The sequence below is a fragment of the Poecilia reticulata genome, linkage group LG1 (genome assembly GCF_000633615.1).
Source record: "Poecilia reticulata strain Guanapo linkage group LG1, Guppy_female_1.0+MT, whole genome shotgun sequence".
Taxonomy (NCBI): Eukaryota; Metazoa; Chordata; class Actinopteri; order Cyprinodontiformes; family Poeciliidae; genus Poecilia; species Poecilia reticulata.
The window spans coordinates 30,018,370-30,083,617 of NC_024331.1; the positions used below are offsets into that span (position 1 = coordinate 30,018,370).

A 65,248-nucleotide genomic window follows, 5' to 3' on the forward strand; every position below is an offset into this window, starting at 1 on the left:
TTCCATTTACGCAGGGCTTCCTGCACACTGGAGCAAAAACCCGGCATAGCTTTAACCCCTAACATGAGGAGGACTGTTATGTTTTTATGCTGCTAAATAAAATGCATCTTTATTGTAAGTCTGACGGGTGAAACTAAATGTCTAAACTAACAGTTTCCAGCAGATTCAAAACTCTGATTGAGCAGAAAAATACTCAAATACTTTTGGAAACTAAGACTCCATCAGTCAATGCAATCTCGTCAGAGTCATCTTCAACCTTCAACCTTTTTGCTGAGTGATTCGCATATCTGGATTTTGGATGTTTCCAAAATAGTAGCATCCATCAGGTTAGCATCCTGTGCTAAACTTGGTCCAGTTGCTTCAGTTTCCAAAGCAGTGGGAAGCACTGAGTGCTGAGATGGCAGCTCTCTGATCGCTTGCAGATACCAAAACGCCGCAGTGCGTCTATATTAGAAATCATGCTTGCATTAGGCAGCTTTCTTCACATCTAGATTTATTACTTTACTTCATTCTCTCCATTATTAGAGGCAGCAATCACAAACCTGCAGGGTGACTGTGTGAATATATAAGTAGGCCTGCTGCAGAAGTTATTGCTGTAAATGATAATAGTGTTGGTTTAAGACCATTTTTAAGTGATATAATGGCATACACTGCACAAACATAAAACCTTTCCAAGTATTTTTGCTCTAGGTTCCGGTGCAAATATCTCAGTAGACTTGAAATAAGACAAAACTAAAATATTTGCTCTTGAAATGAGACCAAAGATACTTGGTAATGTTTTGTGCTTTGGCAGTGTAATAATGCAAGTACGCCCTCTCAATGATCAGTACGTTTAACCCTGGAAGATATTTTAAATATCCAGAGTAAATAAACAAAACGGAAACAACAAATAAAAAGGATGCTGAAGTATCTGTAACCAAAAATGCTCTTTTAAACGTTGTTTTTAGAAGAACATCTGACTGAAGCCTTTTGTCATCCAGCATTTGGTGGAAACAGAGAGATCCATCAGAAAAACAAACCATCATTTTTTAGCCACTTTGACTTTCTAGAAGCATTTGTGTGAAAAACATGCAAAAAGCTAATTTTACATAATCAGTCCTCTTTAATGCTGGCCTATTAGGTGACTGTCAACTGTGGCCACTAGGGGGCAGGCTCAGAAATTAGCACAAATCTTGGTTGTGTTGGTGTTTGTGTTTCAGCTTTGCAGTGATTTGTAAAAGAGCCACATCAGGGAGTCTGTCAGTCTGGTTGGGATGTAACTGTACCGTTGGGATGTACCGCTCGCAGTCCTGCAGCCGAAAAAACAGGAAGCAGTTTGTCCAATGGGAACCGGCCGCGTTTGACCCCAGACGTCTCCCAGAGCGACCTCCGCCAGCCTGTAGCGACTGGAAGACATGGAGAAAAGACGTCTGCTCATAAAATACTGTTTAGACTTTTGAGAAATAAGATGTGGAACGGTGTTTATGTAGCAAGACTTTGATGCTAAAAACACACATCCACTCTCTAATGAAGACTTGCTGCCATTTTTCTGAGCATTTTATGTGATAAAAGTATAAATATTCACCACTGCTAATAATCTCCGGTATGTTGTCTTCTTCCTAACGCCTTAAAAAAAGTGACACACCAGAAACAAAAAGAAAGACAGAAATGCAAAACCATCTACAAGAATTAGGAATCGGATAGCCTTGCACATGATGTTTGATGATTGGAAATATTTTAGTGTTACTTAAAAGCAGAAATAGGAGAAAAGTGTGAGAGGAAGACATTTTTAGGCACTGAAACCTGTGTGTTGGGTGATTTTTGACCATCTATGTCATTTAGGTTGGTAACATTTATTTATTGGGCATTTATTGTTGCATTAATGTGGAAACAACAGCACTGACGCAAACCACCTTTTTTATTCCAACACACTTGCAAAACACTGATTTCAAGGGTCAGCAAACGGTCTGCCAACAGCCAGAGAGACTTTCTCGTTTATTTAGGTCGTATTGGTTTGGCCGTCTTAGAGGGGAAAAAACTACTTATAGCTTAATACAGTAAATATTTTATTAAATTAAGTCCAATAAAATCCAAATTGTTTTTGAAAACAAACAGCTTAAAGTAACTCTTACCTTTTCTGAAGATGAGCTGATGAGAGCAGAAGAAATGTAAGATTTTTACAGATTTTTCCTGTTTTGCTAATTTTCTCCAACCTTAAAACCAAATAGCTCGAATTAGAATCCTCCATCTGCCATCACCTTGTCTCTATCTGCTGAGAAGTGTGTTTTGTTGTCTCCAAAACACAGAGTTTGGCTGCAGAGCGGAGGAGGTTTCTGTGGTCTAATTGCAGGCTGCTGGGAGTAATTGATAGATAACTTACCTGCATGCAGAGAGAAAAGCAGAGGAGACACAAAGAGAGCACAAAAATACCCTGACAGACGCAGCTTTTCCATTTGATGATGAGATTTCACGGGGCCAGTGTGTTACTGAAAGAATAAATTAATAAGAAACCTGAAATACATTTTAAAAACTGGTGTGTAAATGATGCAAAAATCTGTAAAATCCCAATAATGATTGTTTGAATTTTAGTTCTGCGCTCTGATTGGGATCATTTTCAGGTTGACAAAAGGTAAATGTGGAAAGACATGAATCTTTCAGTGGCTAACGATTGGATTTCGATTTTCAGGATAACTATACAATTCAGAAACAATTTTCAATTCAGAAACGATTTGATTGAGAAATCATTTTTGATTCAGGAACCAGTTTTTCTATTCAAATGGTCCAGAGATTCTGTTTCCCATGTTTTAAGTGAAAAAGTCTGCGTTGTTTACTTAAAACAACCTCCTATATCTTGCTGAAAAATAACTTGTATGTTAGTTTTGTTTTATTCCATCTGTACTGAGATACATGTGCTAAACTGTAAACCAGAAATGCTTGGTAAAATGTTGTGCTTTTGCAGTGGATGACTGCATTAAGTCCAAATTGCTCCCATCTGCTGCGTTTGGTGGCCCTTTTAGCGTCTGCATGTCTTCAGTGCAAACTTTGTCGCAAACATTGTGCAAAAATAAAGCAAACAGCAGAACCAGACATCAGGGAAACATGCCGGCGATTGCACCGCTTCACGACTTCCTCCCTGAATCTTTCTGCCGATGATCTGTGGATCTACATGAAGCTGTAGCCTGCAGCTTTTGTTTTGCTTGGTTTTGTTAAATTACGCCTTCATCTTCATTCTGTAATGGTCTAAGGTTTTGCGGTGCTTTTGATTTCTTATGTCTTTCATGACTTTGCATTTTTATGGGTATGTTAGGGTTTTGTTAAAGTCATTATAATTTGTGTTTGGTGTAATTTATGTCATTTTGTTTCCTTATTTCCACTGTTTTGTCTCAGCTTGTCTGGAACGCTGCACACAGAGTTCTTGTTTCCTAATTATAAAATCTGTTCTATATCAATATTCACTGCCTCAGTGTACATATGCTTCTAGGTTTTCAGATGTCACAGCCCTGTTTTTGTGCCTTCATCCGTTTTTTGTTCCTATAGAGGTTTGAAATCTTATTTCCCCCCCCCCCCGCATTTTGTAATTTTAAGCTGTCTCGTGCTGTAACCTACCAGCTAAAGAGGCAATAATTTCTAATCGTCGTTAAGCATTTCTTTGCTCTGAATGCAAGGAGAAGAAAACTCTCTAATCTTGGGGCTTAGTGTGTTTTCTAAAGGCTCAAACTGGGATCTTATGGTCGGAAATAACTGCTGGCAGCCTCAGACGTGGTGTCTTTGAAGCTTTAACTATTACCAGCACTGATCAGAGCGCAATCAGTTGTATTAAGCTCAAAGGCGGAGTCCGCGTCTGGACGCCCGGTGGTCCACTCACTGAGCGACGTGAACACATGGTGGTGTATCTAAGAGATTAGACATTTCTCTGACCTGCGTTCTCCCCCTGGAGGGTTTTTTTTCCAATTCTAATTTTAACCATAATCACTGCTTGCAGTTCCTCAAGATTATCCAAACCTTAAATCATGTTTTCACTTTAAAAATGTAATGATTTATAACATGAGTACTAATTTCCCACAAAGAACATCAAGTCCCTATTATAAGCAAACAGCCTTCGACAAAATCTGAACTGATTCTAGTAAAGGAGGTGCTTGAAGTCCTTGAAAATGCTTGGATTTCAAATCAAGGTGTGGAAAGTTCTTGATTTTTGCACAGTTTTGTAATAAAGTACAATCTAACATTTGATTAAAAGCCTCAATCTGGAAAACGTTACAAGTATTTACACTTAACAGAAAGACACACACGTTTCCTCGCAGTTTGAAGTTAAATCAAACTAAACTTTTCTTGTTTTACGTCAGTTAGATTTACCAAAAATAATTTCTATTTGCTAAAAACCTGAAGCGCTAAAATTCTCTGATTGTTTTTGTGACTTTCTTTGTATCTTGTTTTTAAGCATTTAACCTGAGCATGAAAATAAATTAACACAATTTGTTTGGATTGTTTCAGTGTAAGGAATATTTGCCATTCCTAGTGACTCAATAACTTATAGATCAGTGTAGCTGAATTAAAGGTTTGCTAATCTTTTATACATTAAACACTTTTTAAAATGAGAATTGTGGGATTATGTTGTTAAATTAGTGGTTTTTTTCTCAGACTAGTCAGGTGTGAGAAAGATTTCACAACATAAAATGTTGTTATGTTTTAGTTTACCTTGTCCGTGCTCTACAATGTAGAACACTTTCATAAGACATTAAAAACGTAATAAATGATATGATAGTGATTTAAAATAGATTATTTCACCTTATTTGATTGTTTAGTTTATTTGTATTGTTTCCAAATTGTGGTGTTTTAAAACAAATTTAAACTTGCCTTGAGAAGTGCTTGAATTTTACTTTGGGAAAAGTTTATATAACCTGGAGACTTTCTTTCCAGAACCTTTTTTAAATGATATCATATAAAATAACTTTTTACTGCATTACCTCGCAGTACTTTTTGCAAGGCAGTGCAAAAGTATTGTTTGGCAAAACCTTTGCGAGTTAGCGCAAAAGTTTTGGATAGGAATGCAATACTTTTGCGTGAGTCACGTTATTTCGCTTTAGCCAGATAACACAAAATAAATAAATTCCCCCAGTATCCTCTAGGGGGCTCTAGAGAGTATAACATTCCAGTGTCAGATATTTTTATGCTAGCTTAGTCAGTTTAGAGAAAAAACAAACAAAACACGTTTTCTTATGTCATGAAACTGTTATAGATACAATAAAAAAATATATTTTTATTTTTTTGAGGTAAGGCAAAAGTTTTGCATGGGAATGCAGAACTTTAACATTACTTATCTTTAGCCAGAAAACACAAAAGAAATTCCCTCAATATCCTCTAGGGGGCTCTGTAGGGTAGAATATTCCAGTATAAGATATTTTTATGCTAGCTTAGTCATCCACCCATCCATTTTCTTTACACCTTTGTGGGGTCAGGAGGTGCTGGTGCCCGTCTCCAGCTAACGTTCCAGGCGAGAGGCGGGGTCACCTGGACAGGTCGCCAGTCTGTCGCAGGGCAACACAGAGACACAACCATGCACACACACACTCACACCTAGGGAGGGAGAGGCCAATTAACCTGACAGTCATGTTTTTGGACTGTGAGAGGAAACCAGAGAAAACCCACGCATGCACAGGGAGAACATGCAAACTCCATGCAGAAAGACCGGGGCCAGGAATCAAACCCAGAACCTTCTTGCTGCAAGGCAACAGCTCTACCAACTGCGCCACTGTGCAGCCCGCTAGCTTAGTCAGTTTAAAAAAAAAAAAACTGACTTTTTTCTGACCTCAAAACAACTGAAGACATATTTTGTGGTTTCTTTCACATCCATTTTATAAGATTACTGGAACCAAAACAAAAACAAAGTCATCCTTGAAGGTGCTTTTAGGTACTTTGGTGAGTTTGGGTTCTGGTTCATTTCCCACTCTGGCTCAAACTGAACCCCAACCCTTCACCTTGGATGGTTTTTGTCAAACGTGTCACCACCACACATCAGTTAGTGAGGTGGAAGGAAACCACAAAATAGCTGTCCACAGCCTGTATCGAATTAGTGTCAAGCTCCAGCCTGTCATACACAATACAATTAAACCTACTCCCGCCTGCCAAAGAGGAAAGCAGGAAGGAGTGGGGTGGGGGGGCGAGGGGAAAAGAAAGTGGCCGTCAATGGTAAAACAGAATGACAAATGTTACCGGCGTCCGCTCAGTGTGTGGCAAGTGCAGGAGTCGATCAGAGAGTCGAGCCGAGCTCTGCTCCATCTGCCAGCGTGGACAGGGTGGGAGAGAACCGAGATGTTTTGGGGCCAAAGCTGCAGATCCTCCCCCTCTTCCTCCCTCCTCCTCCTCCTCCTCCTCTGACCACATTAGAGGTGTAACACTCCGGTGGTCTTTGATTCCTCGAGCTGAAAAGGGATGCCCCACAACGAGATCAGATATCATTTAAGGCTCGCGCCCCACCTCAAATTGCTCGAAAAATGCAACGAATCCATCATAAACGAGGAAGGCGAGCAAATCCAATTATGTTGAAAATATGATTCCTGGAACTTTGTTGGTGGTCATTTGCACAGAACGCAGTGCGATGCTTCATGATTTCTGTTAAATTCACATGTTGTTGCGTAATAATGACTCCTCAGATGTATTTCTGTTCTGTTTCTAGCACAGCGTTTAAAGCAAATTGATGCTTTTAAGTTATAATTTCATTTGTGACTGATAAATACCAAATTTCGGAAAACTGCAAAACAGCTGAAACACTGAGTTCCTTTAAATCCAGACTAAAATCCCACCTGTTTTCTAATTTTTCAAACATTATAAATGAAACATTAATCAACATTATGATGTTTAATGATAGTGCTGCACTGCCTTGTGGCTGAAATCTGATGAAATAAACTTGATTGATTAATTGATTGATTTCTGATTCAGCTCACTTTACTGTCCAGAACAGAGTTGTGCAAAAGTGACCAGACAAATGTGTTCAAATGTTCACAAGCATTGGATGAGAAGAAATATGAGCTTTATGTCTCACTGTCTGACTTTAAACTAAATGCTTCCTGCTTTAGGTCAATTAAGGGGACATATTATTTTAAAAAATCATATTTTTGCACATTTTTGTATTTCTGTTTGGGTCGACTGCTTGTAAAAACAGCCCAAGCGAGAATAAATTGTATTTTTTCAAAACTTGTTTAAATTTAATCTACTTTTCTCATTGTAGGTTGTTTTCAACTTCCTTGTACAAACACTTTGAATAGTTTCTGACTCAAAGGTGCTTCATAAATAAAGTTACCTTGCTTTAAAAAAACCATCCAGCTGTTTTTTTTGGGTGATAAGTTTATGTTTTTTGCTGTTTTAAGTCATAAACGACTGTGCTGTTGCCTAGCAACTCCAACCCTTTATTTCTTTTAATTATCATGACTTTCTGCTAACAGTAAATTAAAACACAACATTTAAGATCAAACTAATATGAAATGAAAAGCATGACTAACACATGCTTAAAGATAATAAAAAAAAGGTACTTTTAATGAAACAGAAGCAAACATTTTGGTGTGTAAAAAAATAAACGACTCTTATCAAAATGAAAATAGATGTTATAAAAATGTTTTGCATTCTTTGTCAAACAGTTCTGGTCATTTATAAAGTGAGTTTCTTTGATGTCTGAGTCGTTTTTAGAGACCTGAGCGTCGGTGCATCATCATCATCATCATCATCATCATCCTCCTGCTCTGATTTATGAGCTCAGACTTTCAACGCTGCAGAAATGCTTTTAAGAGGGGACCCCCAGGATGATCCACAGTCCGCGGGGTCAGAGTTCAGAGAGGGTCGGCCGAGGCGTCGCCCAGGTGGGAGGGTTGAAAGGCCAGAGGTCGGCAGGCGGGACACCTGCGTGGACGTGATGAGGACACCTGGGACGGCTTTGACAGGAGGACAATGTGGAAGGTTCAAGAAGGGAAACGTGGCCTCAGGTGCTGCAGCGCGACGCTGAACCCGTTTCTAAACACGCGGCCCAGCTCAGGCAGATGTGGGTTATGACTCTGCAACGGGAAAGAGAAACAGATGTTTTCTTTTAATTATGAGAATAATTTCATACGAGTAGAATAAAGATGCAATGATACCAGAAGAAAGTTGTAAAATTACTAGAAAAAAAGTTAAAAGCTTCAATAAAGTTATCAAGATCTGGAAATACCAGCATTTTATTCTCGTACTATTACGACTTTTTACAGGTAACATTATGAGTTTATTCTCATAGTAGCTCAACTTCGTTGCTGCATGACTATATTCTAATTAATTTTTTTTTCTTACCCATAATACTCTGTTGTAAAATTGAATTTAACGTTAAAATTAGTTGCGTTGTGTGACAAAAATAAGAGCTTTTTTTTGCTGCTGTTCCACCTGAAAGTCTGTTTCCGTTCTATTCTCTAAATCAAAACTGATGACTGCAAATTAAACATTTCTGAAATGAAGCTTAAAAACCTTCCTAACTTATTTAGATGTTCAATTCACCTCAACATGAACCGAAATGTCCAAACTGTGTATTTTAAAACCGATCTTTTAACCCCTTCCTCTCCTTGCAGTTTGTGTTGCATCCATCCTCCTCGTTTTTCCTGCTTGACTGCAGCTGAAGTGGAGGCAGAGGGAGAGCGGAGAGGCGGCGCGGCCATTAGACACAGAGCTGTGGAGAGATTAGGATGCACACAGCACAGCAGCACCACGGGCAGTCTCTGTACCAAAGCAAGGATTAAGGATTAGGCAAGGTTCAGGCAGCAGCACCAGAGACTAAAAGCCACTCAGCTCGCCAAGAAGATTCTGCTTTCCTGGTTTTTATGACACTGAGGATGAACTGCTAGTGCTTTCCGAAAAGGAATCATTCACTAACCGAGATAAATAGTTTTACTTTTCTTGATTTGTTTATTTCATCTTGCAGAACATCTGGTGCTGGAATTTGTCTTAGCCTTGTTGTTTTTTAGCATTTAGTCCCACCAAACAAGACGTTTCATCTGCAAACTTATTTCCTTGTTTGTTCTTTTGCGGGTTTAGATTCCTGTTGCACTTCGGTGAAACTTTAAGTAAAGTCGACGACATGCTGATGAGGGAAATCAGACGTTTGGTTAAGAGGTTTTGGAGAAAAGAGGCATCTAAAAGCTGGACTTGGGCGTCCTTGATGAAGAAAATGTGGATTAAGTCCAGAAAATGTGCAGATAACAAATAAAATCTGGTCATAATGTGAAAACTGTGAGAAAAAGAAAACAGTCATGATAAACTCTATCTATGTAAAACAAATGTTACATCACCGTTTGGGAAAAAATACACATCTACTACAAGACTTTGTTGTTATTTTTACAGAACAAGATTATTATTTCTGTTACATTTTGAAATCCATCCATCCATTTTCTTACACCCTTGTCCCTCAGTGGGGTCCGGAGGTGCTGGTGCCTCTCCAGCTGACGTTCCGGGCGAGAGGCGGGGTCACCTGGACAGGTCGCCAGTCTGTCGCAGGGCAACACAGAGACAAACAACCATGCACACACACTCACACCTAGGGACAATTTAAAGAGGCCAATTAACCTGACAGGGAGGAAACCGGAGTACCTGGAGAAAACCCACGCATGCACAGGGAGAACATGCAAACTCCATGCAGAAAGACCGGGGCCGGGAATTGAACCCAGAACCTTCTTGCTGCAAGGCAACAGCTCTTGTTACATTTTGAAATAAAGAAAAACATGAAACTCTGTAAAAATAGGGTAGAAACATTTAGTGTTTCCAACCTAAAGACAAAAAGTAGATCTAAAAAGTTGTGGAAATTCAGTGCAATTATTCCAGGACAAAAAAGGAGTTAATACTAAAAACTTGCATTTGGTATTATACCCATATTTAAAAACATACTTTTAAAAAAAAAATCCTTTCTAGTCAATTAAGAGCCACTGCAGACGGTTCAAAGAGCCCGATTCTGTTTAAGCATTTAAGCTTTACAATATTTTAAGTAAAAGACATTTGGTCTTTTATTTTGGCTGCTTATCTAAACCTGGAAGTAAACTTCCTCTGTTCCTATGCTGAGTCCCCCATTCATAAATAATTACTGCCTTTATGAGATACTTTGCTTCACTTCCTGAATATTTTTTCACATCTGCAAAACAGTGAGTGCATTTCTCAAAACAATTCATACGAACAGCAAACGGCCTGGATTACCTACAAAATCCAGCTTCTTTTTCAAAATCCATAGTCTATTTGTCAAAATTTAATATCTGCATCAATGAACATTTCAAGATTTTGTTTCACTGAGTTGGAATAAAAGAGTCAAATTGATGAGTCGTGTTGTAAATAAAGCTGTGTATTTGGAAGTGCACCAAATATTCCTCAAATATTAAGGGATATTTGATATAAACTATGGCAAAAGTTTTAAAAAATAGTCCTGGTGGGAGACCAATAGCACGAGAGACTGATGTCAGAAAACAGAACACAAATAAAAAATAAACTAACGTCTCAATAAGACAACGTCCTTAAGGAAATCAGTACATGCAGGGCAGTAGGATTTACAGGTCAGCCTTCAAAATTTCCGTCTCCATGCTGAGAAAAATTCCCTGACGGGGTTTAGGACTGAGCATCAGGGTGAGAGGACCTCCATCAGCATCCTGTGGTGGGTTGCAAACCGTTGCCTGATGATGATGGAGCGATGGAAACTGGAATCATGTCCTCAGTCTCTTGTTTTTGTTGCTTGTTTCCACATGAAATATCTAAAGTTTTCCACTGGAACACAGTGTGAATCTTGTATTCTTCCCCAAACAGCGCTGCTAAAGACATCAGGGTTGATCTGCACTCAGTTTCTGCTCAGCATCTAGAAAAATACCTCCAAACATTTTCATACTTAACATTAAATATTTTACTGGAACTTTTGATGCCTCACCAGAAGTTTCACCAAAATTAATCCTACAGCAAAATCGCCAGGAGTGAGGAGTTAACAGAATAAATCAAATTTAACTAAATTCCGGTTTTATTCTTAGAGTTTGGTAGTTTGGTCCATTTACTTTTAGGAGCATTTTATTATATTATTTATTTATTATTATAATTTTATTATGAAGTATTTCTACTCTTAGTTGAGTAAAATTTCTGGATTTTCTTCCCACTGAATGAAAAACAAACATGTTTAAACCAAAACTCACCATATTAAAACACACGCCTGCAGGTTTTACAATAAAATTTAGAATACCAAAATTTCCAATTAACTTTATATTTTGGTCCATCTGACGATGTCCATCCATCCATTTTCTTGCACCCTTGTCCCTCAGTGGGGTTGGGAGGGGTGCTGGTGCCTCTCCAGCTAATGTTTTGGGCGCCTGGTGGCCTGTCCAGGCGGGGTCACCCTGGACAGGTCGCCAGTCTGTCGCAGGGCAACACAGAGACACACAGGACAAACAACCATGCACACACACACACTCACACCTAGGGGCAATTTGGAGAGGCCAATTAACCTGACAGTCATGTTTTTGGACTGTGGGAGGAAACCGGAGTACCTGGAGAAAACCCACCATGCACAGGGAGAACATGCAAACTCCATGCAGAAAGACCCCAGGCTGGGAATCGAACCCAGAACCTTCTTGCTGCAAGGCAACAGCTCTACCAACTGCGCCACTGTGCAGCCCCATCTGATGATGTGATTTTTAAATATTAAATGTCTTATACTTTGACCAGTTACTCAGTACGTGAGTAGACTTTTTTACCAAATACTTTTTTACTCTTGAGTAATTTCTTAGTGGGATACTTTTTACTTTTACTTGAGTAAAAATATGTTAAAGTAGAGCTACTCTTACTCGATTACAATTTCCTCTGCCGACACCTAAAATTTATAATATGAATCAGAAAAATTGGGGAAAATTTCTGAACTCGACAACTTTAGTTTAAAATCAAAACAGCTTTACTACTTTTGAGCTTTTGCTCATTCTCTGCAGGAAAGTCAACCTGAGGCTGCAGTGGGATGACGCTTGTTTTCCTGCCTGTGAAGCTAACAAAGCAGCAGGCGTCTGATGGAGTCCACTGGTTTGGACTCAGAGGACACCGCGTGTTACCTCTAGAAGGAAATCAGACGTTACAATCGGCCTAACTGGGAAATGAAGGAAGCGTCTCAAACAGGATGTTGTTGCTGTGGTCAGGCGTCGCCTGCACTGATCCACATCCAGACGTTTACCCTCATGTTAACTTTGGTCCAAGTAAGTCTGAGGCTGGTGTCTCTTTCTGTTGCATCCAAGTGATGTAAACTGAAGATGAGCCCTGCAGATTAAAAGTGAAAACAAACAGAGGCTCCTGCCAAGCGTAGCCGCAGTGTATGCAGATTAATGCAACAACGCTGCCGTAAACCATTTGCATAACTTCTTTTAATGGGTTTTGGAAAATTTCTTCGCTTTGCTTAGAGGATGTACCTCCGCATGGAAACTTATACTTTGGTGGTCCGTTCCAGCCCACATCAGTTGTTTATCTTGCACGACAGACTGAGGATCAGAGAGGGGAAGCAGACCAAGGACGACATGTTGCATTTGACAGCCAGACGAACGTTCAGATCAGAGAAAACCCCGCAGAAAATTTAGATGCTAATTTGCTCCAAAGATCCAGGCAGTTCCTCAAAAACCAGAGTGGACAGCGTGGAGCACACAGTGAACTGAAACCTGGTGCCAACTTAAAGCTCTTACACCTCTTGAAATGTGTTTTGCTTGGATTTCATATAGACTGACAAGGTAATGTCAGACAGGAAATACAGTAAAAACCTACAGAAATATAGCATTTGTATTCAGCCCTGTTTATTGTGATACCCCTAAATAAACTACTGTGAAATCAGTTGAAGTTTAAAAAGTGGCAAATATCTAAAATCTAAATGTAAAAGTAATTTTCAGTGCATTGGGAGCCGTTTGTAGTTACGCATTCAAAAAGCATTGATCTCACAAAGACAAATGTTTCGAACTAAATATTCAATTGGCAAGTTAAATATTTCAAACTAACTATTTATCTAGTAAGCTATATATTCAGCTCTGAACTAAACATTTAGTTTGAAGTTAAATATTTAGATTTTAGCAATCTAAGTATTTAGTTTGAGACTAAACATTTAGCTGAGAGCTAAACAGCTGACTAGATACATAAACCGCTTGAAGCAAAATATTTAGTTTGAAACTAAACGAGGGCGGCATGTTTAGTTTACCTCAAAGCTAAACACACAGCTTGAAGCTAAATATTTAAAACTAGTTAATCGTAGATCTAAATAATTAGCTCCAAGCTAAATGTTGAGTTAAATGTTGAACCAAACATTTATTTGAATATTTAGTGTCAAACTATATATTAAGTAAGCATGGTATATATTTAACTCTTAGGTAAATATTAACCTTCAAGCTAAATATTTTGCTTCAAACTTTCAAGCTAAATGTTTAGCTCAGATCTAAATATTTAGATCTGCATAGATCTTAATATGTTAGATATTTAGAATGCAGATCTAAATATTTAGATCTGCATAGATCTNAATATGTTAGATATTTAGAATGCAGATCTAAATATTTAGATCTGCATAGATCTTAATATGTTAGATATTTAGATCTGAGCTAAACATCTAAATAACTGAGTTGAATATTTAGCTCAAAAATTAAGTTGAAATCTAAACATTTAGCTTCAAACTTTACATTTAGCTTGTAAGCCTGTAAGCTGTGAGCTCCATATTTTGTTCTAGCTAAGTATTTAGCTCCGATCTAAATATCGAGCTAATATGTAAATTCAGTGCCATCTGTGCAGCAGACAGACGACCTGTTTATTGAGGGCGTCTAGCAGCAGTCTCTTCAGCTGCTCAGTGCCACTGAGGCTGCAGAGCGTAAAAACCTCCAGTTTGTTGTTCCCTCCAAACAGCAGGAGGACGATGATCCTTTCATACCTTGGAGAAAGTGAAACACTTTCAAATGGATCCTCCCAGAACATAAATTGCATTTTTTTCCCCCCTCGTTGTAAAAGGTCAATGTGTTTTTCTGAGGCTTTAATCACCACAACACTTTCCTCTCTTTTTCCAGGTTTTAAATCCAACTTCAGCTGCAGAGCAGGTCAGTAAGCCGCTGTCAACCAGCCAGTCGGTTTCACCTGTCGCTCTGACGCTCGGCGTTTCTCTCAGCCCTCTGTGGGGGTTTAGCATGTGCTAACATGACAGATTGAGCCCCCAGTAGGAACCTTAATTGCATCATTTCATGGATGCGAGTCAGTGCTGTGGTCCGGGAGAGTAAACAAGGTCTGAATCCAGGGAGCAATGAAGAAAGGAGGTGAAGGAATTTATTACGAAACAGAGAAAACAGATGAAATTTCCCCAGATTTTTGGGCAGGAAGGTAAAATGCAGAAAATGATACAAAACCAAAAAAATTAAATATTATTTGTGTCTCTGGTTAAATTTTAACAATTTTTTCAAATGAATGTCTTGAGCTTGGACCTTATTATGTGAATTTTTAATATGCTAATTGGGTAATTCAGTTCTTTGGTTTAGGTTTATTCCTGCAGGGATGCAACCAAAGGTTACAGCACAGGAAATAAATGGCCAAATGAAGGTTTTCAAACCTTCTGAAAACTTTTAGATAAATGCACAGAGATATTTCTGCAGACTAAGCGTTGACAAGTCTGAGTTTGAATCTCAGACTTGAGTAATTTTATTATTTTATTCTAATAAAATACGTCATCGCTCTCAAAAAGCCGTTTGTGTTATGCAGATTGTGTTGAAGATTGAGTCTAAAAAATGGGGGTAAATTTGGGTCAACTGAAGAAGAAGAGAAGAAGAAAAAAAAAGTGGTTCTTCTGCCTGATTTTTTTGTAAATATTTTTCTTTTCAGACAAATTAATCTGGTTTGGGTCTTATATTTAATGTAATATTATAGTTTTAAATGCCATATTTTCATAAACTGCAAGCAGAAAATCACTGTAATTAACAGAAATAAAGGCTTTCAGATTATTTATAGTGGATATAATGTTTTTGTACATTGACTTTTCACGAATATTTGAATAAGTCTGCATTATTTTCAGGCTTAAAAACTGAAACTCCTTCTTTCAATAAATAGTTAAGTATCCTTACAATTTCTAATGGATTTCATTTTCAATTAAAGATTTCTACCATTTTTCTAAATCAGTTAAATCCGCCCCCATTTATTGCATCAATTGAGATTTGTAATATTTTACCGGAGTGGGAACCCAAAGATTGAGACGTTTAGGGAAGTCTGGGAGAACGGAGTTTCTGCAGAGCCTCAGCATCGTGTCCAACTTCCAATAAAACACATAAATCACAGTTTAAATATAAAACCCCAAAGTGAGCCAGGCAGGGATGCCTCAGTTAAAGAGACCTCATATGTTGACAAATGACATCAAGCTCAGCTAAAAGCACCACAAACTTGACATTCAGCAGTGATTTCTGTGGCGTTGTGGTCAAGTGGTTTGGTACGGTTAGATCATGGTGGAAACAGTTACTCATTCTGCAGGGAGAGTCAACCGAAGCTGAAAGAGACGTCACAGTGAACGTGTGAACGTGTTTCACAGTGAACGTGTTATCAGAGCGGCGGCTGTGGACTCGGGTTGCTTTTTGACCGTTTGCTGCTGGTTCATCCCTGAATGCGTTGAACAAAAGGCAGCAGGAAGTTTTTCCATGTTTCTTTAAGATGATTGCAAAACATTTGCAACAACAAATATGCCAGAGAGTAAGTTGAGATGGTAACCTCAGGGAATATTTTTTCTCTTTTCAGGTATCAAAATCTGCTTCGATTCACTTTCAAGTCTGAACCCGAGTTCAGACTTTGAATCGTCAAAGTCTTAAGCACCGTTTTGTCACGAATGTCTGATAATTTCTTGTATTCATTTAACGTCTGAGATTTTCTTTCAAGTTTCTGAAGTTGTAAGACAGAATCTTTGGTTTAATATTGTAAATTAATGCCTTTAAGCATGAAAATTAGAATTCTTTTGAAATATCAACATTTCTGAGAAAAAAAAGTTTTTCCATGTTTCTTTAAGATGATTCTTATCTGAAATTGTCCTTCAAGTTGGACACGTCCGGTGTTTCAACTAAATTCAACTCAGTTCAGAAATACCGCCAAGTAAACTCCACTACCTCCATCTGTTTTTATTTTAATCTTAAATACAACGGTCCCTTGAGGGCCTCCAAGCATGAGGAGGCGTTATTAAAGTTACACAGTAAAATATTTAGATGATAATATTTGGGTTATTCAGGCTGTCATAAGGGAAACAATGAAGGTTTATTTTTCAAAGTCAGATTTTCACCATTCATTTATAAATGTCAAAGTTTCAAACTAAATATTTGATTAGCAAGCTAAATATTTAGCTTTGGGCCTGCGAACTAAATAGTTAGTTTGAAGCTAAAAGCTTAGCTTGCTTTGCAACAATAAGGAGGAACGTTGTGATGACATAATGAATGGGGCGTGTCAGAGCTTCTTAAAGAGACAGAGGCCCAATTTCAAGGTGTTAAATTGCAAAGTCATACAGCATTTTTATAACAACTGAAGGTAACATGGTTGCTTGATTGTGCTATAAAACGGCACCATGTGCCTGGAAAATACATAATACCGCACGGAAACTGTTATGTTCTCAACCATCAATAACAACATGCAGCTCATTTACCTCATTAACTTTTCCTCAATATATTTAGCACATTTATTTTGTGTTTGTCTGCTTTTCCACACATATGCAGCCAGGTGATGTATTCTGTACACCTGCAGCAGGCTGATTTACACTTTAGCTGTTTGACTCTAACCCAGATCTCTAAGGATCCTCAGTGAGAATCCAGGAGAAGCTTTAGGTCACACTGATCATGCTGCTTGATCATCGAATGGAAAATAAATCCTAATTTAGGAGTTAAGAAAACCTACAATGCAAAAAACACAGAACCTTACCAGGTTTTGCTCTTGTTTCTACTACAAATACATTAGTACACTTAAAAAAACAACAAAACTAACTTATAAGGAACATTTCAGAAAGATAGAGGAGCTTAGTTTAGGTCAACAATTCCTTAATATTGATTTAAAAAATACAAGTTCCATTTCACTTATAACACGCAAAAAACGTCTTGCTATAAGTGAAATAATCTGCCCGTGGAAGTAGTATTTTTATGAGAATTAAGGAATTATTTACTTAAAATAAGGTTCTATATCTTGCTACAAAGTTAAGTCAGTTTATTTCAAGCTAAAATATTTGCACTACAGACCAGACAATAAAGTATGTGGTAAGGTTTTGTGTCAGTTTAATCAAGGGAATTGTTTTTTTTCTCCATCTTATTTGTTAATATTTAGCACAGAGACTCTGCATCGGTTGATCATTCCAGCTGATACTGGACAGTGATTACAGTTCCCAAAGATCCCAGTGAAAAAATATCACAACAGAAGAGAATCAGGAGTAAATACAACATAATAAATGAATGTTCACTTTGTTCTGGATCAGAGTAAACACAGCCATTGTTTCCCCCGCTCTCCTCCCGCTGCCCTATAAGTATGGCTTATGCTGACTCTCAGTCATGTATACAATATTATGGCATGCACTTCCAGCCTTCTCAGTTTTACAAATATTTGCTATACAGACTCCTCATGTTTATTAAAAGTACTGAATTACACTGTTACAGAAAGATAGCCAGGCGAGGGCCCTTTGGGAGGGAAAAGGAAAACGATTCCAAATGAGAAGTAATGATTCATGCCACAGATAGTGTGTAAACTCAAATATCTGCTGGACCTCGCAGCGCTATTGGACAGTTCCACTTTATGCAATTTTGATTGGACCTGAATGTTGCATAGACAACTCGGGATCGCGTTTCTCTAAATATGGCAGCGTGAGCACTTCTGGGCGTGTGTGAATGTGCGAGTCGGACCGGTTTGAGGTGGGTGGTCTCCGCTCACTTATCATTATACAACACAAAAGCCTCATTGGTATTTTGAAAAGGAAATTAATATTGCCATCAGCAGTCGCTCTTGCGTGTGTGCTTCCAAGCGCGGCTGTGTTTGTGTATGTCTGAAGCAGAGCAGTGAATTTCCACAGCAACGCAAGAATTTCCACCTTGAACTCCAAACGATACCGTGGAGCTGAGCGGCGGCGGAGGTTATCAATCCACTCGCTCCTGCAGGTTTTTCCACGTCAGGGGAAACCTATCGTGTGTGAGCGCAATCTGCTTTTTCTGCATCCTTTTCTCCAGCATCTCTGCCACAAAATTCCTAGAATGAGATTAATTTCACTTTCTTTTTTTTTTTTTGATGATGATGATATGTGGGAAACTTTTACCCTCGACATCATCTGCAACATGTATCATAGAATCCAGGTGAAATAGATATTTCACTGCAAAAACACAAAATATTACCAAGAATTTGTCGTCTTTATAGTGCAAATATATTAGTACACTTAAAATAAGATGACCTCAGCGTTATTAGCGCCACGCTCTGACCAGCTCAGCTAACCTACGTGTTTTAATCCATATTCAACGATTTTCAACGACTTAAAACAAGCTTATTTATCTTGCTAAAAAGTTACTTTTAAGTTATTATTCTTATTTTAAGTATTTATTTTCACTAAAGACTAGATAAAAATGGTAAGATTTTAAGTTTATTTCCCCACATTTTGTTACGTTACAGCCTAACCATTCCTACAATGAAGCAAAGTGTTGGCAACATCATGCCAACACTTTGAGAGTCAGCATAAGCCATTACTTTCAAACAAGTCAGGATAGAGGGAAAGATAGAGACAGATACATAATTGATGAAAACCTGCTTCAGAGCCTTTTCACCTCAGACTGGGCTGAAGGTTCATTTGTCAGCAGGACAATGGCCCAAATTAAGATCTCAGAGGCTTCAGATCCAGTCTGGGAATGTTGTGGTGGAGCAAAGTCAGAGTTCAGACTCGGATCTGCCAAACATTCCTGGAGAGATCTGAAAATGGCAGCACAGACGTCTCCCATCTAACCTAATGGAGCTGGAGAAGAACTGCAAAGCAGAATGACCCAAACTGCTAAAAGATAAGATGAGCTGAGCTAATTGCTAAGTTAAATGCTACCAGAGGATGGGAAACATTTTTTTTACACAAAAAATGTTTGTGTAAACAAAAACATTTTTTTGTTTACACAAGAAACATCCTCATAACATTGTTTCTCAGTTTTGTATTTTAAATATCCATAAGCAAATGAACACAGAAATCGCGTCTCCACATCTAGTTTAAAGTTTTGATTAATAGTAAAACTTACCAGCAAGTTTTGAATCGATGACGTCATCAGCTTTCCGGACTTCCGGTTTGATTCGTTGTAGAGGATGTAGCACAGGAGCGGACGTATTTTTATTTAGTTGTGTTTGTCCTACGAAGAGTGTAGCCACCCAGCGAAACGGTGCGACGAGGAAAACAACGATGATGTGAAACAACCTCAGATTTATCTTAGTTAGCGACTTCTGTTTGTGTCTGTAAGCTGAAGGAGGGAAACGCCATCTTTAAACCGGAAAACAACCGCTGGAGCAGCGGACCAATCAGGTGAGTCCATTGGGAGACGTGATCTAGCGCGTGTCTTAAATTGTGAAAGAGGTAAATAATCAAAGAGATATCTTGGTTTTGTTTTTAATACATTTACAAACATTTCTAAAACCTTTTCCACACTGTGAAAATTATGTATTTTTTTGTCAAAGTGTCATAAAGTTGTGAGAAAATAATACAAACTTTCCATCATTATGTGACATTATAAACTCAGAAATCTGTAGGATAAAAACTCAGAAATGTTCTGTAATTGTAAAGTAAAACATTTGCAACAACAAATATGCCAGAGAGTAAGTTGAGATGGAAACCTCAGGGAATATTTTTTCTCTTTTCAGGCATCAAAATCTGCTTCGATTCGCTTTCAAGTCTGAACCCGAGTTCAGACTTTGAATCCTCAAAGTCTTAAGCAACGTTTTGTCACGAATGTCTGATAATTTCTTGTTTTCATTTAACTTCTGAGATTTTCTTTCAAGTTTCTGAAGTTGTAAGACAGAATCTTAGGTTTAATATTGTAAATTAATGCCTTTAAGCATGAAAATTAGAATTCTTTTGAAATATCAACATTTCTGAGAAAAAACCCCCCATTAATTTTTAAATATAAAAAATAGATTTTTTGTAATATCAGAAATGTTTTTGGTTGAATTATACTCCTCAATGGCCACATTTTCTGTCATATCTACAATGGCCTTAATATTCTGCCGTACAGAATCTTATTTTTAATATTTAATACGCAGTCGGACCTGAAAAGGATGCTCAACTCATCTTACTTACACTTGATCTGACTTTTACAATAATTAATGTCTAGCAATTTATTATCTGCTTTATTGTCTTTGTACTGTGCACTAACTTGAAAACGTTAAAATATTAGCTTTACACTAAGTTTTTGTAATTCTATTTACAAAATGCTTTTGTAAATAGAAAACGAACATATAAGTGTACAAAAGTAACGGTCAGAATAAAGGAGACGAGTGTTGAACACATGCTATAAACTTTAATAGACATATTGATATTTCCGAGGAGAAACAGAGTTATCCCTAGTTTTATTTACAATACAGGAATAAAAAAAATGTCACATACAGTACAATGGTAAAAACAAAATAGAGAACTTAAATAATTATTTTATTTGTGTAACTACTTAAATAATGAAAACGGTTATTCTATTCACACCACGCCGTCTCAGCAGCTACAATGCAACTTTCACATTAAGTGCTAAAAAAGTTATGATTTTTTTTTAATTTCATTTTACAGCATGAATATTCCATCCTGATGCATTAAACCCAGGTAGAGCTGAGCGAAGCAGGAGATGAACGACAAATACAGAATTTATTGGAGTTGCTTTTTAAAGTACACGTAGAAGAAAAACAAAACAAAACAAAAACATTTTACCATCCAAACTGTTAAACAGAACTGGACTCATTTTCATAACTTTTGGGGAAACAAAATAAAACGATCAATTAAAGGAATGAGTGTATGCGTATGCATGAATGCCTGCGTGAGCCAGCTAAAAAACACGCACTGATGGATCTCCTGACAATCCCAGCTGTGTTTAACTTTTTGTTGCTCGCGAGACAGTTTAGTCACGACAAATATTTTCCCTACGGTTATTCAGAAATCTGCACTTGGCGGATAAGATCTAGCCCCGACTGTGAGCTACTTCCACTGCGACTCGGAGGCCCGACTCCATCTTTGATCATCTCACAACAGAGACACATTTTTGACAGTGGTAATATAATCATATGTCAGGGGAAATGGATGTTCTCCCCCAACTGTGGTGAGTTATTCTATGCAGGCACAGACATGCAATACGTTTACACTGACAAAAAAAAAAAGAAAAGAAAGAAAAATCCACACGTGTCTCTTTAAAAGCTGCAATATATATATAAGTACAACATGACCTGACAAGCTTAGTGTAAAACTGCCTTCTAGAAACACCATATTCTCCCATATATTATTACGATTAAAAAAATAAACTCTCTTCTACGAGAGTAATGCTAGATTCTTTTTTTGCGATGCTAAGTAGTAAGCTCTATTGGAAATATACATCACCGTGTTGCTTCTTCCCTTTGTAGTTTAGAGTTTGGGTTTTAGTTTCAGTGTGTGACAATGAACTCAGTTTGTTGGTGGAAGCCTGTGATTTTTCTGGTGTTTAACGTCAAGCCACTCTTAAAATTCATTTCAGGAAGTTAAAAGGAATACAGTGCATGAAAGCCAGATGCGCATCCTGAATCCTGAAACTCGCTTGGTTCTTTGTGTTTTTGCTTCTTCAATTCAATTTAAAAATACTTTATTCACCTCAAAGGTAAACTAAATGTTGGCATCTTCAAAGAGCCGTTGTGGATGGTGATGCTGTGGGCACTAGCAGTCAGTCTCGCAACAAACCTGAAGAGGCCTCTGACATGCTAACAGTTCAGACGATATTCCACAGTGACATGTCCTGGATGACACCATCAGTTGTTAGCTAGCACTGCTAATCCACCTCATTTGCTTTTGCTGCTCCTCTTCGTATCTTCTCTATGTTGATAATAGATGAATGGTGGAAAACAAAGTATACAGACTGCAGATTGGTTTAGTTGTCGTGACAACGTGCCCACTAACTAAAGATAACAACATAGATGGTACAACATGATCTTTGCAAATGCAGGCTCAATGTGGCTTCTCTTCCTTCAATGTGTTGCGTTTGCAGATGGATTGAGAATGAACTTGTTCTCGAGCTGAGCCAGGCTTTTTAATCCCTAACAAAGTCCTGAAACTGGTCTTAGTAAGCCCCTGAAAAAAAAAAAAAGAAGAAGAGGAGCCAGAGTCTCGGTGTGGTGGGGTCCGTTCCAGATAAGTTCCTGAAGCTGTGGAGACAGCCGAGAGCGGGTGAAGAAATGTCTGCAGGCCTCTTCCAATGTGAACACGGCTTGGATGCCAGGCCCGGTGCTCAGCGCAAATAGCTTATAGGCGAGAGGGGGGAGAGTTTCTTTAGGGTGGAAGTGGATCCAAAGCAGTCTGAAGGAATCCCGGATGTATCTGTGGTGTTTCTGTGTGTGTGCGCTCGTTTGCACTCAGGTGAGGGAGATTACATAGCCACGTTAATGACGCCTTGGTACGAGTCTGCTGGCGGTGATAGGTAGATCTGTGTCAATGTGGCGGCGGGGAGCAGGCCCCTCCGCGCGCCCCTATACGATGTAGGTGGTCAGGTCCAAGAGGTACGAGGTCATGTCGATGATGTGATCCAGGATGCCGTCTTTCTCCTGGTCGTTGGGCATCCCTCGCTCACTCTTCTCGCACTGAGCGCCAGAGTAGCCGCTCTTACACAGGCACTTGTTTGGCTCTATGCAGACTCCTCCATTGCGACAGGCTGGTTCACATTTAGCTACAGTCACAGAAAAGCACAAAAATTTGCCTTAAGCTAAATTAAAACTTCCACTACTGCACATGTCAGGAGGGGAAAAACAAATGTATTTTAGTCCTAACGGTAATAAAGCTTAATCAATTAATTGGATTAATTGTGATTAATCAACTATTGAATAATCGTCAACTAATTTAGTAATTGATTAACTGGAATATACAGAATCAAAAACGGCCATTTTCAGAGGAGCAACATATTCAGAGCAGTAATTAAGCTAAAACTTACAAAAAAAAAATAAAATAAATATATATATATATATATATATATATATATTTGCATTTAAGTTAAAATGACCTTCACTGTCTACAAATACCTGTTTAAGTTTCACCAGGTTCTAATTCTGGGGGATATTTAATCTGTTAATCCAAAAAAACAATCAAACGATCAGCTCCAGACTGTATTGATATTAGGTCAAATAGAAAAGGCTGAGCTTTTCACATGTTGATGCTTGAAGTATTGTTTTAGCCACAGAGGCATCCTTGGCAACAGATCATCAAAAGAAACGCTATGTTGTTGCCTTTTTTAAATAATACAAATTTTATTCAACTGAATAATAGTAATTGAATTATTAGTATATTTGCATCTTTTAATGCATTTCTAACATTGTATAAAAGGCTTAAAAGAAAAAGAATGTGCCATCTTATCTGATTAACAGCCTTTAATAATACTAACCTATTCGGCAGAAGGGTCCCTCCCAGCCGGGGCTACAGCAGCACTTGCCAGTCGGAGTGCAATGTCCGTTTTTGCAGTTTCTGGAGCAAGCTGTCGTTAGTAGCTCTGGTGGCTCCACCGGGCGCTGACACTCCTTGGGGGAATGAGGCCTGCAGAGAAGAACAAGATCAAAGTCAGTAAGATGAACCAGAAACTTAGCAGACGTGATCACAGAAGACCTAAAACAATCTGCTAATTCTCAAACATTATGCTAATAAGTGGACATATTTGGACACTTTGGGTTCACAACAGTCCTGTTTAGTCCGCTTTAATCCAACTCTACTTTGTTTGCCTAGATAGTTATGATGTTCCACTTGTGGGCTTCACCTTGACAACAGTTTTGAGTGCTACACTGCTGTGCAGGATATGAAAAAAATAAAAGAAAATAGAATAAAAAATAAGAAAAAGATGGACAAAATATACATTTTAAAGTTGAGCTATTTCACAAGAAAATGTAGGAATATTTCAAATTCTACACATGCAAAACTGGTGAAGGGACCAGGGACCCCCTGGGATACCAGCAGCTGTGACTCTAGTTGGTTCTTCTAAGTACAGAGGTACAGAACACAAACACGCGCTGCACTTCACTGATTTCATTTGTAATAAATCCTAAAACCCATCTTCCTTATGCTGCGTCTATAAACATGAAATCCAAGTGTGAGTGAAAGAAAACTTCGGTCACATTTTAGTGCTGCACGTCGAAGGGTGAGGCTGAAAACAAGAAAGGAGTAAGTAACTATTTATTTGCTTTTTTAATTACATTTTATGAGGATTTTCCTTTTATTTGAGTCATGCGGCCATTGTTTTTTTATAAGCCCCAGAAGGAACAGCTATAAACTTTCTAAATGTTAAGAGCTTATAAATCAGTGTGAAGGACTAGGATAACAACAATAAGATGCAGGGCAGCAGCCAATGAAGAACTACAAAGTCTTTCAAAACTATTCATATCTCTTGAAGTCTCACAATCTGGCAGAATAAATGCAGAATAAATGCACACATTCAGCACCTTTCATTTGGAGGTTTTTGATAGGCAAACACAATGGAGTGCACAATTGGAAAGTGGATGGAAAATGATGACCGCTTTTCACAAATAAAAGCCCGGCGTGAATTGACCACACCGGCATGAGTCAGATTTGACTGCCACATAATATCCATCACACTTTATTTATTCTTTGACTAGGCCACTCTAACGTAGCTGTGGGCGTATGGTTTGAGTCATGACTTGGTGTAAGTTTACCCTCCTGCAGAACAAGTTTTTATAGCCTCTGAAATGTTTTCCTCTAGGACTAAACTGTATTGAGTTCCATCCATGTTCCCCTCCCCACAGAATAATGTTGCCACCACCATGGATCTCCGTAGATATCGTGTTTTCAGGGGGATGAATAATGTTAGGCTGCCGTCACACTGTTTCCTATCTTGCCATGTGTGCTGGCTATTGAGAGATGTGTGGTTTGCAGAAAGGTCTGAACTTGACAAAATGAAGGACACTTTGTGGAAATATGCGTGGCACTTTTGATGCACACCTTTTCTGTGCATGTGTGACGGGATCAATGACGTGGAATTCAGCGTCTCACTGCATCAGGATGCAGTTTGTTACTTTTTGGCTTAATGAAGTCTGAGGACTCCAAAGCACTTCACACTATAATCAGTCATTAACTAATTCATTCACACACTCGTGGTGGAAGGAAGAACTGGTCGATATGGCTTAAAAATAAAATCTACGATTGTTTCATACTAAATCTAATTTCTGGATTTTTTTCTTCTCACTGACATTTCTTATAAAGAATTAGTAATGACAGAGCATATTTTTCAGAACTTGCTTTTACTTAAATCAGTCTGAAGTTGACCTGAATTCAAAATGCAAATGCATATAAGCTGGAAAACAAGACGGAGGGTTCTGGGTAGACTGACATCCGTCTGAGTTACAGAAACCCAAATGTTTATTGGTGGAACAAAATCCCAGTTTTCCAAAAATGTAGTCTTCAAAAACAGAAAATTAAATAAACTGATCAAACTTATTTAAAGTCCGGCTCTAATGGTAAGCCACATTGCAGCCACAGTTACAGAACCACCACCAGCAGGTAAAACAAATGTCTTGTCCAAGGAAACGATGGCAAAGTGACTGACATGGGGGTTCAACCCAACAACCCACTGGCTGCATGACAAACCCAAACCTCTGGTGCCATATATCCATATACCTGAGCTGTCAACCTCTGCATCTAAGCATGTCTTGGTTACTTCTATTTCTGTTAGATGTCCAGCCTACCAGTTCAGGTAGAGATGTTGGGTCATCTCCTGGTATGTTTCCAACTTAGCCAGACTTAGCCAGACTCTTCTTCTTTAACTCCCATTTAAACTTTTCCACAACCTTTCCCCTGACCTTTCCGTTGTGTTCCTTGGTCTTTATGATGCTGTTTGCTCAGTAATCTTCTCTAAGAAACCTCCGAAGCCTTCACAACAACTGAATTTATGCCGAGATTTACACTTCTTGCACTGAATTTGACCTAAAACTCAAAGTAGAGGGAGGCTGAACACAAATGCAAAACACACTTTCAAAATCTTTATTTGTAAAACTATAAATTGAAACCTTTCACTTTTACATAATACTACTTTGAGCAAATCTGTCACATAAAATCCCAGTGAAATACACTGAAGTTTGTGGCTATAATGAGGCAGAAAATGACTACTTGTGCAGAGCACCGTAACAATCCTTGTACATTCTGTCTTTTTGTGGTTCCCCCTCTTATATTTCTCCAATCTGAGGAGCAAAACAATTCATATGGCTAAGACAAGGCCACTTCTAGGATATAAACATTACTTGGAAAATTCACACAGACACAAACACAAACATCTCCACACCATATGTGTCAAGTTTGAGAACCAAAGAGACACACTGCGACCGTTCCGTATTAAGACAAACATCCAGACACGCACATCGGCAAATGGGCTGAAACTGAATCTTTTCACATCACGCTCCATGAGTCTGGAAATAATACAGGGTGCGTAATCAAGTTCAAATGTGAAGTGTCTGTTTTACACTGGGCCACACACAAACACACACACACACACACATTCAAACACATGAGTGTGTCTGTTTGTGGGGGAGAGAGAAAGAAATATTGTTGCGTTAACATTTCCGTTGTGCTGAGGGACCAAACACTGGACAACCCAACACACGGTAACACAAGCGGAGTAACTGGACTCTGGTCGACTCAGTCTGGTATGAGAGGCAACGAGCATGAGAGGTGAAGTCAGTGTGTGTGATGTTTAGGCCATTAGAGAACGAGCCTCATCAATCACGGTCTAAGAGCAAATGGTCATTCAGCAGCAGAGGCCAAAACTAGATGCAGTTCAGGACCAGTGTTGAAAATGTCTGACTTTCGAGCCAAAGTTTCTTTATGAATATAACTTCCACCTGTGGCTGATATCATTCACCTGACCAAAAGACGGCGTAAGTGTTTCGTGTGGCCTTGTTTAAGTTTAATAAAAGAAAAAACATAAAATAGCATTTTATTTTGCTCTCGTGCTCAATTCTCTTACATTGTGGTGAAATCCATATTTATCAGAATATTGTTCAGAATATTCTTGTGCTGCAATTTTGACAAACATGGTGTATTTTTAAATAAAGACTTAATTATTTGACTGAAATGATGGCAAGATCAACAGTAGTAGACTTCATTGCTGGTTTATCCACTGATAAACAGGCAGTGATTGATATTCTCCTTTTTTTCTGTGGGCCTTCCACCATGACAGGTGCTTTAATTGCATTTTTACCACTCTATAAACTGACCTGCATTTAGTCATAGTCACAATCCTGATTTTTTCTAATCACCTCTGTTGTGGGCATTTCTACCAGAAAAGTTAGTAGCATTAACCCTAAAGCACTAATAATAAGCACTAGCTATTGCTAAAGCGCTACACCAACATTATACTTAGCAGAAGCTAATGCTAAAGCGCTAACTGCAATTCAAACTACAATCATTGGGTACAAAATAAATTTTAACATTACAATTTATATGTTCTATTATATTGTATTTATGTTGTTAGTGTATGTTTCATGTTTGGGAAAGAAAGAAAGTGAGGAGAGGAAATGGAAGTGCTGCGTAAATAGTCTTCACCATTTCAAAATAAAAGCATGGATATAAACGTCTAACCACCTGACGAGTTCTTAAGTCTATAACCAAAACTTAAACACAGATGTTGAACTTTATTCAACAGAAAGTTTACAAAACAGCCAAGAAAATTTGCACGTTAGAGTTTGTCCTGAAAAATGAACTGTGTTAAACGTTTTCAAAGTAAGCAAACATACTAAACGAAAAATCTGCGCCACTATTACTGCATTAGCGAAGTGTGCCCATCACTGGTTGACCTACTGTCTTAAAAGTCTGAGGAATTGGTTTGGGAATTTTTACACTCTTCAATCACGTATCACTCCACATTTTCTCACCTACGTATCTTCAAGGTTTCAGTCAGTTAAAAGAGATGATTCACCTTGATAAAATATATTTCTGTTCACCTCCCTGCTAAAAAGACACCCACCAAATGCTCTGATAAACATATTGACTGATAGCAGTGACAATAAAGTGGCTGTTCATGTGCTGTAATGGCTTAATTTCACGATTGAAGGTGGGGACGGAGGGGGGTCTGATTCCCATGATCCCATCAGCACCCAACTGCAGACTCCATGCCTGTTGGCTTTTGTTGTTGCAGCCTGCATGTAGTTAAAAAAAAGAGCAAAAAAAGGAAGAAAACAGAAAGAGAAGGAAAAAGAGAAAGAGTAAGAGTCCCTGGAGAGTTGGGGGGTCTGTAGCGAACACTGTTAATAGCAGGCAGGGGTCAGCAGCACTGCTAAACAGCCTGTACGGCTGCCAGGGAGGCTGTGAAAACAGCACCTGCTGGTAGCGCCACTTGACAAAGGCAGCTGGGTCAACAGCCACTGTGGGAATTTATCAACTCTGGAAGGGGTGGTGCATGTGTGATAGGGAGAGAGTAAAAAAGGAAACACTGCGCTCACGTCGGTCAGATAAATTCACAGAAAGAGATACAAATAACTCAACTTCAATGGTTGCATTTACATTACAATATGATATATATATATATTATAGGATAATGTTCAGGATTGGAAACAGCTGTTTACACAACATATGAGAGAAAAAAGTCACACATACGCTTGTGTTGTTTCAGACGTTTGTTAAATATTCTTTTAAAAATTAGTTTCAGATTTGATTTGTATCGAAGCTGGGGCGTATTTAGCTTGTTAGCTTGTAAGCCCTGTTTGATTGACATGAGGTATATGTGAGAAAAGCGCTATGGAGTGGTGTACATTGTGCACCTTAACAATGGCTTAATCAAACGGCCCAGTGTGGTCTCCTTTGCTGTTTTGTCATCTGACTCCATTGTTTGCAGGCTCCTTTTGTAGCTTCATTCCTTGTTTTCTCTTTGTGCGAGAAATTTACTGTGCATTGTAGAATCTGGGGCTATTCAGTGGGGCTGGCATGCAGCTTTGTGAAGGAAAGGACCACAGCAGAGATGTAGGAAGATTTAAGAGGGAAAGGGAAATAGAGAAAAGGCTTTTTTTTTTTTTCCTGCAGGGTGCTGGGAGCAAACGCAACACACGCTCACAAAGACTCACAGATGTGCGAGTAGCCACCACCCACACAGTTTGCATCCATACACACAACCCACAGAGAAGCACCCCATGTCCGCTTTCTGAACACATTCGAGATTTGTAACTTCCAGAGCTAACACAGTTCATAAACGGGGAGCCTGTCTGAAGGAAATTAGCAAACCTCCAGTTGAGAAAGCCTTGAATATGTGAAATATCCTTCCTGGTGATGCTCTTTCTTGTTCTTTGTGGCAAATGGTCGCACTGATCAGGAAGGCAAATAGAATTTTACACTAGAAAGCATCACAAGGGTTAGCTCTTTTTACTTACAATGGCTGTATGAAAATACATTGTGTTTTTCTCACTAAATCAGACTGAACCGTAGCTGTTAGGGTTCAAATTACTTAAATTTGCTAAAATATTGAGAGAATGCTTTATTACTTAGTTCAAATTGAGTATATTCAGTATATTCACTTAGATTACTATGCCTTCAAACTATTTGGAAAAGCATAATTATGATACCATGTCCTGTAGAGCTTCAGATAGACATCTCAATTAACTGGAGGCACAACTATGGGTGCAACTTAACCTTAAATAGTGCTTTATGTGTGACACCGTAGGGAAATCAAAGGAAATCAGGAAAGAAATCAGATAGAGAACTAAGAAGCTCAACAAATCTGGTTCGTCTTTGGGCATTGATCTTAATTTAAAAAAATCATGCTTAGCTAGAAAGGTGTGTGTGCAAGGAAAGCAGCCCAAAGGCCTCAGGTGCAACAGGTTTGTCAAGCAAAAAGAGCCAAAATTCCACTTAATTATACCAAATAAATGTTCATCCATGCCATCGGTCCACTACCGTTTGAAAATGTATGTAAAGTTTAAAATTTAACAAAAAAATTTGAAAGTAAAGAAAAAAAATTTCGTATTTAACAAATAGAAATAATTTTGTTAATTTTAACAGAATTAAAGCAGGAAAAAATATATAATCTGATTTGAAGTTAGACTAAGTTTTAACTGTGATGTATGCATGGAGARTATATCTGCTGCTGGTCAATACTTTATGTTGGGAGCACAGGCGAGATCACAGTGTSAGAGATAAATCCCTACAAACATTTTAAAATGTATTCTTAAAGTGTATAAATAAGTGGTTAAACAAGAGACGAGTCTCAATGACACTCGGGTCTCAGTCTCGTTAACCTGCTGCTTTGCCCACCTGCTGTGAGCTACATTAGCATTCTATGCAAAGCACTTTCTATTACCTTGTTGTTGAATGTTGCGGCACAACACACATGCATTGATGCCCATTCTAAAGCTGCGGCAATAATTATGGTGGTTATATAAAGATTATATCTTCTGAAATCTTTTCATCCCACTGCTCTGCCACAAATAAGCCCCCTCCAACATTTTTTTTCTTCCTCTCAAATCAGTCATRCCGCACACATTCAGAGTGTTTCAAAATGCATGGTGGCCTATTTATTATTGGAGGGGTACTCCAACTGACAAACAAATACCTAGGAATGAAGTCATCTGGCCAGGACATGTTTACACAAACACTGCTGAGCGATTTTATGGCTGATGTTTTCTTGTAAGCCTTTACCGCTCCCCCTAACAGTTCCACCATTTTCCCCCTGCTGCTCYATGTTCCCAAACATAAAGTCGATGAGAACGCTGCCCAAGATGCTGTACTGGACCACAAAACCCACTACACYCCAAARCAAAGCTCRGTTTGAACAGGCTTTAGGGTCTGGATGAGAAAAGACCACCAGACTTGATAACGTGCTGAGGTCAGACACGTTAGCTGCTTCGGTCCTCGTCAGCCCCTCTCCTTTCTCTTTGTAACAAGATCCTAATAACGAAGTCGGTGTGTATTAGGAGTCGGGCCTCCAGCACCACAGGGTCCGGTCARACTAAACACCTCCAGTTGATGGTGGAAAGAACTGTTCTGTGGGAGAAACGCGTTCGGCAGCCACTCCAGAAAACATAAATACAAAGCAAGCCACGAGGGCCCCTCTGAAACATCTGCGGTTTCATTAATTGYGCGGATGCCTGGGTGGCACTGTCGTCACTCAGGAATAATCAGCTGCAAATATGTTTCTATTATGAATCCGACGCATACAAATTCTCCTTCTGAGAGTCTGCTTTGCTTATTTGATCTGTCTGATTCAATCAAGCGTGACAAACCTTTAAGCAATAAAACAGATCAGGGATTTTCTCTCTACATTCCACTTGATGACTTCGTGACTTGAGTGGTTAGTCTCAGTCCTACGAGAACGTTCTCATCCATCTTGAGCAGAATGCTGATGATAAGATAGGTGGAAACATCAGCTGTGGTTTGGCTGGGCGCATAAAACAAAATTGGTTTGAAAAACAAAGTCTCTTTATGTCTGAACTGTTTTCTTTCTTGTGACTTTTTTGCCTGCTCCTCCCGTACTGTGTGGGATATATTATTTTTCCTCCGTTTGGGAGACAAATGTTTTTCACATGGGTTTTATAGAGCCCTTATTTTCAAAATGATTTTTAATACTTGGATGCATGTGGAACAGATTATGACCTACAGACACGCACATTTATAAATGATAAAGTTGCTTTCATGCACACTCTATGCACATTTTCCTGCACGTTACAGTTGCGGAGCATCAAATATTTGAGTATTAGACTGCACACAGAGATTGGGTTTCACTCTGGAAAATCRATGTGTGTGTGCTGAAGCCTTGTGACATGTGCGTCAACTTTTACCCCAAATGTGCTTATTAAAATAGTTGAGAGCAGGTGAACTTTTCAGTAAAACACCACCAGCAGAGTCATACAAGTTAATCAGTTTAGCTRCTATMATTYCCTTCCTTACAATAACAGTTTTGAAATATTATCCACCAGTTTCTGCTCAACTCTTTTTTGAAAAGGTGCTCGGGTGACGACCTGTTGAAAAGCGTTATTACTTGACATGATGTTTAGGCTGTTCTGGAACTATTTCTGGTTTTCTTTGAGGTTTAGCGTGCGGAGAAGTATCGCTCATAAAAAAGAAAAGAAAATGTGGAGTAGGTTTCTTGATACAGGTAATCATTTTAACAGAAAAATACCCTTAWGAGTTAAATACTACTCTGACTAACTGCATTACAGTAAATACATTTAAATGACGCATGTAGACACAAAATGACAGGAATTGTAGTTGGGAAAGGAGTTGCTCAGTATTTATTTTGCAGATTACTGATCTGATTGCTTAATTATTCTGCTCTTTGGACCAATAATTGGTGCATTTCCAATCATTACTCTGCAATATATCTAATAGGGGTCTAATGCTAATACGCTTTTGGTTCATTTTGATGAAGAAATCCCAATAATTAAAGAACACGTTAGTGAAGCCACTTACAGGACGGATGRATTACACAAAAATGAAACCACTTGAAAATTWTGAAAAATAAATGTGGAGACATTTGAGAATTCAAAAATGTTTTAAATGACAATGGAGTTTWAAAAAWAWATATATTTAGACAATCTAGTGTACCAGAAGTACTTTAATGCACCAGAAAATCACAGCTGTTGTGAGCCGTCACTCCACAATGCCAGGGTGTTATTATGCTGTGCAGTGTTTTGGACTGGTTGAAAGCTGCAGGCAGCTGGATTTGGACGTTAGGTGATTTTTAATCTAGTACCAATAATTGTTATGCTCCCAAACAGCAGAGTTCAGTGATAGCTGGGAGTCCTGTCTGTTTTGTTTTGGAGTTGTGCTACAGAACATTCTTAGTTCCACACACACACACGATTCATGCGTTCGGTTTAAAACAACACTGGATTTGTTTGGTGCATGTAAGTACCGAACTGACAAAGATGTACTGGATGTGTTTGATACAAATACGAGTGACACTTCACCCCTGAAGTCGAGAAGGGCAAGAGCTAAATGAGTAGAAAAAAAGAGACATATCTGYGTTGCAATCTGATACACTATGATCAATGCCTTCATTTGTGTAAGTTGGAACCATGAGGGATGCATCATAAAGACAGAACAGCATGAAATCACGAGTGAAGGACTAGTTGGTCCTTCTGGACAAACAAGAATCACTTACTCGCTGAGCAAAGACTCAATTAAATAGAACAAAAAGTGCAAAAGAATTTGCTGAGTGTACCTTTTCGGGTCTACCAACTTGTAGAGTTTCCCGCTGTGTGACTGTGCCATGCTTTTACTGCTCGCTAGAATGTAGACTTCACCTGCAAAAGTGAAACAGTCACAGCAAATTCCTGTTAATATTTCATCGGTGGATTACAAAAGGCTATTTGTAGCACGCATGCAGGCATAAGCAATTTATAAAAAGAGATAACATGTGACAAGACAGGCAGACAAGAGGATGAAAGGAAAGGACAGATGAAGAAAATAAATGTAGCTAAAGCTTCCACAATGCTCCACTAGCGAAGGCACTTTAAGAAAAAGTTTAATGGGACAATTGGGTACTCATGACTGGGAAACAGGCGGATAATTTAATGAGGAACAAGCCTGCAAGAAAATTCCATACGGGAATAAATTGTAAACATGTGTCTGTGAGGCCCCTTCGTTGGGACATATAATTCTAGCGTTGCTGGCAAAGCATGAGCCAATGCAGGAATCTATAAAAAGCTCATCAAATAATAACTCCAAGACCTGGCAATAACAGCGATCCAACATTTATGAAGCCTGTGTGAGCAATTCACATCATATGTACATTTTGATTCAAAACATCACAGCCCACAGAGAACCATTTAGTAAGTGYGAGTGCATTTATCTCTGTTTATGTTTAGTAACTGTTAATTTCTACAGTCGTGCTGTTAGAAATTAACATCATTAGCAAAGCAAAACATTGCTTCAGGCATTGTTTTGGAGCAATGACTTCAATATTGATTCTACTTTCCGTGTTTTAGGGTCGCTCGTCTTTCCCCAACACCACTTTTTACGTCAGACACCGTTTCTCAAAACGTATAAAATCTCAATCACTCTGCATTATGGTCCTGATCTGGCACCACTTCCTTAAATCCTGTCAGAAAGCAATCAAATCCATGACTTGATTGCAATATTTAGCATTAATACAACAACCATGTTGTTTTATTATTATTATTCACTCTAATTTAAAGGTGGATGCTCCTCTTCCTAATTGAGAATTGATGTAGTGCTAATAGCAGCCACAGCGCCAAGAGCATTGTGCTTCACTGCAGTGTTTGTGAAAATATGTCGAGGTCGAACTTTACCAACATATTTTAATATTGTCTGACAAAAAACKTAACCTTGCTGGGCATGTTAACCTTGCAGATATATTGCCATTAAAAAAATTCTTAAAAACCACAAACTGCAGCTTGTCCATTGCCATGAGAGATTGTCACTGATTGGGTGGCTGCTGCTATTCAGGCTGTTTTAACATGAGATTAGCTAATTTCTTAATCAATCAATCAAATTTTATTTGTATAGCACATTTCAGCAGCAAGGCATTTCAAAGTGCTTTACATAATTAAAATAAAAACAGCATGTGACATTGAATAAACAGTGAGAAAGAGAAAGTTTTWAAAAAAGATAAAAACATTAAAACCCGCACCCCTTTTAGGACTTCAGTTAAACGTCGTTTAACTGGGACTCTAACCCTCAGGGACTTTAGTCAAAAACACCGTTTGACAAGGACTCCAACCTCTAGGTTTTTAGTTGAAACGCCGTCAACTGGGACTCTAAACGCCGTAGAACTTTAGTTAAACACCGTTTAACTGGGACTCTAACCCTCAGGGACTTTAGTCAAAAACACCGTTTGACAAGGACTCCAACCTCTAGGTTTTTAGTTGAACGCYGTCAACTGGGACTCTAAACCCCGTAGAACTTAATATTTTCATGCATTTCTGGGGTTTTTTATTATTATTTCTGGTGTTTTCTAGTTTTGCATGACATTTCCTAATAATTTTAATTGATTGTTTCTAATCCATTCTGTGGGTTTATTTAATTTTCAAAGCAAAGTGAGTTTTTAAAATATATAAAATAAATAATAAAAATAATAAAACATTTAAAGTATTTAGCATTTTGCAAAAATCACAAGTCATTTTTTTCCCCTTTTTTTCCAAATTATTACAACAAATAAATTATTGTAGCAATACTTGCGGTAAAGATACTAGTTTGACCTCAAATCACCTTTATTAGCAAATAATCCCTGTATCAGATTACAGCTCAGACTGAAATAAATTACTGCAAAGATTTACTGAAAAGAGAAACTCAAATCAGACGTAAAACAGCCCTCCAATTCTCTACGGTTGGTCTGAAATTCCTGTTCATCAAAGCTCTCATCATCATCATCATCATCATCATCATCATCATCATCATCATCATCATCATCATCATCATCATCATCATCATCATCATCATCANTCATCATCATCATCATCATCATCATCATCATCATCATCATCATCATCATCATCATCATCATCATCATCATCATCATCATCATCACTGTCAGGCATATCTGTCCTCTTTAGATGTTGTAGCCAAAACAGTAGCAACTGTGATCTATTGTATCAAATTCTTATCCACCATGTTTGAAGTACAGTGTAAAATTTGCAAATGTCAGAGGTCACTACAATACCTACAAATAAATGGGTACAAATCTGCATCACACGAGTGTGTTGTCTTGTGTTTCACAATCATCCTGCCTGAGAAGCTCCCAGCTCTGCCAGTGTGGCAGGAGTAGCTCAAACGATTTGCAAACATTCACTTGAACCAAACTACACCAGACTAGCCTGTGCTAAGAGCTAGCTTAGTGTAGTTTGTGAGGGGATCAAAGCCAAAGCATGAAGACAAGACTCACTTCAGCTTCTCTTCTAGTGTGGCTCCACCGTGACTTTCAAACTCCTCACCCAATGGGCTTTAAAGCACAACAGTCGTACTTTTCAATCATTTTTGGTGTAGTTTTTTGTGCAAATATCTTAAAACAAAACAAATCTAACTTACACGTAACTTTTCAGCAAGGTGTAAGAATTTGTTTTAAGTCAATAATTCCTTAATATTGATTTTAATAAAGTACTGGAAGGTCATTTTTCTGAAGAAATTGTTTTCATTTTCAGTTATTCAAGTCATGGTTATAGTGGTGCATAAATAAAAAAAAAACGTAATTACTTGTTTGAGCTGGACAATGTCTTACCTCTCATGGAGAAAACATTTCAACAAGAAGCACATTTCTTTTTTTCTTGAATTAAATCTCCAGCTTGGAAAATTTTATAAAATAAGAGACTAAATGAATTGTAATAAAGTAAAAATAAGCAGACCAACATATCTAATATCGGTCATGTAAATTGTTCAACTGCTTAATGATTAGTATTTTAAGACTCTGTTTGTTAGCAGCAATGTGGGTGAAACAGGAAAGGACAAAGATTGATGGCTCAGTGACGGATTAGTTTATTAGAGAGGAGGATGTGATCTTTGGGTTTCTGCTGCAGTACTCACCGAGTTCATCCTCTCCGAAACCCAAGACATGCCCCACGAGGGGAGAGGCGCAGGAAACCGAGCCCAGACACAGAGCCTTTTCCTGCCACTGCTCGCTGTCAGACGATGTGGCAAACGGAGACTTCTGGAGGATCCGCAGGTTACTGAGGCAAACAAAACATACAGAGCGTTTAATGTTGAGCTAAATTGTAACCCGGAGCAAACTGGAACAGAAAGATTTATCTTACACTTATGATTCACAGTTCTTGTGACAAAGCCTGAGTGAATATCTGGAATCGGGCTGAACTGTTCTCATAATATGGTTCAGGAATCAATCTTCTTTTCCAACCAAAGTTGCAATTGGTGTTATTTAAGACCTCCGCTTTGGTTTCAAAACAAACATCGTGCCGGGGCTTTTCTACAGCCGCAGCGCTGCGCTCACAAATGGTAATGAGACACAGAATTCAGCGACCACACATTGTTTTAAACACGGTGCCAACTCCTGATAGCGCACCAGCACAATATTTACTTCCTTTGCTTACTCGAGCGTCAGAGTTTGACATCAGCGAAGCAGGATGAATTACAAACCGAGGGAAAGTGTGAACAGCACAAGACAGGATGCCTAGTCTCCATTTACACTCATTGGGCAATTCTGCTGTGCTGATAGTAACAGGAAACCCGTTTGCCCTACATGGATGGAACTGGGTGCAGCTACTTACTGCATGTGTCAACTACAGGAACAACTTTTTCCATTTTTCGTCTGATATCCTTATATTTCCACATTAATTTCGACTGTTTTCAAATCACTTTCCCACTAGAACAGATGTTGTTTCAGGCCTTTTCCTGCTGGAAACATACATCTAGACTGATTTCTATAAAAACGATTAAACACTACTTTGAGACACTTGAATCATCCCCCTTATGCTTCACATGTGAAAACCAGTCATGCTTACCCGTTTCTATCTCCAAACACATAGCTGCCATACAGTCTCCTCGACTGGCAGCCCCTGTAGATGAAGCCCCCCACAGGTGGCGCTCCTCCACTGGACTGCAGGTCATACACAGAAGGCTCATTTTCTATGAAGGAATAAGGAGATATTGGTTTGATCTAAGCCCAACTTGATGAACTTACAGACTGCTCGCTACCTGTAAAACCAAATCCAATATGGTTGCAATATAATTAAGCCCTTTTTCCTAGAATGCAATGTTTTGTTTTTGGTGGCTCTTTATTACATTTAGAAAAGAATGTGTTGCACTTTTAGATTAGATAAAATTTTAGTGTCACTACACATGTCACCAGAAACTGGAAATGGGAAGGAGTAAATATATGATTTTAATTATGAGTTCAACAGTAGAAGACATCTACTTCTGAGATGGTTTCATTAGTAACAAAAGAAAATCGTATAACTAACGTAATACGAATAATTTTCTGGGAAACAATCATTCTGGTAAATAAAAATTTAAAGGATCTTGGCTAATTTAAAAAGAGTTGCGTGCTTGTTTTCCAGTTGAGTGCATTTCAAACTATGGTGACTGGTTGGATCCCACATAAAACCAGATGACAGCTGGTCTGAAGTAAGAAATAAATTCAGGTGAGAGATTTTGGACTAAAAGTGTCTAAATTGATACTCAGTTTAAGAAGAACTAGATCTCTCTCTGCTGTTCTTTTCTACACTTAGGCATCGTATTCCTAGCCATTATTGTTCCGAGCCTTTAAAGTATTTTTATGTGGCCCAACTTACATTCCCTTTCACAATCCAAAATGCACAAAAAAAAGAGATTATCTCTGGTTCCAATCATGGTTTTTGACATTTACCCTTCACTGGGATTTCTAAATTTCTATCTAAAACAATGTGCTCTTGCGAAATAAAATTGATTTATAATAGCAGATGCCGGTTTTAAAGGGATGAATTCGAAAGTTTATCCAAGAGGCTGAAGTATTTCCATTCTGTACTCAAAATGCAATGGCATCCAACAAAACTCATGCAAAGGATGTGATTAGTTACTGTTATGATGGAAAACATGAACATTTTAGAACAGTGAGTTATATCTTAACAAGACAAGGTAAGTATTATGACTCTTAAAAAAACATCTTGAGAATTGTGACTCACCATAATCCTTTCCCTTAGTAACTTCTAATATTCTTCCTGCCGATGAGTTTTTACCACTGGCGTCTGTGCAGAGGATAACCAGACTGCCGTTGTCTGTCTGCAGCCGATCCACTGCACACCTTCAAAACACAGAACACCAACAAATGCACTTTAACCCTTCGGAGTCAATGTTCTAAATGGCCGTTTTTGACAAATTTTTGATTTTACCTTTATATTTCTTAATAAAAACCATTAATAAGGCAAAGTAATCATAAACCTTTAATTTATTCACATTTTGTCGCATTACAACCACTAACCTGTATATTTAAATGGGATTTTATGTGACAGACAAAAACAAAACAGCACATGACTGAAGGGAAAGGAAGATGTTTCAGGAAGATGTCTGAGAAAAGCCTCAGAGGTTTGCTAGAGAAGGTTAGTGACCAATGAAGACCAAGAAACACAGCAGATGGGTCAGTTTAAAGCAGAGTCAAGTTTTAAAACAATAGCCCAACATTTCTGTTCAATCAATCATATGAAAATAGAAGGACACAGCTTCTGACTGAAATGTCTAAACTGACAGGAAAGCGTTAATCATAGAAGCAGCCAAGCGGCCCCTGGTAAGTTTAGAAGAGCTGCAGAAACCCTGAAGCTCACATGCAGATCAATACTTTTCCTAAATAATACAGTGAACGCTCACAACTTTCTTAAATTTCTTTATCTGCTTTGCCCAGGAAGCTTGGGTCCCCTCAAGGTTTTTCATAATACACTGCACCGTTTTATCTGTTTATGATCAAAGTAGCAGCTGTCTACTTTTTTGATTATGTTTTTATGTTTGTATGTCATGCATTGTCTTTTTCTGTTTCAAGCAGCAGAGGTTGTGATTATCGCATTGGCAATAAATCATTTGACTTGAGTTTGAGTGGGAGAATCTGTCTGAAGGACAATCATTAGTGGTGCACTCCACAAATCTGGCCTTTGTGGAAAAGAAGAAGAAATCCAGATGCAATTCGCTACTCGTCATGTAGGGGACACACCAAACACAGGGAACAAAATGTAACTCGCAAAATGCTACATATGATGAAAAACTAACACCACAAATATCCCTGAAAACAGCCTTTCCACATGAAACACGGTGATGGCAGCATCATACTGAGGGACTCCCTGACTTCAGCAGGGACAGAGAAGGTGGTAAGATGCATGGAATGCAGAAAAAAATCTGCTGAGCGGTTGAGTGAATGTTCCTTTCCCAGCAGGACGACAACCATAAATAAACAACCAGTTACAAGTCGACAGTTTATATTAAAGTTTATTAATGTGTTTGACTGTTTCATACCTAAATCAAATTTAGAATTTGATCTGATGCTCAGAGACAGCCTCAATTAAATCTGACTGAGCTTGAGCTATTTTACCAAGAATGGTCAAAAAAAAGGTGAGAATCTAGATTTCGTAAGCTGGTAGAGCCATTATTCAAAAGACTCATTTTACAAATTGTTACCTGAGGGAAAATACAACCCTAGATTTTTTTTATAAAAGATTGTGAAACACGTGTTTGTTTCCACTTCACAATTATGGACCACTTTGCATTCTGTCACATGAAATCCCAGTAAAAACTGTGTTGAAGTTTGTGGTTGTTAATGTGAAGTCAAGGCAGGTCAAAGTTCTTCACACCAGAAAAACATCATACATCATAACATTTTGTCAAATGCCATCATCAAACAAATACAATCAAATATGTTGGTCAATGTTCTAGTTACTACTAATCAAAGGCCGCTCTAAAGAGGTGAGTTTTTAGCTTTGATTTTAAGGAACTCAGTGTTTCAGCTGTTTTGCAATTTTCAGGGATTTTGTTCCAGATTAGAGGAGCATAGAAGCTGAATGCTGGTTGTCTATGTTTGGAAAAGCAGTTCTGGTTCTGGGAATGCAGAGTAGACCAGAACCAGAAGACCTTAGTGGTCTGGGTTTATACAACAACAGCAGATCTTTAATGAATTCAGTTGTTCAGTGATTTACAAACTAACAGAAGTATTTTTAAGTCTCTTCTCTGAGCTACTGGAAGTCAGTGGAAGGACTTCAGCACTGGGATTATGTTATATATCAACGGTCCTTTCCTCGTTCCCTTTCTTTTCTTTTATTTTTTTTATTTCAGCCTGTACTTTCCTGGTTTTAGTGAGAACGTAACCAGCAGTGTTCTGGATCAGCTGCAGCTGTCTGACTTTTTTAGGCACTGTTGCAGTACTCAATGTGACTGAAAGTTCAGATCTGAGTCCATCACTATATGCAGATTTCAGGCCTGATCACGAGATTCTAGCTGTAATTGCTGAAGCTGCTTGCTGACTAAAGTGAAAGCTCAAGGGGTATAAATAAGTATCGCAACAAAATACCTCAAGAATCTCAGATGCGTTACTTACCTGCCTGGGTCATGTAATCCATGTGCAAAGATCTCAGGCGGCTGATTAGTGCTGTTAAAGTACGGATTGTTCCGTGGTATCGAGTAGGACGACGTACAAATGTCCGTGTCCACGTCCACCCTCAGGACGGACCCTGTGAAATCACTGCATTCAAACACACACAATCTTCCGTCACAACACGGTGTTGAAATGTCCTCGTTGTGATTCTTTTGACTTTTGATCTGACCTGAGTCCATCCATTTCCTCCATGTCATCCAGAGTGATCATACCGTCTCCCAGAATGATGTGCAGCAGGCCGTCGGGAGAGAACAGAAGCTGACCTCCGAGGTGCTTCCTGTGCAACTCAGCCACTTCCATCAGCACATGGGCAGTCCTGGTGTCCACCTGGTTTGGGTTTTTCCTGCAAGCAGAGATAACTGTTTTAACTTTGATCCTGGACCAACAAAAACTAACACCTCTAAAGAGGTTGTGCTTTCACATAATCCCATATAAGCTTATTAAACGTCTTTTGACGGTTTCTTGCAAGAAATGCAACAGTAAGGGTAAGTGAAACATTACCACATAAAATTGCCGTACATAACAAACAGAATCCAAAGTTTAAAACACTTTAGTTTCTGGAGACATTCAGTTTGTCAACTGTAACGTCTTTCGCAGGAAAAATACTTTGGGTGGGGAACAACACAGACTTCTTCAAAGTGTTGCAGAACTATGCTGAGAATTTAGTCGGACAGTGCCATCAACAAATGTGTTGTAATAGGTTAGGTGTTATTTTGGGTAATTCTAGGACTTTTAAAAAGCAGATTGCCAAAGAGAAATTACTTTAACTGTTGTTACTCCATAGAAATCCTACATTTAATAACTATGTTGCCGTCACTAGGATTGCCTGGCAATACTATAATTAAGATTAGCTCATTGAGTGAAACATAGAAGAGTGGTTAAGTACATTAAAACGTAGCATTTAAATACCTTCGTGAGAAAACGCAGTTATCTTAAACATAAGTAATTATGAAAGGAGCGTTAGGCACCAACCCAGGTAAAATACTGTCATCATCATAGGAGTGCTGCTCAGCACAACAAATCATAGTGTTCTTAGAGGCTGACGAACATCATGAGTCTCCATTACACAAAGAGGTTGGTGTTTCTCTACGACATTGTTGCCCTTACGCCTTTTGTTGCCAGTGTTAGTGGTAAAAATATCAACTGATGAATCAACATTGCCATTCATTTAATCATAAATATATCTGTGGACAATGCTATTTGACGCACTATTGGCTGGAATTTGCAAAGAGCCAATCCGAGAGCGTCATTAATTTTTCTTTACGCTGATTGGCTGAACTCCCAAAAGTGGAAATAAAGAAGACTGTAGATGCTAGTTTCTGCGGTAGTGCCAAGACGGGTTCTACTGTGTGTTTTAATGCTGGCAGGTGAAAGGTTTTGATTGCACTGCAACACCATCCATCTTTCCTTCAAACCTGACCAGCTTTTAATCTTTATTGTACCGCAATGAGGGCATTTCTGATGTAATGTTAGTTTCCACCACAGTTCATTTTGTATGTTGGCCAAAGGTCTCATCTGAACTGCAGACCTTCTTCCACCTGTTTGCTGTGTCCTCTGCATGTTTTGTGGCCAACTGGACTTCCTTCTTCCTCCACTTCTTCCATATGTTTTGTAGCCTTTGCCTCCTTTAAATGCCTCCATCACACTTACACTCACTTATCTGCTTTGTTTCTTGGTCTTTACGAGGTTAATTATTACATATACTTTTCTAACAAGCAAGCCTGTTGCAGTAAGAAATTACTACACGATAAATTAAAATGAGGTCAATAATTTCCATTGTGATGATTAATATGTTTTGAGAAGCAAGACTTCATACTCTATTTTATGTAGGGTTTTGGTTATGTGTGGTCTTTATTTCCTTTTTATTTATTGTTTTTGGTTGCTGGGTTTTATTTGGGGTATTTAAAATGTCTTCCAGTTAAAGTGCGGAGTGCTCTGTACAAGATTAAAGTTTATTAGTCTTCGAGAGGGCGGACTTGCACCATTATGCCATTACCATCGTGTTAGTTGAAAATGGCCTCAAAACAACAATGCCATTGTTTAATACAATAATTTCTGGGACAAAATGTGTTAATATGATATACCTACTAACAAAACCCTGAGATTAGATTATGCACAGGAAGAGAAATATTTCCTTATTCAGCAAATACTTAGCTTTTATGAAGATAAAACAGAATTTTCCTTCCACTTCACAAATTTGTACTATATTGTGTTGATCTATCAGATACATTAAAATGTTACTTTAACCTTTAAATGCTAAGAAGTTGACACGATCACTCTCAATGTTTTGAAACAACAAATATTTTCAGTAAAAAACAAATATTTCAAAAGGGGAATATATGTATTAGAAACTTCTCCATTACCTTGAAACGGTGTATTCAACCACACGGAGAATGTGGTCGTGCGGTCCGATGGCCCAGCGCTCTTGGTTGGTGGTGTAGGAGACGTAGAGCTTGCCATTCTTCTTGTAATTGGGGTGGAATGCCAGGCTTAGCAGGCCCCTTTCATCACCACTCTGCAGTCAGATGAGAAACACAAAAGATCCAGGAGTTAATTATGTCCCTGCTTGGCTTCTGCTCCATGGTGCGGGGCTGGAATCACCCCCCTCAGTCATATTCATCATCACTAACATGCCAGCTCCACACACCCCGCACCCTCCTTTCTCCCCCCCACTCCCCCCCTTTATTTTTTTCAAACTTGTCTAATCCTCTTTTATATTCGTCCATCACATTCCCCTTTCACTGCTCTGCTTATTATCTCATTCTCTTTTCCTACACAGCGTTGTTCCGCTTCGCACCTTCGCCAGGCCCCTTGAATATACCATTACAGGCCATTATAAAACATTTGACTCTGGGCAGAGCTGCACTGCCGAGCCTTTCCTACAGCCTGGTTATGCGACGCTCGGTCCCTCCCGGTGGCCTCCATTGTGCAGTGATTTGTGTGTGTAATCTTTGGGGGATATTTGTGAATACTACGCTGAGTGGCTGGAAGAATTTATTAGCTCACTCACAGTTCATAGAGAACACAAAGAGCAGAGTGCTTCAGTCCGTGCTTTTTGCTCCCCAATCCTCCTCTGTTTCCTGATTCGCTCAAAAATCCATAGAAAATTAAAGGCGGGGATGTGAGGGGGGGAGAGTTAAAGAAGGGGAGGGATGAAAAAAAAAGGAAACCTAAACAAGCAGAGAGCTGCCAACTCCCACTGTCTTGGCAACATGTTTAGAAAACATCTAAATTGCTTGTGTAATATGTAAACCTTTGTCTCACCCTGGAGGCAGTTACATCGGTTGTCACTACCCTGGTGGTCTGCCCATCATAGTTAGCCGTAATAATCAGCTATAGCGTTTCATTCCCCGGGCAAAGTGAACCGGGTCAGCCTCTTTCTGCTATATGCTCCCTGTTTTTCTGTCCACAAAAGAATCAACAGAATACGAAGCTGAGGTGTGATGAATGTTTATACGTTGTGACCATATAAGGATGTTGCTCAAAATTGCTTGACTTGTGAGTTTTTTTTGTGGACTCAAAGGCGTACAGTTATCTATTTTTGCTGTTGTGAATAAATGAAAAGAAATATGTTTGGGTGTGGCTTGGAAAGGTCTAGCTTGTCACAAACCCATGAGAGCACACAACAGTGAAACAGCCCAAATGTCCACTGTTACAAACGAGAAGGTACTCTAAGTTCCAGTAATCAACAAGAGAGACTAAAGTTATAATTTAGATGATGTTTTCACAGCCTCATTTTAGAGAGAAATATTGAGCAAGTTGCTGAAACCCTTGACGCTGCAGAAGTCATAGATCCTCCGCCAAAAAATATGAATAATGGCAATAAATGTCAGATTCCTGAAGTGCTTTATGGATGTGGATGCACTATAATATTCCGATGGCTGTTAGTCAAAGCAGAGATGGTTCTGCTTGCCAGATATTGTGAATATTGGAAGAAAAAGTGCAAACTTCACCTAAAGGTTAGATCCATATGATGGAAATGGATATGCAGTGACCCACATTCCCAAAATAAACTTGTGACAGGGAATGAAGCAAAGAGGCATAGATCATGAGCCAAACGGGGGACCACCGGGACACACAGAGGTTTATTGGGCTGAAATATTACCTCCCCTGCTAATGACTGACTCGTTCAGCAGCAGAGGAACAGCAGAACTGGCACCAGAGCCATAAGAAACAAACACTGCATACGAAAGCAGTCTGAGGAGATAGCTTGATTAAAAGAAGACAAAGTACCACCCCGAGATTTCTTAGAACTAAGCACAAACTGCTGCCAAACCTGCAGTAGATCAGATTCTGTTCAGATATTTGAAAAGCCGTACTGCGCCTAACAAGATCAGTGCAAAGAGTGTAAAAACACCTCAAACTGACAGTTGGAGAATGAACTTACTGCCAAGTATCACAGAACAAATAAAGAACCACTGCAACGCCTGCACCTAGTTGTAGTTTTACATGAGATGTGTCTTTTGTATTTCCTGTGGCAGTGTGTTACGACCCCCGCAGGACCCTGTGGTTAGATTAGGCATTTATCTTTCCTATGCAACACTGATTACTGATATGGGACACCTGAGGACGTGGTAAGGCCTTCGGTTATTTAAACCCTGACTGCCTCTGCCCTCCTCCACCGGTATGCTGCTGCTGCTGCTGCTGGTGCCTTTTACTTTATGGATTATTTTGACTGCATATTACAACACTGAGTTCATTTTATTTTATTTTCACTGATTTCACACTTCATATTAGGAAGTTTGATTTTTTTTTTTTTTTTGCCTCAGCTTGGGTTAGAAAAAATAATTATATTTCAGAATTTAAACAGTGGGTTTTTTTTTGTGACCTTTAAGTCAGGTCATAACAACTGAGAGCTCATCGAATTGTGTAATTGGAGGCTTGTTGCTCTTCTAGTAAGGTAACAATTGGGGCTTGTGGCCTTATATTGTTTTGTGAAGATTATGGCTCTTTTGTTGGCACTGGACAAAAGTATTTATTCATGCTGACAAGACGCTGCAGACCAGCTGAACTTTGTTGGTTATAGGAAAACCTGTGCAGCTTGGTTGCTAGTCTTTGCTAAACGTTTTTCATCCATGTGTTTTTGATTGTTGTAGTCATTAAGTATAAGTACCATACTTAATGAATTTAAGTCATTAAGTATGGCTCTTTAGTAGTAGCAGGCACACTTCCGCTAATGTGCTAATAGCGGAGCTACTTTGTCTTTTAGTGTCTTAGCTAACTTTGAAAACGTCTAGCTTTCCCTAAATTACATTTTCTGGATAAATTCAAAACTGCTTATTATTTACTTGGCTGTCTTATACATATTAAGTTGAATAAAGTTTGATGTCTGTGTTGAAGTTTTGGTTATCGGCTGAGAACAAGACATGGACTTAAATACCATTAAACTGGTGCTTGAGGGTTGTAGTCTTTCAATTCCATTTAGCATACTGTTATTCAGTATTAATAAGCTGAACTAAAACACCAGGAACTTTAATAAAGAATCAAATAACTACATGTCAGTAATGACTGAATGCAGTCGCTGACTTGTCTCCTTTTCAGAGCTCCTGTATATGAATGTATGACATTCACAGTTTGTGTGTAGAAACAAATATGATGACTTTCATTTTTGTGTATTGATGACCGATTTGTTTATTTACGTTTCTGTACAAAGAGACGACTGGTGTGGTTTGCCACAACACTAACAGTCGTAAACAGGAGTTCTGAAACCTGGCCACTGACAGATATATTAATGCAATTTCATAAACAAAAATAAACCTGTTTGGTTTCCCACTCATAATCTGCTCATTTTGACTAGAAAAGGTCTAGCCGACAGACAGTCGCTCTCATATACAACATCTGGTCGGCTGCACCTCCCTGGTGGAGGTGTGCTGAGGTGTGCCTGTGTTTATTTGTACTGTAGAATGAAACCACTGTGAAGCAATTGGTAAATAAAGTTTTATAGCTCTGATTTACTGTTGTGTTCAGCATCTGGAACTGTCTTACGTCTTCAGCTCAAATGTTGCTGATCCGTCTATCTTTCACTGTGTGTGTGTGTGTGTCTTTTTCATTAGGTCAGGATACAAGAGCCAAGAAAATAATGTTGAAGTTGCAAACAGCCAGCAAGTACTACTGCTTATTCTGCCTTTAAAAACAAATTGCGCTGGTGAGCGCTGCATTACAGAAAGCCTTGATGTCGACGGAAGACAGAAATAATAGAAATAAAAACACCATATTTCTAGTCGAATTGTTCTAATTAAATGGAACCGCAAAAAGACTTGAACGATTTACGTCCGCAAACAGAATGCAGACGTCACACAGCAGCTTACTGTTTACAGAGGTAAACAAGATGAAGGAAGCTAATAAAAGGAAAGCACAACTAATAGCGATAGCCTTTTATGGGCCATTGACTGCAAATTCTGTAGAGAAGTCTGTTTGGATGCGTAGTCGGTAAAAGGAGAAGTGTGGATGTGATGTGTTGAGCTTCACCGACACAGTCACTTCAGAATTATAAGTTTCTACCATTTATGTCCAGATTTCTCACATCTGGCTTCTTCTGATGCAGAATTATGACCCATGTCTCACCTCAATGACTTAAAAGTTGGATAAAATGCGGCATGATCGTTTTTGGCTCCAGACGCTTTGAAAACTATCAGATTATCCAATTTACTACCACATATGGAAGTGGCACGAATCAGATTTTTGGGGGGTAAAAAGATAAAATTGGGGCATTCAGAATATCATAAAAAAGTCAGATATGGATCGCATTTGCCTCCTCAGTATGTAGCCAAAGTGGTTCATTCCTATTCACTTTTCTCTGCAAAATCCTACATTTCTCCAGACAAAGCTTTAGGGATTTACACTGGTCACTCTTTTCCATGTTTTCTGCATAAGTCTATTTTTCTAAACTGCAACAGGTCTGAAACTCACAGGTTTACGGACCCCAGACTATGGCTTAATTCAAACCCCACTCTTCACTATAATATCTGCTTAACCCCAAAGCCTGTGTGATGTAAATGTCGTCATCTTTACCACAATCAGAGGACATATCGTGCAGGCATCTAAAAGGGGTGTGGCTTGTAGCATTCAACAGAAGACGTGTTGGGGATTTCCCTGGTGTTAGGTTAAACTCTGTGATTAGGCCCTCATGCAGGTTGTTTTAATGCAGACATTGATGCGTCATATTCAACATGTAATTATCTGGAATAGATTCTGTTGGTCAGAGTATTTCTCAGATGTGATAACGCTGGAGGAAGCGTCGGGGCAAAGGATGGAATGATTGGGCCTTCGTCCTAAGAGAACACCCACAGCGAAGGTGGAAGCCTATATAGGCCCAGCATGCTATTGTTTCTGTGCAGTTTGTCTTAATTGGCACTGGGGGATCCATGAAGTATGGGAGAGGGGGGACAAGCAGCAGGAAACACAGAACATTACAATCAAAGCATGTGCATGCGGCTGAAGATAACCTGCTATCTGCCCCGTCCCCTGAGTGTCTGCGTTCCTCTCTCTGTATAAAAGCAGCTCCATCCTGTTGATGCTCCCAGTAAACACCTCAACCCTCTCTGGATCACTCCATCACTTGTTGCCGGGGTCTTCTTCCGGCAGCCAACATCACAGAATAGGACTCCTGGGGTCGGCAGAGGATTGAGCCACATCTAATTGTCATAATAAGTCACTTTATCCACAGCCAGTTTGGATTGAATGATGATAAGAGAGCTGAGAAGTGCAGGAAGTTCATCCCGCAGGGGGCAGTTTCATTTTCAAATGCTGTGCTACGTTTGACTCCTTATAAACAAAGTGTCTTGTCAGTGGAAGAGCAAGGGGCGTGCAAGCTGGATAAACTTCCTGTCTGGGAGTGTGCCCCTGAAAACATCCCTGCTATTCCATCTCCTTGTGCAATCTGAAGTATTTCTGGACATTTTTCAAATTCAAAATCTGATTACGCAAATATTATTGATGGAAAATATGTTTCAAGAATGTAATCCTGAGGCCTGAAGTTTCTTTGAAGCTGAGACACTGACAATAAATTATTTTGAAAAGATAGTTTTTGGAACATATGTTTAGTATCAAAATGAGACAACAAACTTTTCAAATGTTATTTCAGATGCAAAAAACAGAGACAATAATGGATAGTTAGTATAAGTTACGGTACACTTGTTCACTTGCCCTCTGAAACCCCATTATCATCTCACGGTCCTCTCTCCAACTCTGCAGGGTTATGGCTTAATACATTTCTGCAAGGACATGCTCTTCTGGAAACATTTTGAAAGAAAATATTTATCCATGCAATTTATGGCCAGTTTGGGATATTTTAATTTCCACTAACATGTTATTCAGTAACTGCCCTAAAAATAATCTCATTTTCTTTTTCAAATATGTAACCACTAAGTCGGGGAAATTGAAAGGCCTGACTTCTACCCCTGTCTCAGCATGAAGTCAGGAGTAGAAGTCAAGTTTCCTAACCCGTGTAGCCGGTGCGTCTCCGGTACCAGGAGCAGCAGCACTTCCACCAACAGAATCAATTCCAACTCTAGGGAGCTAAATGAAAATACAGATGCATTCTGGACAAACACCCAGCAACAACAGTGCAACACAGTCCTACCAACATAAGCAACCTTTCAAATTAAAAGCCCAAACTCTGCTCTTTCCAATGATATAAGCATCACTGTTCTATGGGCAAAACTCACTGAACCAACAGCTGGAGAAGACAAAARATTAGGCTTATTTCATGAAGTCTGACCTTTACTGTTTTATGGCCATAATCTGCATTAGAGTTGAATTGAAATTACTTTATTTTGGTAAAGTGCTTTTAAATGACGTGCTTTGAAATGCTGCTACATAAATAAACTAATACCTCTAAACAAACTTGCATGCTTCACTGTTTTTACATGAATTTTGGTACAGCAAATGGTCAGATCTTGTAGTTTACCAGATGCTTTGGTTCGCATTTGCAYGTTTGTAATGTGACAAAACGTGAAAATGTTCATGAATACTTTCCCAAGATACTGAAGGTACTGAACATCAATCATGAATATAAACTCCTTATTTTTCTGGTATGAAGTCCATATTAATCCTTTGTAACTTACAAGTCCTTTACACAATCTATGAAAACATGTCTAAGACCCTGCAGTTTGGCAGAAAAATCTCACAAAAGCAGACACTTTCCTACCTTCAGTCCGCTCTGCACCAGCTTGTGGAGATCCAAGAAGGGCTCCTTGATAACTTCGAGGTTATGGTTGAGTATCCTGACAATTCCCTCTCTCTCCACAACAAAAAGCCGCTGAGAGCCATCGCCACAGTGCACCACAGCCACCGGCTGCCTCAGACCACTCAACACCTCCTGAGGACAGTAGCAGTTGTGTTTGTGTTTCCTGGGAAACATGGAAAAGGCAAAAGGTCAAGGAATGATGTGTCCCTCAATAATCCAATTATAGCGGCATAAGAAGCTGAGGTGACTTTTAGGTTGCAGTATTTAAAATCAGGAACAGCACACAGAGGATCAGCTTCACTTTTTGTTGTATATACTCTAGATTGAAAGAATTAATAAGGTGAGTTGAATTGTCAGTTTTCCAAAAGTCCCAAAAGTTTGACCACTACAGCTGCATTTATTTGTATAATGTGTGTCTAATAACTGGTAGCTATTACCATCATAATGATCACTCTCTGGTTCCTGGAAAGTATCAGTCCTACAAGATCATCGCATCTGCCCACCACAAAACTCAGAAATATTGAGATTAATCTAAAAGATTTTCCAGAAAAAAATTTGAAAATTATTGTAGATCAAAAAGTCAAACATTTTCTGGAAAAAAAATATTTCAGATAATCTCACAATCTTTTGTGTGGAAATTTTCTGAGCTCAACAAATTGAAAATTGTAAACTTTTGAAACTCTGAAAACTTCCTAAAGTCAAATATGTTTTACTTTAATTTTTTTCTGAAAAATTTCTGAGAATAATCTTGGTTGGATTAAAATTGGATTTTTATATCTCGCAAACATATCAACTGATATTGACCACATGTATATTGCGATGTATGTTGTTATTGATTTATTGTTCAGTCCTACTTAAATCATAGTTGAAACATGTTGAACTTTGAACTCGTACCAGTGAAACCTGAGCGTCTAGAGCAGATCATCTTACTAACAGTAACTCAAGCACCACATAAAACAGAAAAAGGTGAAAGTCAGAGTACAAACCTGCTGATATCTTCTATTTTCTCATCTTCCAAGTAGTTGGAATCTTGCCCAAGCTGTTGCCTTCGTTGATAATCAGGAAAACACAAGCCGGCACCTCTCCTCCCATAGTACTGACAGAACTCATCCACATCAGCTTGGAACAGCTCTAGCAAACACAGCACATACAAGGCGACACTTACTGCTGATGCTGAACAATTAAAACAGCTTTTTACACAAGTTTCAGGCAACTGAGTTATGTTTATGGATGTCTTGCTTTGTGCACAAATAACAACTAACAAAAGTTGCATAGGGACAGAGTAGGAGGAAAGTTTCCTCAAAAGGATTTGTGGAAAGGAATCTAGTTGAATCAATTCTGGTTCGAAGAGGCTGTAAAGAGCGAGTGAACAGAAACTGAGAAAAGGATAGCAGTTTAACTTTGAGCAGAGCAGAAACACTCAATTCCCAACTGAGACATCCATGCATGTTATTTTTAATTCTTCACATCATATCCTTGTGCAGTTGCCTAAATTTTTTTTTTTTAAATGAATCTAATCTTGTTGTCTAGACAGTTTCTAACTGAAAAATCTCTTCATTCATGTCTTTACATATATAGTAGGAAAGTCCATAGCTAATCCCAAGTACCTCAGTGCAGATCAAAGCAATATCACAGAAAAAACTCAAAGAAAAACTAATTTTGTAACCCGTTATTGTGATTTTTAGCAGCAACAACCTTGAATGCAGTCATTTTTTAAAATTACAGCTGAATTACATGCTCACTCCTTACAAAACCAGACTTTAGATCATGAACATTATGTTGTTTATCTAACTAATCAGGGTTCCCTGATAAATAAGTGTTTTGCCCTCTTTAAAATGTTGCTGACAGTGAAAGAAGGGATATCCCCAACTGTCAGGGAGAAGAAGTGTAAAGTTCAGCTGAAACAGACGTCATAAGAAACAAAAATCTTTCTGTAAATGTTGTCTGCACACATTAACAGGAACTGAATGTTTTACAAACCGAATTATCAACAATTCATTCAACCCTAATACTTCAGCTTCAAATTCAAACGTTGTTGTTGATGCTTGAAGCTGCATGTGTCAAGTTAAATATATCTTTGCGCAAACAATAAAACTAAGAAGGCGCTGATAAATCAGATTTGATTTCCTTAATTTTGGGAGATTGTGATCGGCGAAAGCGACTTTATCTAACTCAGGAAAGATGTGAAAATCTGCCACTGACTTCTTTTGCTCTCCTGTGAAAGATATCTGACTGACATACCCGGCCACCAGGTCACAACTGCAGGTGTGCAGTTAACAATCGCTTTGGGAATCAGTATCGGCAAATTCCTAATCTTAACAAATCTGAATTGCCACCACAAATGAGGAGTTTTGGTTCCCAATTGAATTGAGTCTATCAGACTATCAGATGTGAAAATGTCAGTGACTGACACAGAGTGTTGGAAGCATCATAATGGCAGGAAATAGAAAAGTGATTTTATTGCAAATGATTTTGCATATTCTTTGAATACCCCACATAAACAAATACAAGAAGATGCAGCAACTTGGTTTAACTTTGATAAAGCTTTCGCTGTTTTGCGTTACTGAGCAGCACTGGAGAACAGCATGTGAACTCAAACAATCAGCCTGTTCAATGTGGCTTGTCATTCAGAGTAAACAAGATGTTCCCATGGTGAGATATGCTCAACACCTAATTTGTGAAACAAAGACGGGATGTTCCAAAATGATGGCAGAAGGTGACCAGTAGTTATCGCTCCGCGACACCTCCAGCCAGCCCCGTCACAACACCATTCTCGTAAGAAAGCAAAATGTGCAGCGGGTCTCTGAGGCACTTTGAGACCTAACAACAATCTTGACAATATTGTTTCCTCTTGTTAATCCCGTGGAGGACAGAAGAGAGCAAATACACCAGCAATAAAAACACAAACAGGACTCTCCCAGTCCCTCCTTTCATCTCCTTCTCCTGCCACACACCGCAACGACTGACCGCATCAAATACTGGAGGTGATAGGATATCCCCTCAAACATCTAAACATAACATGAAGATCAAACACACACAGAGCTCTGGTTATACCACCCACACGCTTGTTTCTGTAGTTATCTTAACCGTGCTGGTTGGGGACCTTGGGTCCAGGATGAGGGAATGAGTGAAGGAAGATATGAGAGGAGTATAGAAAAGGTGGGGGCAGAAGTAAGACTCGAGGCAGGTCACATCTTTAGGGGGGCCGAGTACGTTGCCTAATCAAGAGACAGCAGCAAGTTTTAAGGAAGCAGGATGATAGGTGAAGAATGCTTCAAAGGCTTCTAGTTCGACTTAAAACCGTTGTGCTTAAAAAGATCCAGTCAAAGCAACATTGGTTTGAACATCACAACTGTAGGAAATTCCTACTTTGCTTGTTGTCTGTTGGTAAATCTAAAAAAAAAAAAGATTTTAAAATACCAGCATTTTGAACAAAAAAAGGAGAGTTTGAGCTAAGAAAAGGTGTAGGACAAAGAGAAACAGAGAGACAGTGTCCGTATTCCTGGCTCCCCGGCTCTAAAGTTATACTTCCATCTGGTTATCTTCCAAGCCAACCTGGGTGGCCCACCCAAAGCACTTGACATCTTGATGCACTTCAGCAGTTTTACATACACACAAGCTTTGTAGAAAAATAAATGTGTCATTCGTCACCACATATGCTGATCTGTGGTGGGCTGAGCGGGGCGAGCGAGAAGGAGCATAGAAGCAAAAAAACAAAACAAAAAAGAAAAGAAAAGAAAAAGGAAGAGAGCATTTCTGTCTTCAGCTTTTTTGATGAGACTCTTGGAGCCCATATGTCTGTCGGTATTCAAGCAAGAAATCTGTAACTTAGAACAAGTGCTCTTCTTCCACAGCCTTCTTGTTTTCTGTGAAGTCGCTGTCACCACTCTCGGCTGTAGCTTTGGTGTTCCACTTTATATACAAGCACCATGTTTGATGCAACCAGATATCTATTTGGATGAATTATACGTTTGACTTACAGCTTACCATGTTGTCGACATGTGTGTTTGAAACTGTTCTGCCTTCTCAAGTCCCTGCAGATCTAATCAGTTTGAGGAGACTCRCAGCCTAAAGTGTTTGATCATATTTGGCATGTTCTCTGAAATCACAGCGAACTATGATCTTACTTCTCTTCAAAAGAAAGTCTTCTGAAGAGCAGGTGCTTTCAGGCATAAAAACAATTCCTATGTGACAAACCACATGCGATGCATCAAAGAGTTTTGATGCCATCTCCATCGCTTCAGCTATGTTTAGAATCCTGTGCGGTTGAAACTTCAGAGAAAACAGCAACGGAGGAGCTGAGATGTAGCTTTTTAAGTGACAGTTTGTACCTGAAACAAAGCACACAGGAGATGTCTACACCACAAAATAGGGTTCACATGCTTTCTCAAAACATTTCCCCAGGAGAAACACAGGCCAGGTCCTGGTATCAAGGTGTGCCAAGGTTTAAAAGAGTTCTGGTTTTAAAACAGCTTACATTTTATGTCATACTGCTGCTATGCTGCTGGTGGTTCCTTATCTAACTCTGAAGTGTTGCTATGTCAGTATTTCAGTGTTTACAAAAAGTGATACTTGGTATACAAAAGTTTCACAACAACTGACCTAAAGAGAAGTAACTATATTTTATAAATGAAGTTTTTTTTTTTTTTTTTTTTAACAAAACCTATTAACATTAAGTTGTGCAATTGTACTGCTAAATAGTACACAACAGTTATTTTCAATGACCTATATTGATATGTATCAATGTTCCATGTGAACATTAATGTTTTAGGGATCTGCAAGCATAAATAATTTAAGTTCATTGCAATAACAATAACTCAGAATCTCTCCACAGTAACAGTAATAGAGAAGATTTACCATTATATGGAGTATGAATGTCTGTGCTCTGGATGAAATGAGCTCTATCAGACTGATTGAATGCTTGGTCTGCATAATGAAATTCTAGTGAATAATTTTGATCAAACTTTTATCGATTCATCCTCGCCTCGTAAGTACAGCGAGAAGCAAACCAGCGAACACGTTTTAGGACAGACTCGGCTATGAATGGAGGTGAGGTCAGATGAGGTAAGAGCTGGATAAATAAATATTCCCTGACCAGACTACTGACGCACCACTTTCTGCATAAACCCGGGGCTTTGCAAGGTCCACATGTGCGAGCAGAGTCTCGGTTACAAACAAGACCTGTTGTGAATTTTTACTCAACACAACAGGCAGGGCCCCAAAAAATGTGAATGTGTTTGTGTGGTTATCGCTAGGTGACCACACAGGCACACATTAAAGCTGCATTCATTGCCTTTATTATGGGTTTCATTACCTGGTATGTGCCCCCTGCAGGTGTAATAGAACTCCCGGCAGAAGTCCTGGCAGAGCCGCGGCAGGTCCGGCTCTCTGTGTGGCATCCGATCCATGTCTAAGGAGTGGAACAACACCTGGGCATTGGGGGAGCAGCGTGCACACTTGATCTCCTCCAGGAGATGTCCACATTCTGTGTTGTTGGTGGAGAAAATCTGGAGACCACACACAAAGAGAGCCAGCACCTTCTTAAAGGGGTTGAGAATCAACTTATAAACTTTTAACTCGTACTAAGATGTAGTTAAGAATCAGTGAGTTGTGTAAATAAAAATCATCAAATCTGAGAAACCTGCATTAAAGGTTGGATTTTTAATTTTTATGGAATCCTAACAACCTGCACCTGGTGTCTATTGGTTAAGGAAGTGATCTCTGACCCCATTGTCAGTCAAAATATGGAAACTTCTACCTGACAAAATGTAATGGAAAAAAAACTCTTTAAAAATAGGTCTTTGCAAAGTTCTGCAAATATAATTTTAAGGCTTAAAACACAAAGATTTTTAACATTTAATTTCAAATCTAATAATATTTTCTATTCAGACCAAATAATCTCATCCCCTGCCTGCTCACTGAAGTTTGCAGACAGTTAAAAAGTAATTACAATCTTCACGTCTGACAGTATTCAGAACAACAAAAACAAAATAAAGACTCTAAGTTACAGTCATTACGCAGAACTACACAAGGAGTTAATCCAAAAGAAATTAGCAGGATTATTTACATAACAAATTAGCTATAATAAAACACAATGTAATCTGTTTTAGGTCAAAAGCTCCGCTGTTGGGGCAGCCAAGCATGCTGGTGGTGTTTTGCTCTGTGTGAGGTCCATGTGTAAACACCAATTTCAAGATAGGCAGGCACATCATTCCCACTCTGGTATCAACAAATTAGCAGTCTGTCGAAGTCAATTAAAGCAGGGGACCCATGGCTAACATATGGACACCTTGCACTCGGGTTGCAGAACAAGTCCGCAACTCTGTAAAAGACTTTCTGCTTTTAAGTTGCATGGAGTTAGGTTAGTGCAACAGGTGGTGGAGCCCTTGACAAAAACCTGATGTTTCAGTACAAAAATACGCCGCCATAAAGGACAAAAAAACAAAAAGGTATTTCTGGAACAGACAGTGTGATGGTCAAAAACAGAACAGCACAAAATGTTATTATTCCATTTCAGCTCACAAACGCCAACCTGGATCACACTTTATATATAATAGATCCAAAGTCAATTTTCTTTTACTCTGAAAACGAGCTGATATGTTCCTCTGTCACGGCGCTCTCTGCTCTCATGCCTTCCAGTGTTGCGGGCATGCCTGCTCCCTTGCTCTAAAGTGCCCATTGATTCTGTGTGCCATGGCCTGGCACAAGGTCCACAGAGAGAAGCATTTGTGTGCTCTCAGCCATGCCCCGTGTCCATATGTTGCTGGGATGGACTCCAATGTTGCCATCATCCAAACCAGAACAAGTGGGCCCTTTGTTTGTTGTGTTTTTGCTGAATCTCCGGGGGCATAATTCTCAAAATGAGGAAGAAAATAACAGGCGGGCTAAAAATGGCCAAAACCTAAACACACAGGTTGTCAGAGTCCATTACAATATATTTTAAAGAGATGCCTACATAGTTGCAAGATTTGTGTAGGAGAACAGCCATAACAAGACTGTCACTATGCTCCTGTACGATCAGAACTGAATAGAGTAATTTCAATCAAAATATAGTAATATTACGTCATAATAAGGATCAAAATATCCCTCAAACAAATTGGGACTTACTTATTATTTGTATACTTTTGAAAGAATTGGTCCTTTTAAAAGACATCCAGAACAACTTTCAACATCTTTCAGTTTTAGATGATGTCCCACTTTAAACTATGATAAGAATTGATGAGACTAATCTTGCATATGAAAACACCATCATCAACATCTAACTGAAGTCTGTTTTGCAAATTTCTAGTCTAGTCACCGTCAACAGAACTTTCTTGATCTTTCTTCAAGAGTTTAAAGCAATAAAGGAAATAGTTTCTGTGTAGCACTGACAGACTTGGGCTGAGAAAGAGTCATCCCCAAAACCCTTATCTAAATATTGACAATTTGCACTAAGTGACAACTTTTTGGGTACTTGGTAGAAGAAAGCCATGCTCGGAGAACGGGGAGTTGCAATGGGGAGTTGCAATCGTCACAAATGTGAAGATGCACCTGCTTCCTTCACCTGCTTTCTGCTCACCGATATAAGCAAAAGGATGCTTCTGGTTTTTGTAAAGGAAAACTGCTTTCATGCTCACTACCATGAAAATTGCATGTTTTGTTTTTAGTCTGCGGCTGGTACTCAACAAGCCCACAACCCAGAGCCAATCTGCAACACACTTTCAGCCTGGCTTATGCATAATGCTGGAACTTCCTGCTTTTACTCCAAAAAGAAGAAGAAAAAAAAACTAACAGAGCACAAATATAGGCCTGGGTGGGCCACCAGTTCCAATGTTTTAAAAGGTTATGTTCTAAAAATCACGTAAAATTTCACAGCATACTGTTCCAAAGGTTTTAAGTACTTTAAATTATATGCTAAGGAAGTGTCACAAAAGAGTGAGTCAGTCACCAGACAAAAAAAAACTGTGGTGGGCTTTTCTCTCACTTACAACTAACAAAAATTCAGCTGTTTTGAAATATTTTCTGTTGCGCAAAGTATAGAGAGGCAATAAGTGGAAACTAAAGGAGCGACACCTTTAGTTTCCGCTTAATGGAAACTAGCTAGGAGTAACCTCCACCCAAACAGACAGCCTGCCTACTTAGAAAATTGAGAATATATTGTTCTCAATTTGCCCTTCAAAAACGACATAGCACTATTTGGTTAAGTATATGTCTCAAACAGACAATGAATGACATGATAATAAAGAAGTCAAGTTATAGTGGAAGCATAGAAATAAAAAATCGATTCAGGTATGTATTTTTGCTTTTTTTCCCCTGTGTGTGTGTGTTTAAATGCTATCTTGTTGGTGTAATATCTGTACTCAAGGTTATCAAATCATCTGATCCTCATACTGGGCAGGCATCTTTAATATGACTTCCGCTTCTCTAAAAACATTTTTTTTTTAAAGGAAAACTTGTCTTTGGGGTTTCAAAATGCTCGTCCACAGTCAACCATAAGAGATGGGGGAGCAAAGGCTGCACTAAAGCTTAAACAAAACACTTGCCCTCAGGGAATAGGTGTAAGTTTGCTGGCAGGGGGAGACACTGGAGAATACACACCCCCTCAAAGGCATTAACACCCGGACAAGGCTGATTACTGGGAGGGGGAGAGAAGAGAGTGATGTTTTCCAGCTTCTCCTATTAGTGAAACCAACAAGCACAATGGTGTTGTTGTTATTCTTTTGCTATAATCAGAAAAGGCTCCGTGTGTGGGCAGTGTAGTAGGGGAGGAGGAGAAGTCGAGTTCGTCCTATTCAGTCCCCACCTCCGCCACCCCCTCCAACCCCCACCACCCCAACCACCACCTCTTATTTGCATGACTTGAGCAAATTAAATGATGCAATATGTGCTTTTTTGTATCGCACAAAGTGAGATACCACCCAGCCACTGAATTATACGAGGGGCACTTTTACATGAGAATGGCCCGATGAGAATCCAAAGGAGTCGCCCGTTTGGCGCATACAGTTGCGTTTTGTGCACGTCCCAAGAGCGATTCAGACTCTCCTGTAGGGGTTTTTAATTCGCGTTTTAACGGTCAAAGCTGACGTGAGCCAAAGGCTGCGGCTGGAGTGACGATTTTCTCTCTTTTTTACGTTCGAAATGAAAAGAACGTCAACTACCCAAACTTATCTTAAAACACTTCAAAACAACCGAGAACATGCGACATAAGTGACAAGTCTATGAGCTCCTGGTTATTAAAAGACTAAAAAAATTAAAAAAAAACACACAAAACAAACTCCTACCTTTTTTCACGAGCAAGCGGGTTCGACAGCTTAGCTAGCAAGCGCTCCGTCTGGACGGTTAGCTCACTGTGAAGCGAGATGTAACGTGAATCGGGGCGATTGATTGCCATGGTAACGCAGAAGCGAATTGGACACACATAAACGTTACACCAGCATGTTCAAAACGCACAATAAACACGACGGTTGTTCTTTTGCTTTCAAAAAGGAGAATAAGCACTAAATATGTACACGTTTTGTTATAAGCGAAGAGGACAAACTATTTTAGTAACATTCCCGTCACATTCCCTACATTAATAATAGAAACGACAGTGATTGTAGGCGTTTGAGTGTGTTTCCCCAGTAAAAATCATACTAACGTCTTCTTCTACCTACCCGGGCATCCCCGCGGTGCAGGATCTGATAGGTGGCTCTCCTGGTGGGACAACAGGACACACGGGGGTACAACCTGTGGCAAACTTCTCCGCTGCTGCTGCCGTCAAGCAGCACTTTTCGCTCCCTTTTCTTCAGACGCTTGGGCAAGCTTCCGTCGTAGCATCTTCTCCTCCTGGGGCTCAACTCTCCTCTCTCACCGAACTTTGCGTCCCCACATTCCCACACGTTCACCGCGATGGCCAGGACGAGCACGAATTGCAAGTGCTTCATTGTTTCAAAAACATATACAAACAAAATAAAGAAGAAAAAGGGGACTTCTCTTTTTTCAAAAATGCAAATGTGCCCCTGCAGCACAGTTTGTATATCTAGTTGTATTATCCAAACACCAGAAGCTGCTAAAAAAAAAAGGTATTTTATACTATTATTCCTAGATGAAACTGTCTTTAATTTAATTATCACAATGAGGAAAGTTGTTTAAAAATAAATTAACAAACTCCTTCCTCAGAATAAACGGTTTAACTTGACATTTAGAAACCAAATAAAAAAAGAGACCAATAAAATTTATCCTCAAGAACACACACACACACAAACAAAATCCCCAACAGAAAAGAGCCTGATGTTCCTTTAAAAGGGTAAATTCCTGCAGGGAACGGCTCGCCAGCTTGTGCACGCACGGCACAAAACAACATGAGAAAATAAAAGTTGTCTCTAAGTCCTCTCAGAGCGCTCACATGTTTTCTCGTGCTGTTTCCTCCTTCTTTTTAACCAGCGCGCGAGAAGCGGAGCGAGCGCTGTGACGTATGGCTGCGCGGGGGCGCGCGTGGCAAGCACGCTCGCGCGCGCCCACGTCGAGGTGGAAACGTTTTACCTGGCAGAGCGTAGACGGAGGCTGGAGATGAGTGCTGCTCCTGCAATGCCCCGTATACCGCGGTCTGAGTAAACTTGTAATGCAAATGAGAAAGCAAACAAACAAAATCGGGTTTTGTTTGTTTGTTTAGATCGCACGTGTGTCCTTTGACGTCACAGCGTTGATTGCATTGCAGAAATGGTTTTTCCAGTCTCCCAAAAGCACACTGAAGGACAACAGCTACGGTTTTCCATGACAGTGAAAAAAGGCTGATTCTGAGCCACATGTGGCAGGTACATTTCTGAGATCCAGGACAGAATTTTGTTCAAAACCGTTCTGAACTACCTAATAAAATAGTTCAGGATTACATAACTACGAAATGAGAGTTATATATTATCATAGGAGACTATAAGACTCATAAATTACAGCATCATAACTGACAATGAGTCACATCTTACTTTCAACCATTCACAAAATTATAGAAGAAAATTTTAATCTATTGAGATTTTTTAATAGTTGACAAGAGGCCAAGATGGAGTTCTTTACAATAAAGCTTCCATCCATCCATCCATCCATCCATCCATCCATCCATCCATCCATCCATCCATCCATCCATCCATCCATCCATCCATCCATCCATCCATCCATCCNATCCATCCATCCATCCATCCATCCATCCATCCATCCATCCATCCATCCATCCATCCATCCATCCATCCATCCATCCATCCATCCATCCATCCATCGCTTGCCCTAACAAAGACAATAAACCATTTTATGCTCTTCAAATCTGGAACAAACTCCTAGAGGACTGCAAAGATGCTGAAATACAGTTCTTTGGAAATCTTTCTTTTTTTCTGCCTGTATTTTGATATTTTGCCATTTTTTCTATCCTTGTTACTTCCACATTTGGACATTTGTTCCATTTTTTGAGTTGTTTGACTATTGGGCAAAGGAAACGTCAAGTCTGGTATATCACATTTCATCAGTATGGCAATTCAAATGACCTTTCACCACAAAATATAAAACAGTAATCATTTATAAAACAAGCAACAAACATAACATTATGCCAAATGCCATCACCAAAATCATTAAGTAGATGTACGTCAGATATATTAATCAATGTTCCGGTTCTTATGCATCGAACCTTTTTAAAGGATCTCAGTGTTGCGGCTGTTTTGCAGCTTTCTGGAAGTTTGTTCCAGACCCAGTCACAGATTACTCAACACCCTTCATTTTGTTGTCTTGCCTCACATTTTGAAAGGCATCTTAATTTGTCCAGTTTCACGATAACAAATGTGGAGCAATTCCTTTCAGAAAACTCACTTGATAGCATGATAACAATCTAAAAAAAGAGGTGGGGGGATGTCCAACTGTGGCAGTTACCGGAGAAACAACAGCCCCTGCTTTTTTCACAACAGAACCTGAAATCATTAACTTTAACAGCACCTGTTCTTACTTGGGGGTCTGTGGCACTCAGCAGATTCCCGGCTTAGCTTATCTACAGGAATCTGGAGCGGGTGGAATCCAAGAGTGGTTGGTTTGATTGTGGGCTATTATGGAAATGACTTTGTGTGCTATGAAGCTGTGACCGACCTCTCACGTTCACACACACATTCGTAGAGTCTCTATCTTATCCAAATGGAGACATTTCCGGACCAAATGCAGCAAAAGTGCTTCTGTCCTTTCACGTCCGTAAAGGAGGGAGGGAATCAAATCAAATGAAGAGAGCAATCTGCCACCAACAGCAGTGTCACCGCAAACGAGAGCTACAAGAACAGAGGAGAAGTGCATTGTTGAACAGCGTGAAAACATGTGGGATGCAGCTGTGGAGCCGAGCGGAGTGCATCTGCGAAGGGCAGATAGATGAAGAGAAGCACAGTTTGACAGACCGCGCTTCTGAGCTGACAGACCAAGAGTAGCTCTCTAAACATACATAAACAGAAATCCATTCAACATTTCCATCTTTTTAATTCCTGGCAGAAACGATAGACTTTAGCAGCGAACACAGGGCTGGACGGATCAAGCTAAATATCGATACTATCAATACTAGCGTGATAAGATCGATACTTTGTTTACAGCTTCTCTTCCATATGTCCATAAATCACTTGAATTTCCTCACAGAGTTCATACTAGCGCATACGCAGGAATTAAAATGCCAAATATCAAGAGTTTACATTTCAATTTGAGCAAAGGATTTTATACCTTTGTAATGTTTGCAGTTAAAACATTTGCTTTTTTCTATCACAATCTGTTTAATTCTCCCATAAGAAAAGTTTTACTATTATCTACTCAGGCAGTTGAAATGAATCTTACAGGAACTTAAAAATATACACTTATGCAAATATATACACCTCAAACCTGAAATGTGAATATGGCTGGATGTTAAATATTATTCCTGTTTAGGTTACATGCAGATTGCAATTACAGACTCACTAGTCCTAACAAACAGTTGTTTGCAGTAGAAGGTAATAAGGGAATTGTGTTATTTCTACATTGCTTTCTAGTATACGTAGTTAATAAAAACACTTGTCATAACACTGACAATCGTCAATAATCAACTAATTGAAGTCAAATAGCTAAATTATTCAATAATAATGACATTATATATGTAGCGGTATTGACAGTACTGACCCTGTACTAACTTAGTTTCTGATTAATAACAAAATTGCACATCTTTTTCAGAAGTACATTTTTTCCAGCCTACATTTCAGGAGCATTAAAAATACAAGAGAGTACATGAGGCTAAAACCTGATCAACTTTCACTGCTGCTTCCGCTGTTTCAATCTGAAATCATTAAATATTGTAGGATTACTGGGTGATAGATTTACCAGGATGTTAGTATCAACGTCAACATCTTTGATGATCTCAAATCATTTATATCCACAGTTGAGCATAACTAGTTATATTTATGCTGTTAATTTTACATGAGTAATCTTTTGGGGGAAAGTACTTATAGGAGTTTTTCTCTATTAAGCTGTACTTTTTACTTTTACTCAAGTACTTTTTTAAATTAAGTGTTGCTACTCTTACTTGAGTAAAATTTCTACCCACTTTGAGTACCTTCACTGAATGAAGAACAAGCTTGTTTTAATGAAAAAAAAACTACCAGACACAGACGAAGCAGTTTTATAAGATTAATATTGAAAAAATGAATTATTTTCATTTTGATTTTACCAAACTTTTCACATATCTTTATATTTTGGTCTATCTGACTATGTAATTTTAAAATTTTAAGTGACTGATGTTTTCATCAGTTACTCTGTACAAGTACTTACTTTCTAAGACACTGGAAAGAGTATTTTACTCTTAAGAGTAAAACATGTTTTTACTCTTACTTGAACAATTTCTTGCACTTCTACTTTTTACTTTTACTTGACTAAAAATAAGTTAAAGTAGTGCTACTCTTACTTGTGCACCTTTTATTTGTATTCTACCCACCTCTGTTTATATCCACACAAAAAAGGACCAAAATGTAGCAAATAGTGACACATGCATACATGTAGTACCTAATATATTTAAATATTCATCATAGTTTATTGAAAATATAACTGAATAATGACAGCAGCAGATTTGTTGATCTGCAATGTACTGAAATCCTGGTGAGAAATATTCTTTTTCTGTTTCATCTTCCTCTTTTTCTGACTAAACAGAAAAAGCTAATTGTTGCCCCTGTCAGTCTCTGGTAAAAATCACATATCTGTGAGGGGAACAGAGTGATTCATCTTCGCTCAAAGAATATGAAATCGAGCATGAGAAGGTGAAGCTCCAGGAGTGTGGAGACCTCAAAGCACGTCAGGTGGTGCCTTTAGCACTCAGTGGACAGATCACTGAGACTCAGTTTAATCAGAAACATCGATGCTTCTGAAATGAACAGGTCTGAAAATAACAGTGGACTTCACAGAGCCAACCAGATGTTTCTGGTGAGGTCAACAGAAAATACTCTGATGTCACAGACGTGTCTCATCTTCAAGATAAAATAAACTACTAGACATGCTGTATTTAAGATGAATAATTATATCCTTTTGAAAATATAAGTATATCTATAAAATACATTCAGGTAGATATAATTTTAATTTAATATTGACACATTACTAAATTATAATTACATTTTGCATGGAACAGTGGCACCTGCATACATCTGGCCAATCATCAGGAAGTATAGAGGCATTTCACAGAGTCCTTCCTTCCTTCCTTCCTTCCTTCCTTCCTTCCTTCCTTCCTTCCTTCCTTCCTTCCTTCCTTCCTTCCTTCCTTCCGTTTTTCCCTTCTTGTCTTCCTTTGTTCATTTGTTGGTGTGTTAGTTCATTCCATCCTTCCTTTCTTCCCTCCTTCCTTCCTTCCTTCCTTCCTTCCTTCCTTCCTTCCTTCCTTCCTTCCTTCCTTCCTTCCTTCCTTCCTTCCTTCCTTCCTTCC

The 65,248-nt window shown here is 38.9% G+C and overlaps 1 protein-coding gene across 2 annotated transcripts; it reads right to left on the reverse strand.

Annotated features, from left to right (window-relative positions):
* Window positions 1–20,454: 20,454 nt before the first annotated feature.
* Window positions 20,455–60,719, reverse strand: hhip (hedgehog interacting protein). 2 transcript variants are annotated; one of them, XM_008420114.2, is made up of 13 exons: window positions 59,985–60,719; window positions 55,667–55,859; window positions 51,339–51,483; window positions 50,314–50,515; window positions 43,529–43,680; window positions 41,335–41,508; window positions 41,109–41,252; window positions 38,719–38,837; window positions 37,561–37,684; window positions 36,629–36,771; window positions 33,312–33,393; window positions 23,550–23,698; window positions 20,455–22,841 (listed from the first exon to the last, which is right to left on the reverse strand). In XM_008420114.2, the coding sequence occupies exons 1-13, from the start codon at window positions 60,252–60,254 to the stop codon at window positions 22,645–22,647; spliced, it is 2,094 nt and encodes a 697-aa protein (XP_008418336.1). In that variant the 5' UTR covers window positions 60,255–60,719; the 3' UTR covers window positions 20,455–22,644. The 2 variants fall into 2 exon arrangements, with proteins under 2 accessions (XP_008418336.1, XP_008418346.1); XM_008420124.1 differs by lacking the exon at window positions 59,985–60,719 and adding an exon at window positions 59,613–59,701.
* Between the last annotated feature and the right edge of the window lie 4,529 nt (window positions 60,720–65,248).

What these genes read in the sequence shown, in the direction of transcription:
- hhip (XM_008420114.2), bottom strand. Translation starts at nt 60,254, where the DNA reads ATGAAGCACTTGCAATTCGTGCTCGTCCTGGCCATCGCGGTGAACGTG. An exon ending in GTGTTTGGAGATAGAAACGG is followed by an intron (nt 36,772 to 37,560) that starts GTAAGCATGACT and finishes TGTTTGCCTCAG; the next exon opens with TAACCTGCGGATCCTCCAGA. An exon ending in GGGACCCTTCTGCCGAATAG is followed by an intron (nt 22,842 to 23,549) that starts GTTAGTATTATT and finishes CTGTGACTGTAG; the next exon opens with CTAAATGTGAACCAGCCTGT.